The sequence below is a fragment of the Helianthus annuus genome, chromosome 10 (assembly GCF_002127325.2).
Source record: "Helianthus annuus cultivar XRQ/B chromosome 10, HanXRQr2.0-SUNRISE, whole genome shotgun sequence".
Taxonomy (NCBI): domain Eukaryota; kingdom Viridiplantae; phylum Streptophyta; class Magnoliopsida; order Asterales; family Asteraceae; genus Helianthus; species Helianthus annuus.
In genome coordinates this window covers 65,087,896-65,159,984 of record NC_035442.2, presented here as the reverse complement: position 1 = coordinate 65,159,984, position 72,089 = coordinate 65,087,896, and the positions used below count along the sequence as shown (strand labels likewise).

Genomic DNA, 72,089 nt, shown 5'->3' with positions numbered 1-72,089 from the left:
CCCTAAACTAACTTGGTTTAACCTAACTAATCACCAATTAACTAGTTGGAAATGAACTAGTACCCCCCCCCCATTGTAATCGGCCAAAACTAGAGGGGCACAATTGTACAAGTCTTGATTAAAATATTGCAAGTTGTCTAATATCAAGACTACACATGGACTTATGGTTAATGAACTTAGTAATGATGTATAAGTAACAAGCTTTGCACATATGATCATTCACTCCACACAACACCACTCAAACACACCCTCTCCCTCTCCCTCTCTCTCAAGCTACGGCCGAACCCCCCTCCCCCACTACATCCACTTTCGGCTTCCATCTTTCAAGATTCAAGCATACACAAGTGTTAAAGGTCGCATACGAGGAGTCTTGGAGCAAACGGAAGACGAAGGACCTCTTTACTTTGCTTTTATCCACCTCTTCTTCGCATAGATTCTTCCCTAGCCTCGAGCTAGAGGTATAACACTTAAAACTCATACTCGATCTAATCTAAGGTGGTTAATAAGATATGTAACGGTTAAAATGCGGAAACTTGCGTTTTGAAGCATAAAAGTCTACTAAAACATGAATAATGTTGGATAAAAGATCATAAGTGGTGTAAAAGTTGTAGTATTGATTTTGTGTGATTATTTAGGCCCGATCTATGTTGTGGTAGCTCGGATCATCATTTAACCCGGTTTGGTTAAGATCATGGATCTTGACATAAGCTTGTTTTGAATGGTACAAGGGTTAAAAGGTGAAACTCTACCACACGAGAAACATGAACTTGTGTAAAAGTATTTTTACTTGTAAAATAGTGTTTAAAACTAGCAGATCTACGTATCTGCGGGTGGTATTTTCAAAGAACCACATATCATAGAAATTATGTTTTCTAAAAGACGGATATTACACTAACAAGTATGATTTTTATAAACCACAAGTGTGTAAACACTTGTGAAATGAAAAGTTTCGACAAAATAACAGTTTTTGTGAAAGGTGACGGGAAGTTGTAAAGATAGATTTTCTCTAAAAACGAGGTTTTTACGAGACCGAATTACTTGATAAAAAGATTCACAAAATGTAATGGGATTTACACTGTAAAGTTTAGAAAAACTACAAGTTCATGTGATTATGCGATTTACATCCTTGTCGACTAGTTTGATGTGTCGGAAATTGTTGATTGAATAAAGAAGTTGTTGAAATGATTTTGTAAAAGAAAATGATACGCTTGAAAGCGTGGCCACCTCCAGTTACAGAGGAAACTCTGGCGAAATTTTTCTAAAACCTAACACTTAGAATTATTTACAAGTGTTAGAATTATTTTTGACATGTTTTCAAAATATATTTCGCCACGACTTTATTTACAAATATTCGGAGGTGGGATTTTCACAAAACTAAACGTGATAAATATATATTTGGTAAATATATTTTTCACAACACTGTTTATGATTATTTTGTGAAAAAATACACAAATATTATTTTTAGAGTAAAAATAATATTTACGAACGTTGACGAATCCAAAATAATACAAACGCTTTCACGATAAACATATAAGTTACAACGGTAATTATTATTACCACACGATTGCTAAAACGTAACTTACGCATTATACGGAAATAATTATGAACGTATATTTTATCAACGTATTATTTTTGGGGAAATATTATGTGAAATGAAAATATAATATTTTTGAGAAAAATATTTATATTTTGGAATTGGAAATGAATATATGAAGTGAGACTTAATGGTGTAATTCGAACGCACATGTATTAAATCCCCCACCCTTGGGAAGGAGATTAACTACCAAGTACATGCAAAATGTAAACACGAAATAGTTGTCTAACTATTTCCCAAAAACTTAAACTATAAAGCTAAGGCACGGCCATCCGTCTAATAGAATTAGCACATGTAGGTCGTTGCACAGCCGCCTGATTTGGAGTACTTGGTAGAGACGCACCGACGGTGAGTTCATGTCCCCCTTTTCTCTTAACTGTTTTCAGTTTTCTAAACTGCGGGGGTGAAATACATGTTACTATGATTACGAATATTTCTTACATGGTATGGTCAGCTAAGGAAGGAACTGTTAGGTTATGTGATTTGGGTAGGTGAAACCTTAAGAACATTAGTCCTCGTAGTACGATCGAGGGATACAAGTGATAGGCCTATTTGAGCATAACAAACCCCACCCATGCGCCCTAAGGTTGGACCATGTGGTGACCTTGTCTTAACACCACCCATGCGCCCGCAGGTTGGACCATGTGGTGACCTTGTCGTAACACCACCCATGCGCCCGCAGGTTGGACCATGTGGTGACCTTGTCCTATCCCCTCCCATGCGCCCGCAGGTTGGACCATGTGGTTACACATTAACTGATATGTTTCCTTATTTGCTTTCATACCAGAGTTTACAAAATATTCACACTTACAATGGTTATAAAGGTTTATTCGCGCGCACATACTAAACACATGAACTCGCTCAACATTATTGTTGATTTTTCAACTTACATGTATTTCAGGGAATTAAAGGATCTGGCACGGTATGGCACGTTTTCCCGCTGCACTAGTTTCCGAGGTCATCCGGGGTTTAGGGAATGTGACTCTTTCCTGGACAAGTCACAGTCCTTAAACTGTGTATATGTTTTGTTTGTTTGTTGAACAAGATTATGGTTGTTAGGGTGTATTCCCGTTAAAACAATGGTATTGTATTTGGTTTTCAAAACTTAATGGATGATCTTGCATGTTTTTAATTCATATAGCTTTGTTATGACTAAGCTATGGTATTAAGAAGTCACACCAAAATTAACCACGCTTCCGCAAAGCCAGGGTGTGACAGCTTGGTATCAGAGCTCTGATCATAGCGAACTAGGATTCCTTCTCGAGTCTAGACTATGATCACTAGGGCTCTCACGAAAACATTTTTACTGCATACCACTTAAGTCCAGATCCAAAACCTTTTTATAAACAAATGTTGAGCACATTTTATTTATTTATTATTTAGACTCAGTCTTGGAGGCTGAGGCTCGGTCTTGGAGGCCGAGGCTCGATCTTAGAGATCGAGATAGATGGCTAGTGAGACTAGGAAGAGTAGGCTCAGTCATGGAGGCTGAGGCTCGGTCATGGAGGTCGAGGCTCGATCTAGGAGGTCGAGGTAGATGATAGAGCAGCCTTGGAGGCTGGGAGGAATTTGGCTAGTGGGACTAGGAAGAGCAGTCTGAGAGGCTGGGAGAATTTGGCTAGTGGGACTAGGAAGAGCAGTCTGAGAGGCTGGGAGAATTTGGCTAGTGGGACTAGGAAGAGCAGTCTGAGAGGCTGGGAGGCTAGTGGGACTAGGAGAATTATTTGATTGCTTATTGCTGACTAACATGTTTATATGTTGATGTGATTGATTGTTATACGTATATGTGTTTATGTTACAAACGTCATGCTTTCATCATGTACAAGAAAGATGGACACTACGAATCCCATGGCCATAGCATCAGACGACATAGTTCATCGGAGCACGAGGTGCACATTTTCGATACTACCGACACAGACAATGACGACATTCAGCCCTTTGCGCTGCCTGAAGTCGTAGCAGAGCCTACTAATGGTCATCTTGTTGGGAATTTGCCACTCGCGGCGATCCCTGCTCCTGTGCCCCTTGCCGTTTATCCCTTTGTTGATATGTCCCCGACATGGCCTCTGTCGACGATAACGATCTACTAGAGGAGGACCCATTCAAGGGCGAGGCCCTATTGCTGCTGGTATTAGCCTACTGCTTGCGGACGCTCCTGCAGGGGAAACTCATGCCCATTCCCCTGTCCCAGACTCATTTGAGTTGCTGACATCCGCATTTTCGCATATACAGGGAGTGCAGCACCATTCACACAACGCCGACCCTGATACGGCATCATCGGCTGCACCGGTTCCCGCACATAGCTTTGAGTTTGATCACAGTATTGAGGGTGATCCTGTTCTTCCATCTGGTTTTGATCCAGACCATGACCTTGAGTTCATACGCTTAGGCCAGCCCTTGGAGGATCCTGTAACCCCCTGTGATGGTTGATCCAGCTGATTTTGAGATGGAGTTTGTTGATCCGGAGCCAGCCGTGGCCCCTGAGCCAGGCGTCGCTCCTAACACCGCATTAGAGCATGACCCTGTTCATGCCAAAGCCCCTGCTGTTGCTCCTTGATTGATCATCTGCTTGGACGAGAGAAAATTTGGGGTAACTGTGCAAGACAATTTATTATTATGGGGGCCCACGTAATAACGACTTGTAGTGCACAGAAATCCTGGTGGACTCTGCGGGTCAAGCTAATAAAAACCCATGTGGCAGGAAATAACTCGAACACGAATGACCAAGGCAATGAAGCCTCGAGTTCATTCTATTTCAAGCAACAAGCCAAATTGGCAAGCCTATGTGAAGGCCCAGTAATTTATTTCCCCACCCATACATTGAGTATATTTACGTGTAAAATTAGGTGAGTACATGATGGCTTATGGTGCTATGTATCTCATAGACAATTGGGAAGTTGTCTAACCCACTTCATGCCATTTCGGCAGAGGAGAATGTCACCCAGGCGTGACACAAACACCAGTATGTTGCCAAGGATAGAAGCCGAGCTGCAAAAACGCATCTCAGAGGCAAATGCATGACATGAAGCACTCCGCACTAAGCGTAGCGATGGCACTACTGGGAGTAACCCCCCCCCCCCAAACTGACCGCACCTATAAGCAGTTCCTGAACTGCAAGCCTTTGAACTTCGTCGAAATAGGAAGCGCCATTGCATTTGTCGTTGGTCCGAAAAGATTGACTCCATTCTAAGAATGACTAACTGTTCACCCCAACAGAGTGTTACCTTTACCTCGGGGTCATTTCTAGATGGCACACTTTCTTGATAGGATCTTCAGATTCAGACCCTTGGTACAGATGCTGCTTATGCACTGAGCTGGGACGAGCTCAAGGAAATGATTAAGGAGAAATATGGTTCTAAGATTGGAATAACAGAAGTTTGAGATGGAGTCCTGGAATTTGAAAATGGACGAACCAGAGATTCTTGAACCTGTCCAGCGATCACACGACTTGCCTAGGGTCGCCACCTACTAAGTCATTGATGTTGTATGATACAGTTGGGTACCTGTAAACCTTACATTCTGGTCTCGATTTGTGGCAATGCAATCGCAGTGATCTATTGTTTATGTTCTATGACATGAGATGTTATGTGACTGGTTTATTTATAACATGAGATGTTATGTGTTGATATTGTTGTATACTTACGTACACTTTACTTACTATGACCTGACCCATACGATCATCATTTAGAAGATGCCTCCAAGACGGGACGTACGCATACCCACCAACGAGGCGGAACTTCAGGGAATCATTGCTGCAGTCATCGCACAATACGAGGCCCATCACTCCGAGCGCAACGGAGGTACCTCAGGAAATAACCCACCCAACGGCTGCACCTACAAGCAGTTCTTAGGCTGCCAGCCCTTACATTTCGACGGCACTGGGGGTGTCGTAGCCTTCGTACGCTGGATTGAGAAGATGGACATTGTTTTGCGTGCGAGCAAATGCGCCCCAAGAGATCAGGTCACGTACATTTCCGGCCTATTCCGAGATGGGGCTCTGTCATGGTGGAAACTTCAGGTTCAGACAATGGGCGAGGCTGCTGCGTATGCTCTCTCATGGGACGAGCTGAAAGAGCTAATGCATAAAAAGTACTGTTCGAGAACAGAAAGCCAGAAGGTAGAAATTGACTTCTGGAACTTGAAGATGGAAGGTCCAAAAATAGCTGAGTATGTGGAGAAGTTCCAAGTTCTATCGCGTATCGTTCCTTACATGGTAGATCCAGAGTTTAAAAGGATTGAGCGTTTCATTTGGGGATTGGCACCCCAAATCATGAGCATGGTAACGGCATCAAAGCCTGCCACAATCTCTGAGGCCATCAATCTAAGTGTAGCCCTGACGGAAGAGGCAATCAGGATGAACAAATTTTCAACCTCTGAGGAGAAGAAGGAGACTCATGTAGAGTCATCTGGGAACAACAAGAGGAAGTTGGCGAATTTCAAACAGGGTACCCAGTCGAGTAGCGACGACAAGGCCAAAAAGAGAAAAGAGTACACGGGTATCCTACCAAAGTGCGACAACTGTCGACATCACCATAACGGGCGGTGTAGATATGGAAAATGTGGTAACTGTGGCAAGGTGGGACATGTCAAGGAAACGTGTCGGCAAGGTGCTAACATGGAAATAGAGGTCAAGATGGTAACGGAAATCGCGGAGGAAATAATGACGACGACAACTATCAAGGCAGGGATGGTGACGATCAAGGCTGTGGCCAAGCATGTTTTAATTGCGGTGATGTGGGGCATTTCAGGAAGTATTGCCCTAAGAACACTCAGGCACGTGGATGAAAGCTCAACAGCGGAGATAGAATCCAAGCGTGGATATCGGTACGTCTCATAATAGTCAATGTTACGCTCTATTTGACAGTATTGTCAAATTTTAGCTTTAGAAAATATAGTTGTTTTAGTAGTAAGTAACCTAGATACCCAGTTCTCAATAGAACAAGCCTAAAGGAAGCTTCGATGTGATAATTGGGATGGACTGGTTGTCGAACAACCCAGCGGAGATTGTCATCCGCACCCCGACGATGAACGGAGAAATGATTGTGATTCATGGAGCAGGATACGCTCCTACGGATTATCAGGCAAGGAAGACACAAAAATTTTCGCACAAAGGATGTGTTGCATTCTTGGCTCATGTCGTGGAAAAAGAAGCCGAAGAACCAAAACCCGAAGATATCCCTGTGATTGGAGAATACCCCGAAGTCTTCCTCGAAGACTTGCCGGAATCGTCTCCTCAACGATTAGTCGAATCCCGCGTCAATTTAATTCCAGGCACTGCACCCTTAGTCAATGCATCGTACCGACTTACATTTTCGGAGATGCAAGGATTGACAGAGAAGTTTTAGCAGTGGATAGAGAAGGAAGATAACAGACCAAAATTCCCTTTTGGGGTAACCCCATTACTACTCGTCAAAAAGAAGGATGATGATTTTCAAATAAACATCATCTACCGGGAGCTGAACAAGCTGACGATCAAGAATAGATACCCTCTGCCAAGAATTGATGATCTGTTTGATCAACTGCAAACTTCAAGCTTTTACTCAAAGATCGACTTGCGATCTGGAAACCATCAGTTAAGGATACAAGAGGAGAGTATCCCAAAGACAGCTTTCAGAACTCGTTATGGGCACTACGATTTTCTGGTTATGCCGTTTGGGTTGACAAACGCACCTGCAATATTCATGGATCCAATGAATCGAGTTTGTAAGCCGTACTTGGATAAGTTCGTGATTGTATTCATCTATGATATTTTGATTTATTCAAAGACGAAGGCTGAGCACGAGCAGCATTTAAGAGCCACTCTGGAGCCGCTAAAGAAGGAACAGTTGTATGCCAAGTTCTCTAAGTGCGAGTTTTGGCTACGAGGAGGTGCAATTCCTTGGGCACATGGTAAATGGAGATGGAATCCACGTGGATCCAACCAAGATAGAGGCGATCAAGGATTGGGAAACGCCAAAGACGCCAACCGAGATTCGGCAATTCTTAGGTTTGGCTGGCTATTACCGAAGATTCATTGAGAATTTTTCAAAGATCGCTCAACCATTGACGCTCCTCACGCAGAAGGATAAGAAGTTTGATTGGGGAATCAAACAGGAGGAAGCATTTCAGATATTGAAAGATAAGCTTTGCAACGCGCCAATCTTAGCCCTACCGGAAGGTACAGATGATTTTGTGGTATACTGCGACGCTTCGCGTCAAGGATTGGGTTGTGTGTTGATGCAACGCCAAATGGTTATTGCTTACGCATCGCGTCAGCTGAAAGTGCATGAAAAGAACTATATCACACATGATTTGGAACTTGGCGCAGTGGTTTTTGCTTTAAAGATCTAGAGACACTACCTTTATGGTACGAAGTGCACAATCTTCACAGATCACAAGAGCCTCCAGCACATATTCAACCAGAAGGAGTTGAATATGAGGCAAAGACGATGGGTAGAGCTGTTGAACGATTACGATTGCGAGATAAAGTATCATCCAGGGAAGGCGAATGTGGTCGCTGATGCCCTAAGTCGAAAAGAGAGGATCAAGCCCATAAGGGTTAGGGCTTTGGAAATGGTTGTTCGAACCGATTTTCCTCTGTGCATTCGTGCCGCGCAGAAAGAAGCTCTCAAGGAGAGAAACCTTGAAGAAGAGTATCTCCGTGGGATGGAGAAGTTATTGGTACCAAACAAGGAAGGAACGTTGTGTTTTGAGAAGAGGATTTGGGTTCCTTTGTTTGGAGGTTTAAGAAAGGTTATTTTCGATGAAGCTCACAAGTCGCGGTACTCTATCCACCCTGGAGCGGATAAGATGTACCAGGATCTTAAAGATTATTATTGGTGGCCTAGGATGAAAGGCGGCGTGGCTGTTTATGTGAGCAAATGTTTAACTTGCGCTAAGGTGAAAGCGGAATACCAGAAGCCTTCGGGACTTCTGCAACAACCAGAAATCCCCAAGTGGAAGTGGGAACAAATCTCCATGGATTTTATTACGAAGTTGCCAAGGACGCCAAGAGGCCATGACACCATCTGGGTGATAGTGGACCGATTAACGAAGTCAGCACACTTCTTGCCTATCCGAGAAAAGGATAATACGAGCAAATTGGCTGAAATTTACATGAGAGAGATTGTTACACGCCATGGAGTACCTCTCTCGATCATCTCCGATAGGGACGGAAGGTTCGTATCAAGGATATGGCAATCCTTCCAAGAAGCTTTTGGCTCGAAGTTGAATATGAGCACCGCGTTTCACCCGCAGACCGACGGTCAAAGCGAGCGGACGATTCAGACGTTGGAGGACATGCTGAGAGCGTGTGTTATGGATTTAGGCGGTAGCTGGGATAAGCATTTGCTTCTGGTTGAGTTTTCATACAACAACAGCTACCACACCAGTATTGGTGCCGCGCCATTCGAGGCTTTATATGGGCGCAAGTGCAGATCACCGCTCTGTTGGTCTGACGCAGGTGATAGACAGTTGGTTGGTCCTGACGTGGTTCAGGAAACCACCGATAAGATTGCACAGATCCGAGATCGCATCAGTGCGGCTCGTGACCGACAAAAATCCTACGCGGATCTAAAAAGGAAACCTCTAGAGTTTGAGGTAGGTGATATGGTTTTGTTGAAGGTATCACCCTGGAAGGGTGTGGCACGCCTTGGGAAGCATGGAAAGTTGAATCCGAGGTATATTGGACCGTTCAAGATTTTGGAAAGAATCGGGTTAGTAGCATACAAGTTGAATCTACCTGCTGAACTCCATTTGGTTCACGATACATTCCATGTATCCAATTTGAAGAAGAGTCCAACTCAAGTTACCGTTGCCATTTCCACCGACGAAATTCACGTTGACGACACGCTCCATTTCGTTGAAGAACCTGTTGAGGTCACGGATTGGAAAGTAAAGCCGGAGCAGTGTCAAGCTCGTCAAAGTTCGTTGGAATGCTCGACATGGTCCTGAATTCACCTGGGAGCGTGAGGACCGAATGAAAGAGAAATACCCCCATCTATTTCCCAAGAACCCTGCTTCTACAAGCAGAACTTGATTTTCGGGACGAAATTTTTCTAACGGGGGGAGAATGTGACAACCCTCACTAAACCAGGTATCCGTACGATATAATTAATAATTAATTACTGCCTGATTACTGTGCTTAACTGAAATTGCTGATGAACTGCTACTTGATTTTATTACTTGAACATATCTGCATCATACTTTACATACCGTCACTACATTATTTTACATGCTGAACTTTAGTGACAAACATGATGCACAAAAGCACAGTAGCACTATGAACGGATAACCTATTGAACATGCTGATAAAGCCAGCATCAGGCAGACACTGCCTCTAAGGCCTGTTTGAGCCAGAAATATTTTACTACACCCATAGTGAGTGTAGGGATACAAGGGTTGTAGAACTGCGTCTCTAGGAATAAGTTACAGTGACTGGATGTGCCTAAAACATACACCGAGCACAAAACACAGCACTTTAATCAAAGATTCAGCTTTTAGCTAACTGATAAAGTGCCAAAACATGGGGAATTATTCCTGACACTTTGGAGAAATAAGTTGTGTCACTAAAAATGTTATTTACGACACTTAAAAGCTTCATTAAGCGCTTTAACGGATTACTATCCAACCGAACAACCGGACTTTACCCGGAACATAAAAATATTGACATTAACAATATTGGTCTTTTTCTGAGCCAGTTAGGGTCCCTGAACACTCTAACACCCGCGTTAAAGCACAACACACCACTAACCAAGTTAATCCCTAAACTAACTTGGTTTAACCTAACTAATCACCAACTAACTAGTTGGAAATGAACTAGTACCCCCCCCCCCCATTGTAATTGGCCCAAACTAGAGGGGACACAATTGTACAAGTCTTGATTAAAATATTGCAAGTTGTCTAATATCAAGACTACACATGGACTTATGGTTAATGAACTTAGTAATGATCTATAAGTAACAAGCTTTGCACATATGATCATTCACTACACACAACACCACTCAAACACACCCTCTCCCTCTCTCTCAAGCTACGGCCGAACCCCCCTCCCCCACTACATCCACTTTCGGCTTCCATCTTTCAATATTCAAGCATACACAAGTGTTAAAGGTCGCATACGAGGAGTCTTGGAGCAAACGGAAGACGAAGGACCTCTCTACTTTGCTTTTATCCACCTCTTCTTCGCATAGATTCTTCCCTAGCCTCGAGCTAGAGGTATAACACTTAAAACTCATACTCGATCTAATCTAAGGTGGTTAATAAGATATGTAACGGTTAAAATGCGGAAACTTGCGTTTTGAAGCATAAAAGTCTACTAAAACATGAATAATGTTGGATAAAAGATCATAAGTGGTGTAAAAGTTGTAGTATTGATTTTGTGTGATTATTTAGGCCCGATCTATGTTGTGGTAGCTCGGATCATCATTTAACCCGGTTTGGTTAAGATCATGGATCTTGACATAAGCTTGTTTTGAATGGTACAAGGGTTAAAAGGTGAAACTCTACCACACGAGAAACATGAACTTGTGTAAAAGTATTTTTACTTGTAAAATAGTGTTTAAAACTAGCAGATCTACGTATCTGCGGGTGGTATTTTCAAAGAACCACATATCATAGAAATTATGTTTTCTAAAAGACGGATATTACACTAACAAGTATGATTTTTATAAACCACAAGTGTGTAAACACTTGTGAAATGAAAAGTTTCGACAAAATAACAGTTTTTGTGAAAGGTGACGGGAAGTTGTAAAGATAGATTTTCTCTAAAAACGAGGTTTTTACGAGACCGAATTACTTGATAAAAAGATTCACAAAATGTAATGGGATTTACACTGTAAAGTTTAGAAAAACTACAAGTTCATGTGATTATGCGATTTACATCCTTGTCGACTAGTTTGATGTGTCGGAAATTGTTGATTGAATAAAGAAGTTGTTGAAATGATTTTGTAAAAGAAAATGATACGCTTGAAAGCGTGGCCACCTCCAGTTACAGAGGAAACTCTGGCGAAATTTTTCTAAAACCTAACACTTAGAATTATTTACAAGTGTTAGAATTATTTTTGACATGTTTTCAAAATATATTTCGCCACGACTTTATTTACAAATATTCGGAGGTGGGATTTTCACAAAACTAAACGTGATAAATATATATTTGGTAAATATATTTTTCACAACACTGTTTATGATTATTTTGTGAAAAATACACAAATATTATTTTTAGAGTAAAAATAATATTTACGAACGTTGACGAATCCAAAATAATACAAACGCTTTCACGATAAACATATAAGTTACAACGGTAATTATTATTACCACACGATTGCTAAAACGTAACTTACGCATTATACGGAAATAATTATGAACGTATATTTTATCAACGTATTATTTTTGGGGAAATATTATGTGAAATGAAAATATAATATTTTTGAGAAAAATATTTATATTTTGGAATTGGAAATGAATATATTAAGTGAGACTTAATGGTGTAATTCGAACGCACATGTATTAAATCCCCCACCCTTGGGAAGGAGATTAACTACCAAGTACATGCAAAATGTAAACACGAAATAGTTGTCTAACTATTTCCCAAAAACTTAAACTATAAAGCTAAGGCACGGCCATCCGTCTAATAGAATTAGCACATGTAGGTCGTTGCACAGCCGCCTGATTTGGAGTACTTGGTAGAGACGCACCGACTGTGAGTTCATGTCCCACTTTTCTCTTAACTGTTTTCAGTTTTCTAAACTGCGGGGGTGAAATACATGTTACTATGATTACGAATATTTCTTACATGGTATGGTCAGCTAAGGAAGGAACTGTTAGGTTATGTGATTTGGGTAGGTGAAACCTTAAGAACATTAGTCCTCGTAGTACGATCGAGGGATACAAGTGATAGGCCTATTTGAGCATAACAAACCCCACCCATGCGCCCTAAGGTTGGACCATGTGGTGACCTTGTCTTAACACCACCCATGCGCCCGCAGGTTGGACCATGTGGTGACCTTGTCGTAACACCACCCATGCGCCCGCAGGTTGGACCATGTGGTGACCTTGTCCTATCCCCTCCCATGCGCCCGCAGGTTGGACCATGTGGTTACACATTAACTGATATGTTTCCTTATTTGCTTTCATACCAGAGTTTACAAAATATTCACACTTACAATGGTTATAAAGGTTTATTCGCGCGCACATACTAAACACATGAACTCGCTCAACATTATTGTTGATTTTTCAACTTACATGTATTTCAGGGAATTAAAGGATCTGGCACGGTATGGCACGTTTTCCCGCTGCACTAGTTTCCGAGGTCATCCGGGGTTTAGGGAATATGACTCTTTCCTGGACAAGTCACAGTCCTTAAACTGTGTTTATGTTTTGTTTGTTTGTTGAACAAGATTATGGTTGTTAGGGTGTATTCCCGTTAAAACAATGGTATTGTATTTGGTTTTCAAAACTTAATGGATGATCTTGCATGTTTTTAATTCATATAGCTTTGTTATGACTAAGCTATGGTATTAAGAAGTCACACCAAAATTAACCACGCTTCCGCAAAGCCAGGGTGTGACAATGACATCCGTAGAAGAGGTCTTGATCGACCGTATAAATTATCTGACGGTGGGGCTGGAAAATAGTTTCCAAAAAATAAACCTCTTGCACCAGAGGTTGAACATTCTTGTAACACCTCCCATGGAACCAATCCTTCCCCAAGAGGATTGGAACTTAGCACTTGGAGCCATTAACCCCACCGGGTTGGATGACATCCCCGCGGAACCTCCTCTTGACAATTTACAAGAAGTTTCGGTGGAAGTTACACCCCCTCAAAATGATGATGCCAATGAGCCCGCCTTTCTTCTCCCTCGGGAGATAGAAGAATGGCTCAACGACGTGTGAGGGACCATACCCGGAGGAGAAGTTCTTCAAGCCTCATTCAACCGACAATTTATCTTTGTCGGAAACTTTGCTCTTAAAATAAACTATAGGCTAGGACTTCTTTGTGGTTTGGGATTTCTTGTGTTTCTTGACCTACTTATCTAAGTTTTAGTTTATGCTTTTATTAGGACCTTATGTAACTCTCTATTTAATGAATGATGGTTTTAAAAATTATTTGGTGTTTGGATGATGTTGTAATGGGAAAAACACACTCGGGATGGTGAAGGATACTAAGGGAAACTTGAACCAACACCCCATGCACAAAAAACAGAGCCACCCGACACTTTTTCTTCATTACAGCAAGTTCAGCACCGGTCGTGCCTAGCCAACACGCCCCATGCTCAAGGGTCTGCAGAAAATCGCCCAGTTCAGGTAACTGGACACGGGGCGTGTTCGCTGAACACGCCCCCGTGCCCAGCCTTCTGTTACTTTCTGTTACTGGCAATCTGAACACAAGGTCGTGCCCGGTCACCACGGCCCGTGTCCATACGCCCAGTAACATAAATTTTTGTTTTTACACACCTTTTTACACATCCAATCAACCTAAAAACTTATTTTTGGGACACATTGAGGACAGTGTGTAATTTAAGTGTGGGTGGGATGCTAAAGCCTTGAATTTTGCAAGTCTTAATTACAAGCCTTACACAAAACTCTATTGGAACAGCTAGACACCGCTAGACACCCCAATTTTTTGCAAAAACTTTTCATTTTTTTTTACTTGTCTTGGTTTAAATTGGGAATAACAAGTTCTAAAAAGGTTATATTTTTACAAATTTACAACCGATAGCGTCGTGAGAAAAAGAACCAACATAAGAAAATTATGAAACGGCATGACAAATCTAGTTAAAATTTGATTATATATACTTGATCACACTAATAAACCCATTCCCACAAAAAATGAGTTTTGAGCCTTTAATTGAGCATAGAAATACACATCTTTAAAACTAAATCCTCATCTTTCGTTTATTGTGTGAATAGCCGCTTGGTTTCTTACAACTCTAGAACTTGCCACGACGATACATTCACGGTCCTTACCAACTTAAACCCAAGTAAGTAAATGATGGAGGCATTAGGACTAACCTTTTTTCTTTCAACACCATTATTTTTTTTACCACCTACCCAAAATCCCCCTAGTTAACCCCTTTGAGCCTAAACCTTTTCATTTCTAAACCCACAAAACAAACACCCTTTACCCATCAAAACCCCTTTTTCATTTTAAACCCTTTTATTTTAGTAAAAAGCTCGGTCTTCATGTGACATCCCTTATCAAAACAAAATGTTATGAAGTCTAGAATTAAGCAAACAAGTTCATCAAAAAGAAACTTTGTTCGAAAATACTTCATTTAAATAAAAAGTCACAAAAACAAAAAGTTTTATGAAAACCGACGCTTTTTACGCTTTTCGCCGTAACCACTAACCCAAAACCACCTACCTCTAACCCAAGCCTAACCCTTCCCCAAAGTCCTCTTGATATTTACAAAGGTTTATAGTTAAAAAGGATGATGATTGATTGTTTGGCAAGCATATGGTAGAAGTAAGTTCCATGCCGGTCTCGAGTGTTTCACAAAAAATACATTTTCGGCCGAGTATTGAGTGATCACCCGTGAGGTATGTGAACTTGTATATAAATGGAATTTTAAAGAGGCATGTTATGCCCAAATAAGTAATTTCTCTTATGTAATGTTCTAAATAAATCATAACAAATAGGATTGTAAATAGCTTAAAAATAAAACCCAATAAAGATCTTGGAATCCCGACACTCAAGACAAGCCCAAAACTTTCTCTTCTACCCATTCCATTTGGGTGTGTAAGCCACATTATAAAGAGTTTTGCATAAGGACAAGCAAAGATTCAAGTGTGGGGGTATTTGATGTGTGTAAAATGCAACATATAAATTACATCAAATGAGGCATAAAACTAACCCTTTTTTAGTACTAACGTTGGAAAAAGTGTGTTTTTGTCTTCCTTTTGTATTTTCAGGGTTAAAAGAGCTTAAATGAACAAAAGAAGTGAAAACACAACAAATTCTAACATAAATACAAGAAAAGGGATAAACGTGGCATGCCCGGCCCCTCGACAGCATCTTCCCAAGCAAAAACAAGATATCAGAAGGCTGAACACGCCCCGTGCCCAGCAGACACGGCCGTGGTCAACGCTAAGATTCGCAGAATCCAAGAAAATCTTGATAGTACAGATACGCTTCTGCACACGGGGCCGTGCCCAGTGGACATGGGGGCGTGGTCAACTAATGCAGACAAACTGCAATTAATGAAGAAAGAGAAAGTGGATGGACACGGGGCCGTGCCCAATGGACACGGGGCCGTGTCCGGGCTTCTGTGCAGACTATAAATAGGGGTGCTTGGTTCACTTCAAAGGCATCCCTTGACAAGCCACCCCTCTCCCACTTCACCCACACTCCACCACCATCACAACACCCACATTCACCACTATCTTCCATCATCCATCATAGAGTGTGTGTCGGGATCCAAGATTGATAGTAAGAATTCTTGACAATCAAAGGTCATGTTTGCCTAAGTCTCTTACATAACTTGGTGAAGACAAGCATTTAGTGTAATACTTTTGCTTTTTAATCTTTTCGCACTTTTTATTTGGTTTTGTATTAATGACTTTAAAAACTAGTTTTTATGTTGAAGGTAAAAGTTCCTTATCATTTGTCTGTGGTGTCTTGGCATTATTTTACTGTCTATATAAAATAAAAGATTTACACCATTCATATCTCTACGGTCTATATAGAGATATGTTGGCTACCTGGTCGGGGGTTAAGGGAATGGTTCGGTAAGGTTCTTGCCTTGTTCAGTGTATAGATCCTGCAAGGACCTGGGTCAAGCTTACTAGGACCTCCTTCAATACCCACTGGTATTGGATGGCGGGGGTGCGAATAGCTTGATCCCCTTATATGTAAACTACTATTAATACATTAACCTGACTACTTGGGATTGTATCCCTGCTGACTCAAACCACTTAGCCGAGGGTAACGTCACCTTCAAAAGAGGGTCTACCACATTACGCATTAATAACTTAATTAATTATCTTTTAATAATCCAACCCTTTAGGATTGTATCCTTGTTGACTCAAACTACTGGGTTGAGGGTAACGTCACCTTCAAAAGAGGGGCCTACTACTATAACTAAGATAATCTCTTAAAAAAGTGCAAAAGTGCGGAAAACATAAAAGGTTACACTAAAGGCGAGTCGGATCCAAGTGATTCATCTTGTCTATCTGTTTTATGTTATTTTTATTTTCAGCATTTTTTGTTTTTATTTTCATGTTTAAACCTTTTTCTAAAATTTTGATTTGATTAGACGTTGAGGATAAACCGGTACTAAAAGCTCTTGTGTACGTGGACAACCTCGGTATCTTACCAACGCTATACTACGCTCACGATGGGTGCACTTGCCCATATGTGTGTTTAGTATTAGTAGAATATCGTGTTTTATAAATTTAAAACTTGACTAAAGTGTTAAAAAGGGCTAAATATACATAAAAATTATATAACACTACACACGCATCAGGGACACATTCTCCAAACGAAATGGGTGCAATCAAGGCTACCCACTATACCCGGAAGGTGATGTTTATATTCACAAGCTTGGTACAAAAGCGTTATGTCGTGGCTTGTTGGCCTACGTAAGAACTCGGGAGCATATATTTTATATACCGTTTCGCAGAAATATTATAGACACTCGCGGGACATCCTATCGGCCATATGTAAATACTCGTCGTTCTCGTCTAGAGGGTTACCAGTTGCAAGTTGTTTAATAGCCGATGTAACTTTTTGCAATGGTGTTAAACCCTTTTTTCATTCTCGCATCGGCGCCCTCTTCAAACCACGGGTTATTCACTTCACGTCGCTCACAAATTTTAGAAACAAACGTTTTGACATACAAAACCTATGACGAAAAATATCTTAGTTGTATTTCGGGTTCTCGACAAAATAATCCGCCATAAGGGTTTCGTGGCCACTCTCACGATGAACAAGACGTTTCTTGCTAGACGTGCTCGTGTCTTGTAGTTCGGCTTGCTCTATGAGATTTTGGAAAAGAATTATGCTACTATCGGTTGAAGCTAACTCGTCATCACTGCTATTGGGTGGGAAAAACAATTGTATTTCTTCCGCCATTTTAAATAAAATAGGGCTAGAGATTACTTTTGGAGGAATGAGGAAATGAGCTGGTGAGAATTTGTTTAAATTTGGTTGGGCATATATAGTTTAAATATATTAAAAAAAACATTTTTTTTAAAATGGCTATATAGTCGTTACCCCATAAATTCCAACGGTCATGAGAGGGCAACAGTCATAATTTGGATGCGGTGACTTCTCCCCGATTTACACTCACCCCCACGCAACAAAGAGGAGCGGCGGCGGTCTTCCCAGCGCGGTGAAGGGGTTCACCGCCCTTTTTGCTGCACCTGCCCCGTTCACCCTTATATTTAAAATTGGTTAACGTCAACTCATCAAGCAATATTGTCCACTATGATATCACAAGATAGTTAGAGGTACCAAAACACATCAATGTTGGTACATTTTGTGCCTATTATAGTCACCTCAAGAACAGATGGTCTAACACTATACACTCTGTTATACCAAACTGGCAACATAATGCCAACGTACATACACTCCGCTATAAACAAATGGTCAGGCATGAACCCATAGGTAACCATCACTAGTGCTCTAGTGGTGGCCATGGGTATTTAAGTTCCACCTATGGTGGGCCCGGATGAGTTTTCCCCTCCAAGTTTCAAGTTCAAGTCTGGGTGATAGGGGTTTCTCATTGAGGGGTTTAAATTGGGGATCTATTGTGCGAGGGGGCTCTCTAGTGTGGATCCGATTAAGACAACGTATGCTAGACCTCCCGACATTCGCGAATAATTCACACCTTTCAAAAAAAGCAGACCCCTTAGGTAAGTTTCTAACATATGGCTTAGTTAGGTGTTGTTTGTTTTTCTAAAAAAGATCTGTGCAGTTTCTTCTGTCTGCATCGCACAGACCACGCGCAAACATTGCTATCTGCAAACAATTTGTTTTTTCATGACGTTTCATTAAAAAATGCCCGCGCGATCTCTTCTTAGTGCAGACTTGGCTCAACTACTCCTTACTGGTTGAAATTTTGCATTGAGCTTTAGTTACAAGTAACTATGAAATATTTCTTTCCTGCCACAACTTCATACACAGGAAATGGGTGACCGGAAAACTCGTTGCTGCCTGATATGCCAAAAATTATTATGGTCAAACCCTAGCCATGAATCGGGTTAGGATGGCCGAACCGGAACCCTATGGAACTGCGGTGGGAAGCATATGACGGAGATGGAGGCGGTTGTGGTGGTGGTGCGAGGGTTTAAGGTCTTGGATTAGAGTTGAGTTTCAGATAGGGTTTGAATTTAGATGGAGGCGTAATGGGCGTGTTTTTTTAAAAGCCCCCAAGCACACCTGATCACGCCAAGGCCCCACCCCCTTGGGCGTTATTTTCGAAAAAAAGCTTCGAAGTATGTTTTAAATCACACCAAAATGGAAAATTGTTGGCCAATCACATGCATCCCTCTTTTTCTTGGCCAATCCCCTTTTTTGGTTAGTTCTTTTTTTTATTTAATGTTTTACACCCCTTTTTAACATAATACCCACATCCCCACTACACCCGTTTTAGAAAAAAAAAATGCCAAACAATGCCCCTTCCTGAATGGATTGTCACATGGCGGAAAACGCACAAGGGTGGGGGCATTATTCACCCTTACCACTACGCATGGTCTTAGGGCCAAAGGACGTGGAGGGTAATGAGTTTTACAAATAAAATATTATGACTGTAATTATTGAAGTTAAAAGCCACCCATTGTAATCCGATACAAATATAAAGGACGAAAAAATGTAATTTACCCCGTAACATATTATTAACGAATACTTAGTTAATGGTGAAACTGTTATGTGATAGTGACGTGATAGTAGGTTTAACTTGCATTAGATAATCAACAATCAAATAAATTTGAATATAAATATTACCGTGTCTATCTATACTTTCTATAAAAGGAGAAATCCAAGTGACATAAGAAAAGCTGATGTGTCAGCTAGAGAGCATGTCCAACAAGGCTTTTCTTATGTCATTATTACATCATAAAGCCTAATATATAAATCACTTTAAAATACATTTAATGCTCTATCAAACCAATGCCTTGTGTATTTTCAAATGTTAAAGGTCTGGCCCACATTCCAAAGGGAAACCACTGCCCTTCTATAAGAAAGTAGCAGATGCTTCCTTTAGCAAACGTATACCTAGCAGCAGATGTTTTGAAATTGCAGGTAATTTGAAATTCAAAATGCATGGGGATATGTAATTTTAAATTAATGCATGTCACTCACTCACTTCTGTCAATCATATTCTTATATAAACGTGTTCTCTACTTTTGTATTTTCAAACCACATTTCTAATGTATCTCTCCCTCAAATCCCTTCTTCTCAATACTCGGCATTTGTTCATAAAGGATAAGAGCAAACTGAAGCTCTCTCTGTCCCACTTTCAGAAGAAAATTTGGGGATACGTGGTTTGCCTTGATCATGGTAATGTGATATATATGATTATGTTTGTTTTTGTTTTTGTTTTTGATTTTGATTTTTACTAAAGTTTTGTTATTTGAGTTATGACTAAATGATGATTGTGAATGATCTGCTGCAGATGATGATGATGATGATGATTGTTCTACGGTTGTTTCCAGCGTCATTGTTTCAACATCATTTAAAGTATGTGTTTTTTGCTACTCCAGTTTTGAAAATTTTAATTTTGAAGTGATATACTCTAATTCTCGCTTTATATTTCAGTCTAATCACAGTTGTTTGAAATTCATACAATCTGCTGCGGGTTATTATAGGTTTGTATTAAAAGAAGTATAAAGTTAAATTAAACACAAAGAAACATTATTAAATGTACATTTAAAATAATTTTTGCTTATAACTAAATGATGATTATATATGATTTTGGGCAGATGATGATAATGTAGAACCCGTAGTAGTTCCTACTAAACGCAAGAAAGGATCTGCTACTGCTGTAAGATAAGATTTTATCTTACTAGAGTAATGGGTTTTTCCTGCCTTTTTTGTATTAAAAGAAGCATAAGGTTTGGTTTAAAGCAGCTCTTTATGAGCAAAGTTAAGGATTGAGTATGTGAGGACAGGGCTACTCTTCAACAGCTGAAGAAGTGTTTTCATGTACTACATCTTGGTCTGTTCACGAGAGATCAGGTTTCTAGAAACCTGATTTGGATGCATTGAGTACTTCCATGGAGTTTATGGCGATTGCGGAGGATATACATTGATGGAGTTTAAAGCTAAAAGCACTAAATTTTAAGCTAAAAACACTAAATTTGAACTGTTAGGTTCGTAAATTTCTTGGTGGTGTTGTTAGATTTTAAAGTTTCGTTGTAATTTTAAGTTGAATAAGTATTATTATATAATTTTTAATATCATCTGATTATTGCAGATCGGTAGTTTTGATGTAGAAGTGAAATCGGTACTTTTGATGTAGAAGTGAAATTGTCTCTGAGTATAATTAGATTATTATGTTGATGTTCTATCTATTTATGTTAGTGTATAGATCTGTCAAAGTTAAAGTTTGTCAAAAGAGAATATCTGCTCTAAATTATCATCTGCTGATCTAACGGCTGTTTGACTTGCTACTGGTGCCAACATCTGTTGTTGCCTAATAGAGCTTTTCAAAAAAAGGAAGTCCTCCTCTCAATTGCTAAACATCTGTTGTTGCCAACATCTGTTTGACTTGCTACTGTTGCGAACAGGAGAGGCTTTAACAGATGTTCGTAATATCTTTTTATTCCAAATGAATAGATTTGGTATCTGAGTTATGACGAAATGATGATTTCTGATGTGTCAACTTTTTATCTGAGATTTTTTATCTGAGTTAAAATACATTTAATTTCAAACTACTGCTCTATATTTAAAGGTCAAAGGTCTGGTCCACATTCAAGAGTGCAAACTACTGCCCATAGCCAACAAAGTAAGATGTTTCCTTTGGCAAACATATACCGTAGCAGTGGTTTTGAAATTGCCGGTAATTTCAAATTCAAAATTCCTGGGGATATGTACTTTGCAATTAATGCACGTCACTCAATCACTTCCGTATTATGGTAAAGGCATCTTATAGGTAAATGAATAGGTTAATTGTAATTATAATAACGTGTTTAATTTTATATTTTTCCCATGGAAATGTATTAGAAGCCTAACGACTGTCACATCATATTCTTTCGTCTGACGATGTATTTAGTCATAACCACCTTCATTGGGTATATAAAATACATTGGGCAGAGGTTTTGATCATTAGCATTTTCATCCATCTACTCAATCCTCTTCAAAAGTTTTTTGTTTATCAATATCATTAAAATTTCTTTTACTTTCAAAGACGCATTGGTTCACTGCAAAAATGGAAAAATTTGGGTTTCAAGTGATTGTTGATGAGATTTTCAAAAGGCTCTCTGCAGAAGATATTGGTCGTTTCAAATGTCTTTCCAAGAATTTTAAAAGGGAATTGTCAAGTCATGGATTTCAGATGATGCATGCTCTCCGAAGTGTAGATTCAGTACAAAGAAACTACTCTCCTTTAAAGACACGTCAATTGTCGTTGACGACGTAGTTGCTGGTAATTTCGATGTTGTTAGAAGCAAAACCTTAAGTTTTCCTAACAATGTCCACCCTAGCTTCTTACGTATTCTATCGTCTTTTAATGGTTTGTTGTTAGTTTGCGATGAAGGGATTTGTTGTCAGCTGATTCTTTGGAATCCAACTACCAGGCGCTATAAGGTTTTGTCTGATGACTACTTCAATTACAATCATGATCGAAACTCTGATACTGGTAGAATTTATTTTGATCGGTTCAATGATCTGAAAGTGCTGAACATCAGATGTTACCGTAATGTAACTGCTGCTCGTGTTTACTCACGATGTTGTGAGTCATGGAGAACAATAAATTTCGGTAGCGTAAATAATTATGGTTCAAGTGGTTATTCATGGTTTACAGGAGTTTATATTGATAAAACCATATATTTTATGGTTTCAAATTATTGGTATCCACTAGGTGAGAGGAACATCGTTGCTTTTGATGTTCTGAGTGAGACTTTTAGAATGTTTCGTTTTCCAGATAGTATTGTAGTTAATCCTTGCCAAGGGCATTTTTTGACAATCGCAAAGAGGCTACATTTGATTGTTATTGGAAAGTCTGCTGAGCTAACTGCTGATTTACTCAGATAAGAAGAAGAAGGCTGGATGAAGGTGTTTGTTTTCAATAATCCTCGTGTAGTTGATTATGTAGATAGGCGCCGAAGGACTAATATAATTGAAGACAACAAGTGGCTGATAACAAGCATCTGGGGGGATATGATTGAAGTTGATCTGAGCAACGAACTTCTGAAATACCTCCAACATGTTGACAACTACAATTGTCCGAAAGGAGCTTTAGTTATCGAGACTACTGTTTCACCAATTGATTAGGAATTAGGATCCTGTATTTTATTGAATGTTGTTTGCTGTTTTGACAATTGTAGTTTTTATATAATTAGTTGTGTTGAAATTATTAATCATGTTTGTTATTTAAATAAAGTAAATGATTATTTATGTTTGAGAGTGTAAAAGCTTTTAATATTGGCAAAGGTCTGTTTAAATGATCAAAGCTCTGTTATTGGGAACAGATGTTTCTAAATAAAAACGTGGTTGATACATTTGTTGACCCAAGTCAACAGATGGATGAACTTTGTATGCTGTTTCGCTCATTTATTTGGAATTAGTATGTTGTATTCTATTGATTGTTGTTTGCTGTTTTGAAGTTTGTTTATTATATAGTTACCTCTGTTTGACACTTGTAGTTTTTATATAATTAGTCATGTTAAAATTATTAACGATGTTTGTTATTTAAATTAAGTAAATAAATATTTAGTTTTGAGAGTGTAAATGCTTGTTATTGGCAAACGTATGTTTAAATGATCAAAGCTCTGTTATTAGGAACATATATTTGAAAATAAAACAGTGGTTGATACATCTGTTAACTTTGGTCAACAGATGGATGAAAACAGATGTTTGGAAGTACTGTTAAGAAAACTGTGGTTGAAACTGCTGTTTGGTTAAAATGGTGGTTTAAAACCACTGTTGGGTTAAAATAGTGTTTTGTGGAGGTTGAAGGGGATTGAAACGATTGTTGGGTTAAAATATAGTTTTTTTTGGAGAAGGAACATGCTTGAACTACTGTTTATATAATGACTGTTGTTAAAGCTCAGTGTTTTAATCCACTGATAGGCTATCGACTGATAGTTATAGTCAGCTACTTTCATATTCATCACTGTAAACTACTGATATTGATTCATCAATGGTTTCCTAACAACTGTCATCCATTGTTCATCAGAGGTTGTCACGTGGACAGTACATAGCCGTCAGATCTTTTGTAACCGCTTCCACGTCAGCATTCACTTTTTCCACCTATAAAATCCTGATTAAAACCCCAAACAGGGCTTTGACTGTCGAGTCGAATTCAAAATTCCTTTCAAAAGCAGTTTTCACCAAATTCTCTCAAATCACTCATCTTCTTCCTTCGTTCTTAACTACCTTTGATTTATCATGGATCTTCCATTCAAAACCCGTCATAACTACGTGTGTACACTTGCAAAAACAAGTAAAAACACAAGTTTTCATTCCGTGATTGATGCACTTTCATCTTCAAAGTATAAAATTTTGTTGACCTGCAATGAAACCATTTACCTGGATACCCAACGAGAGTTCTGGAAAGATGCAAAGCTTGAAACTAAGGACAAAAAGACCTTAGCTATTACTTCATCAATAAGGGGAATTCCAGTGGTCATCACACCTCAAACGATTTCAGAGGTTTTTGAAATCAATGATCTTACAGGTAAAAGCTCTTTCCCAAAAACAGAGTACCAAACTGATTTCATTGAGAGAGGGTATGAAGAAGAAATGAAAAAGGATACTTTAGAAAAGGGCAGCTTTCCACCTGCTCTAAGGTTTTTATTCCATACCCTCCTGATGTGTGTGCCAAATAAAACCACAGCTTTTAATGAAATACCATTGAAAATCCAATACCTGGGCTATGCTATCATGGCTGAAGAAAATTTTAACTACTCTCAGGAAATTTTCAATGATATGGTTAAGAATGTTAATAAAAAACATTTTTATTGTTTCCAAGGTTTTTAAGTTTTTATCTTCAAAAGAAATTTTCAAAGGATAATGCACATGTGCTTATCCAAGGAAATCCTATTCAAATAAACAGTCTAACTTCTGAAACATTCACAAGACTGTCAAAACCTTCAAAAACCCAAACGGAGGTACCTGAGCAGAATTTAGCAGCAACAACTGCTCCTCAGTTCCCTGCTGTTGAGCACACTGCTCCTGATGATCACAGAAGCACAACCCCATCTTTGAAACCCACACCAAAAATCACCAAAAAGAAAACTATCCAAAAGCCTCCCAAACCCACCGAAAAGGTGACTCTGGAAGACGAGATCCCAGAGGTAACACCTGTGATAACACAAAAGTCACCTGAAACCACTGCTGCTACTTCCTCACAGCAGATGGAAGAAAGATCTCAACCTGAGCCTAAAATTCCTCCTGCATCCTCTCAAAAGGATCAGATTGTATCATCAGGAACACCACAATCAATGATACCTCTATTGGATGCACTTGATATAGCTCAGATAAATATCAGTTCTTCTTAATCACCTGTCAATGAGAATATACCACAACAAGTGACTAAGTCTGGTGTCTCTATCTCTGCTAACCCACCAACAGTTGAGGAGGCTACACTGCAGGAATTACAAGTAATTCCTGTCAGTAGTTCAAGTGGAGCAGCTACTACAGGTGTTGAACCCACTGGTTTACACCTGGACAGTAGTTTCAATAGTGAGACTCCCTTGAAGGCAATTTCTTCTTTGGGAAATATAGTATCCACTGATGTGTTTACATATAACACTGGTGACCTTAAGATGGTAAACTCTGCTGAAGAAAGAAGTCCCCAGTACCAAGAACAAGGGGCATCAGTGGATGATTTTTGGGAAACTTTTCCTAAGTCAACCACTGATACAACCACCACTGGTGGGAAATCAGATGATCCCATTAACTTGGGTGATGGTTTAAACTACAAAGAATTTACGGAGAGGGTTGATAAACTTAACACATCTGTTGCAGAAATCAAAACTATGCTGCAACAGTTGTTACAAGCTCAAAAGGCTAAATCCACTGCTTCACCATCTGCAACATCTGCTCCATCCACTGCTGAGCTATGGCATCTGTTTTAACCTCTGCTTCACAAACAAAGAGAATATGCAGATCAACAGCATGAAGTTCAACTTCCAATGGTCAGAAATGTTATGGAAGCTAGGTACAAAGATACTCAAGCAGATATCAAAGCCATTAAAGCTCATCTGCTTCAAACTACTGGCACTGCTCCTCCTTCAATCATCTATGTTGAAAATCCTGATGATGTCAAAAAGGTGGAGAAAACTAAAGGGAAGAAGGGAAAAGAAGATGGTTTATACATGCCACCAGATCGAATGTCCAAACTTGTGGTAGAAATCCCAATGCCAGATGGTTCCAAAAAGATTGATGAGACTCAAAATGCATTTGCAGCATTAAAGGCAAACATGAAAGGGTCTAAAAAGTTTGACGAGCAGTGTACTTCTAAACCTAAAAGAAGACAGCCTACCAGAAAAGTAAGCCAACCCAAAACCACACCTTCCAAAACCACCAAACAAACTCCTCAAATCCCCAAAAGTTCGTCTCATCAAACATCCAAACCAATAGATGTTAAAACACATGTTATATCAACAGTTGTTGGTACTTCAGTTGTTTCAACAGATGCTATCTCAACAACTGCCATCACTACTACATCAACCCATACTCAATTCACTGTCATACCAAAAACAATATCACCACCACAAAAATCAGCTGCCAAAAAGCAGAAAACAACAGTTGACACATCAACTATTGTAGTGACCACATTGGTTGAAACACCAGTTGTTTCAACAGCTGTTAGTCAGATACCCACTATTTCAATCACTGCCACTCAACCACAAATACACCACCAACTTCTCCAAAGCACAAAAGGAGAAAGATAACAAACATTATACTGGAAGATGACACTTCCCCAACTCTAACATCTACACAACAACTGTCTCTTGTCACCATTCCAAACCCTGTTCCATTATCTTCAGTTCAACCCTTCAATCAAAACACTGTCATTGTCCCTGCAGGAGTACAATATCCTCTAGATCTTCCAGCAGTCAAGAAGGAAATCAAATCCTTCTACTCTGAAGATGATCCTGAAAAGAGGAAACTCTCATCTGTTCAAGGTTATCCTTTGCCAAGAAATATAGAAGAATATCTCAAAATAAAGGCCCAACAAGCAGAGGATATATCTAAAAGAGATATAGAGGGAAAGTCTGACAAAGAGATTCAAAGAAATTATCAATACCTGCTCACCAAAGTTAGAACTTTAGAGCAGTTCTCAAAAGTACCTTGTCAGAAATTATCAGAAAAAGATGATGAAAGCATGAGAAGGACTATCTTGAATACATAATGACATATAAGAAGTACAGGGGAGAAAAGTATCAATACAAAGAATGGACCATCAGTGAACTGCAAGAGGAGACAGCCAGAATTCAAAAGATGATTCAAGACAAGGTAAAGCAAACTCCTCCACTTTGGGCCAATTACAAGAAAAATGTACCTGAAAGGACCTTGAAACTGAAAAGAATGAAAGAAGAGTTGATAACTGCTGATTATGGGTCAAGGAACCAGGTTACAAGGTGGAGAGAAGAAAAGGTGTTTGCTACCTACAAAAAGTTGGAAGAGTTAAGGAAGAGAGATTTCACTGCTCCTAAAAAGTCTGATTATCCGGAAGCAGTGGTTCCAGTCAAACAACAAAAATTGCCAATCAGGAGACCCACTGCTCCACATGCTAGCATCCTTTATCAAAGAAGGAAAGAAAAGCAGATTGATGAATTAACAAAAGAAGACAAGGCTCAAGAAGATTACATCATCAAAATGGTTCTTCAGACATTTACGGAAGAAAAACAAGACTTAGCACAATCTAAACTTTAAGTTTTTATACTCTAAACTTTAAGTATTTACTGACTGACTTATTTATTTATTTATTTTATTTATAAGTCTATATAAATATAACTATACTCATCGTTTATATTTGTTATGCATGGTTTTCTAAGAAACAACCCGTGTTTGCATACGGGTCTTACCGCAAGTACTATATAATAAAAGAAACCACTTTAGAGACACTTGTTATCATATTAGGTCATCTCTTATAGATAATATTATTTTAGTTTAATCTCTTCTAATTAATTATAGATAACCCTTCTACTAAATATTATTTAGTAATTTAATATCTTATATTATAGATAACTCTCCTACTAAATATTATTAGTTTAATATCTTATGGATAATTATTATTTAGTTTAATCTCCCTCTCATTTATAATATTATTTATTAGAATTAATTATATTTGAACATTTTTTAGTTTGGTATCAAATGGATTTTACAAAACTTAAAATAAAATTAACTAATAGTATTTATCATTTATACATTTACGGAGTTTTAAATAAAGGGTTAAATTTATTGAGACTTCGTTAACAAATTTTGCAACAACATAATAATCTATTTTTATCACGAAAACCAAACTTTGTATTAATATATTAAATATTTTTATTTTCACTATACAAAATTACATTTACTCGACCCATGTAATACATGTGGTTTTTTTAAAACTTTTTATTATTTGATATATAAAATTAGATTTATTCAGTTCGTACAATACACAGGGTTTTTTTAAGGATATATATTTTTTATTATTTAGTACAGAAAATTACATTTATTCAAACCGTGTAATGCGCATATTTTTAAAGATGTAATTTTTTTTATTGTTTGGTAGATAAAATTACATTTATTCAACCCGTGTAATAAATATGGTTTTTTAAGATGTATTATTTTATTATTTGGTAAACAATATTACATTTATTCAACTCGTGTAATATACGTGGTTTTAAATATATAACTTTTTTATTTGGTATATAAAATTACATTTATTCAACCCGTACAATATGATTCTTATAGATATAACTTTTTATTATTTAATATATAAATTTATATTTAATCAACCCGTACAATAAATGAGATTTTTTAAAAATATATTGTTTTATTATTTATTATATAAAATTTATTTATTCAACCCCGTGTAATTCACGGGGTTATAACCTAGTTTTTTATAACAAAATCTCAATAAACGTTCTTGTCAATTTAATAAACTTACAGGGTTCAGATTGTCATTTAAGACCACAACAGACGGCAGTCAACAACTTTTATCACCCAAACCCTTTAAACATTGCCAATATTTTTCACTCTCTCTCTCTCTCTCTTCACTCTCACACTAACATTCTGTCAATCATCATGGTAATGTTAACGTTAAGACTGATAACAGTAAAAAGAAGTACCGACGATGACCAGCTACCACCGCTGGTAGTGGTGGAACCACCACCAGTTTCCATGTCACAGAGCCACTCAACTCACCGGTCAATCGAGACGCTGGTGGTGGTACTGGCGGTGATAACCATTGTTGTGGTGATAGCAGGGTTCATTGCACGGTTATGTGGAGGAAGACATTCTGGAGGTGATGGTGAAGTTGAAGGCTGTATAGAAAGTAGCTGCAGAAGTTGCATTGATGCAGGTGTTTCTTCTGCACCACAACCGCCGCCGCCGGTGGTGGTGGCAGAAGCTGCTCCGCCGCCGAAAGAAGAAGCAAAAGAAGAAGTCAAGAAATGAAGGAGAAGGGGTAAGATTAGAGTAATAGTGAAATGTTAATGTCGTTCACCTTTTTTAAAGGAATTAAAATTTTTATACTGTTTATTAAATATTGTACATACAATCTTTTTTTTTTTTTTGACCGTCGATAAATACTCATGATTCTACACTACCTAAAATCTAGAGCAAAATCAGCAAATTACTTTTTGAGTTAACGTGTTTGAGTGGTTTTCACTATTTGATTATAAAATAAAAAGTTTAACATCCTGATTTACTAACCACTAACATTTTGAGTCAAACTTTTTACACTTGTACTTTTTGATTTTAGACTCAATTGGTTAAGCCAATGAGCTTGTGGTGGAGTGGTAAGGGAGAGACCTTGTGTTACAAGTGACTCAAGTTCAATTCCTGCCCCTAGCATTTAGTTTCTGCGGCACCTGGTGATGATGGGAGACTAGGCGAGTAGGCGGCGATCGCTAGTTCGATCCTTGAACTGAGCGGGTTTTACCTCACCACACTGTCGTGCCTTCGGGCGAGTGTTCACGGGCTTCGGCCCTAGGTGAGGGTTTTCCCCGGTTCGGAAGGCGAGTGTATCCCGATGTGGTGAATTTCGCCAGTAGCCCATTTGGAGGATTCGTTGACCGTTCAAAAAAAAAATTGGTTAAAATCACTAAAATACAGGTACTCAAAACGTTACAAAATAAACGGTTAGGGACTCAGAACGTTAAACTTTTTGATTTTGCACTTAAGTGGTTAAAACCAGTAAAAACAACAATGACTCAGAAAGTAATTTACTCTAAAATCTACCTAAATAATCAGCGTTTGTGAGTATGAAACAACCAAACCGAGTGCTGCCCTCGGGTTGAGAAGGGTCAGAGCTGAGTTGTGTATATATCGGGTTCAAGTCGTGTACGGTTGTCATCCTAACCCGGTTTAAGATTGCACCTGTACTCACAATTTTGAAACCTAGGTTGAGGGAAATTCCTTGATATATCATCCAAAATTAAAATAAAAACTGAATAAGAAAATTAGCAAGAAATAAATCTTAATGACATAAGTAAAAATACTGATTATCAACCAAGTATTTCAGTTATTGGATCCAAACAGCTCTCTTTTTTTTTTTTTTTTTTTTTTTTTTTTTTTTTTTTTGCAACTATTGGTTTCTGTTTCTTTGAAGTCATGTTCAAGAATCGAAAAGAGTTTGTTCAACCAGTTAAAAGAACAAACTATCTTTCATGACGGTTCAGTTACAAGCTAAGGTAGTGTTAGGTAAAATTGAAGGTGGAAATGGAATGAAAAAAACATGTTTATTATATGAAATGAAAAAAAAAAACATGTTTTATTATCATGTGATGATAGAATAATTCATTCTTGATTCTTTATAAATATAAGAATTTACATTCATTGGTAATGGGTGTTTTTTTTTTTCATTCCTTTAAAGAATGAAAAGACATCTACAATTATTATTATTATTATTATTATTATTATGATTATTATTATTACTATTACTATTACTATTATTATTATTATTATTATATTACTATTAATATATTTTATTGTTACTATATTATTATTATTATTGAGAAAATTATATTTTTGTCGTTTTTATTAATTGTATTTAATTACCCGTCTTTTATTGTCTATAAAATTGTAAAAAATAATGATTCATTCTGTTCACATATGAGTAACAAACATCACTATGAAATGGAATCCATTTCATTTGGTTGTGTATTGCATTCCTTAGTTCGTTCCATTCTCTTATTAATTCCATTAAACAAAATAATATTAAAAATGGATCAAAACGGAAGGAAAACTTATAATTATCTTCAAATATAACATTTTGTGAATACTTTTAGATGATTGCGAATGATTAAAGAGTAATACTGATTACTGAGTAAAGAAACATTATTGGAATGAGGAATCCAATATGGACAAAACTGGATACAAAATGTCGACATATTTCATAATTTTTTGAATTTACATTTTGAATATTCTTTTTGTAACATAATCCAATGTAGTTATATATCGAATCATTTAGCAATATGTTAAATATAATATTTTCTTTTCCATAGATCAGGATGATATTTATTAAGGTATCAGGATGATATTTAATAAGGTGTATTTCATAATTTTATTCTTATTATTTGATTAGTTAAAATAAATTAAAGTATATATTGATATAAATCTTATATAGCATATATTATTTATAAACTTTCTTTTATTAACATAACTAGGTTTTAATGGTGCGTGCCGCGTTGCGGCACGACAAAACTAAGTCATTGTAAAACTATTTATTGCGACTAAATACTTGGTTGTTATTAAAGCTGTGCTATTTAGTGTCTTATTTTTAAGTTGACAAGTGGAGTTTTCATACAACAGAGCCGTTGGTAGCAAGCGAGTTAGTAACTCATGGCGATGGCGACTATTGCGATGTCTAAGCATCCACTAACCCAACAAATAAGGAATAAGAATTGTATAAATATAATCAGAAAAACGTGTGAAAGAGGAGAAAAAGGAAGATGACGTGAAGTTATGTAAGCATAAAATGGAAAAAAAAAAAAAAAAAAAGAAGACCCCAAGATTTGAACTTGAGTAAACACATACAACCACAAAACCACTCCACCATGATGAATAATCAAACCAAATTTGAAGAAAATAGATATATATACACACACTTAAAAAGGGTATAGGGGAAAAAAGTCAACAAATGATGGCGTGAAGTTATGTCTATTTACTATTCATAAACTTTGTTTTTTAATATATAGGATAATTCTTCATACTTTCACTAAATAGTGAGCTAAGTTGAGCTGAGTCGAGCCAACTTAAGCTCATGTTCAAGCTTGAGGTTACACGAGTCATCTCGTCTCGACTCGTTTATTTTTAGCAAGGAGAAACTTGAACTCAGCTATCACTCTTAGGTCGTGACTTGTTGAGTAGCTCGTTTATTTTTTAATGTTTTTAAATGAAAAACACTATTTTTTCACACATGGATGCAAAATTTAAAAATATATTCAATCAACGAGTGACCTAGCAAGCTTAGATTAATGTTAAACATGGGCTTAAAAAGATTCATATTGAATTACTATGGGATTATAACTTATAATAAACCATAAAAAAACTTGGGTTTAATTTAAATGAGTTAGACGGACGAGCTTATATTGGCTTGACCTCGGCTTATTTATAGACACAAGTCAGTTTCGAGTGAACTTCAAGCCACAAATTTTGACTTTGCCAATAATCCACCCATGTCTAGTTGGTGAAGAAACGTGTACCTAGGTTATGGAACTATGGATCTCCTTGATCAACTTGGTTTATCTTCCACGATGGCAACCGGAGCTAAGGTCTTCAAAACAGGACACCGTTAGGACTCTTCACAGGAATGGAGTTATCCCTGTGACCATCCTCCAGCGTTAGAATAAATATTCGATTTGTGGGAGTAAATTATGTAGAAAGAGAAAGTATTGAGAGAGAGAGTGAACGCCTTACCTTTGCTCTGGTGTCATATATCTATAGTGATTGGTGGTTAGGGTTGCCCCTTATTCAGGAATTGTATTTGTATTGGGATTTTACCCGAAAAGTAGGAGATTGTGTAGATCTTCCTAATGTTTAGGTATTCGATTATTTAATAATACCTATTTGTATGGAATAGAATATTCCATAATAACCTCAGAGATTTATTATGGTCAAAATAGGTGTTTATCAGTTCAGGTGATGCGAACCGGGTTATACGTCGTCAGTCAATAATTAATCAATGAATAACCTAATTACCTACACCGTCTTTTCAATAGCGAATTTAATCAAATTGGTTGATTAGAAAACCTAAAAACTATTGATTATATGTTTGGTTTAGCTCATAACACACTAAATCATGCTTACATAACTTGCTTAAAATTAGATCATGTAAGGTATGCTTACATTATAAATGAATGTTATAATTGTTTTAAATATATAGTGATTAATTTTTATAATTAAAAGAAACTATTTTTAACATCTTATATTGAAAATAAAGAATATCATATCTTTCTAATATAAATATGACAGTTAGTAAAATGCAGATAAATGGTACAATATAAACTGAACAAAAAAAAAAAAAAAAAAAAACTGTAACTAAACCAACCGATAAACCAAACCAAACAAATAAACGATGGTTCACTTAAGTTTACTTTCTTTTTTTTTTTTTTACGGGAAATTTGGATTACTGACGAACCACCAGCGGAATCACTCAAAAAACCTGGAATAAAACCCTTTATAATGGTCGCCAAGTCTTATCTCACCCTAGGATGACACTATGCTATAATATCATCGACATTTAAGTTTACTTTTAAAAGTAGAATTTTATGTTTCGGTTTGGCCGTTGGGTTATGACTTGTGTCATGACCGGACTGATTACTTTTAGTTCATAATTTTGATTTTGATATTAGAACATTTTAAGTAATGCTAAAGTCAATAAGTCATGCCCAATATGTTTTGTTTAAATGTTTTAGTTTTGTCGAATGGCCATGCATGCATTCAATTTGACGAATATTTTATTTTATCAAACCCTAAATCTATATTAAACCTCACCTGATACATGTCCAGAAATGCTAACCATATTATATATTTAACTTCTTTTTACCAACAAATTTCAATAATCTTTAAGAACTCTACATCTAAGATCACACGGTATGCGTATGGATTTGTGGCGTTTAGGCCACTTCACACCGTATACGGCGTTGTGTAATGGGCGGGAGGAATTCCATCAGCGTGGAAGGGCAATTGGGTGCAACGTGGCATACTTTAATAGGATGTGGTAATTAGTCGTTGCCCCAAACGGCTAGTTAAAAAAAAAAGAAAATTTACTCCTCTATATAATACACCACTTCTCAACCCTCGTCTCACTTCTTCTATTTTACATGTCAAAACACCCTACCAAAAAATACTTGGAAATGCCGGTTATTCCATGGAGCGTAGAATAGGACATTGCGTTATGCGAATCGTGTGTCGTGGCGGTGACCAACCACGAGGCTCCGTTACCCAATTTTTTCGCCACTGCGGGGGTTTATGTACGTCTCCGTTTTAGGATCGAGTTTACCATGAATTTTGTATGCGTAGTGTTAAGGCCATCTGAACAGTTCACGCATTTTATTCACATTTCGGATGATTCTTATGGATAGTGCAAGATTTGAGACGGTTGTCAACGGTGTGGACAACGACGATGTTGAGCTAAACGAAGGCGACATTATCCAAGTCGCTTGCATCGAGTACCATAACAGGTACGGTGGTGAATTTAAACACTACGCGGCGTGGAAAATAATACATTTTTTTGGTTAATGTTTTATTATAAGTTATGTAATGTTCTTTATTTTTAAGTTATGTCACGTTATTTGTTTAATTATTATTAACTAGTTTTTATTTAAATGTAAATGGTGTGTGTCATGTCTCGAAAACGCCATTCTCCACGCCCGGGCCAAACCGTCCGTTTTAGCACCACGCCACATTCTGACGCGTGGTCTACTAGTCGCATAATGCCCCATCTTCAAGCCCCTCCACACCTTTAATGGATTTCAACATAAGTTTTCCAAAGGTCCTAAATGCATGTTACCAAAACTCTCAAAGTTTTACTTAGTGTATGTATTTGTTTCGTGTACCGTGTATCAAACACAACACTAGTGTACGTTCAAAACCAACATTTTGACTCATTGTTTCGGCAACGGTTGGAACCCATATTCGAATCCTTGACGTTCTGTATGTATTCAAAGTCTTACTAATCTAAGTCCCCAAAAAAGTGAGGTTAGAGCCTATGTATCTCTACAGAAATCTAATTCGCTGAAACCTATGTGTAAGACCCAACTTGAACTAACAGAATTAATAATATATAACTTGCATTTAGTACAAAATTTACGAGTTTACAAAAAGTTTTCATGATCTTAAGACCCTACAAGGTCATAATATTGAAGTCATCATGCTACTAGTTAACTTTAAAAACATAGCTTCAAGTGTTCACATATTTCTAAAACAAAATAAACAAAATGCGGAAGCTTCATTTGGTGCGTTCGGTTCTTGTTAATTGCTTGATCACCATCCGGCTTAGGTCCATCTTCACCTACGGTCAAAACCATGGAAATAATTAGTTTTGACACTTTAATAATCGAGTATAAACAAGTTCCGTGCTTAAACATAACAAAAACAAGAAAAATCCACACTGTTGGGCGGTCGCGCTACGCGACGGAGACCACCTCTGGTGGTCACGTGACGCCACCACCCGTCGCGTCGCGCGACGGGTTTTATGCTTGGCCGTGGCGTAGCGCGACGGTCTGATTTCGACAGATTGTTTGTTGGTTGGAGCTGCAATTCAGCCCAGCACTCTTTTTCTCAATTCCAAACTTCAAATTGACATAACTTTTGACTCGGGCGTCCGTTTTAGCCGATTCTTTTTCCTACGTGACCGTAATTTAATTACGGACACGTTTATCAACATGATTTGCATAAAAAGATCATTTCAAAAACAGTTGTCCTATAATTCGTCTCTTGTTTATTTGACCCATTTGTCTACAAGTTCCACAACATGTATTGTTATCATCATAAACTTTAGGCCAATGCACCCGTTTCTGCATTTACCAATATAAGTTTGTGCTCCCCTCCCGAGGGGTTGCTTATGCAATAAACGTCATGCTTATTTCCAAGAATTTAACCATGTCTTTCGGAATCATTTGACATGCGAATGTTCCGAACTATAATCCCTCTACAAGGGCTCATGCTTTTGCAACGGATTTGCGTGTCCGTTACACGACCTATACTTGATATATAACCAGTCACAAGTGATGGTTATTAATTTCTATGTTTGACACAACTTGTTTTGACCCGTTTGGATGCCGAATGGGTGTCTCCATTGCTAGACACATCCAAACTCTATTTCTAACTCATGTTTTGACCCGTTTTACTTGTCTAAGGCACTTTGTCACTTCCGTGACTTAACGGTTTTCCTTGTTTACCAAATTTCAATATAACAAAGTAAGACTAACAATTAAACATAATGTAGCGAAACTATAAGTCGCGTACCTTTAGAGCAATCCTTTCAAACGCGTATCGCCACTAGCTTGTCCGCTTGGCGTCCTGTTTCCTTGCCTATAGAGTTCAACCATAGTTGTTTAGAACCCTCTTATAACATATAACGCATAACTTTTCACACTAGTCGAATACGCATTTTTAGTCGGGTTTTTTTTTAACATTTATCTTCTCTTAGGCGTTACATCAAACACCTAATGAGCATGATTTCATACAAATAAAAATCAAGTTCTTAACTAACTATTTAGCCAAGATTTAAGCATCCTTTTACAAGTTCATGTAAATTTTCATATCAACAATTCAGAATTCACTCCGTAGAGCCCAAATACACTAGGTTAACAATGATAATCCTAGTGTTTAGCATAATTCTACAAAACCCACTTAACACACAAGTGAAGGATCATGAATTCACAATCATATGCATCAATTCAACAAGTAAATGGCTAGGGTTTAATCCTAGACACATTTTCATTCTCAATTTCATCCAAACAATGATCATGCAAGCTCAAATTCGGGTTTCATGAATTTATCCAAAATTTAAGATGGAACCAAATATCGAAATTTCACATACCTTATGATCCCTTCGTCGAGGTGATCACTAATCTATACTCAGATTTCGATTTTGACTTGATTTGAGCCTTCAATTTATGAATTTTGTGAGAGTTAGGGTTTGGTGGGGGAGCTCTTGTTCGCCCTGCTGTTTGATCGACCAGACACACCTTTTGTGTGTGTTTGGTATGAGTTATTTTGTTTTAATTGAATTAAATTTCAGGTTTTACAACATAAACCCCTCAACTTTTGTCTAGTTTATAATTTAGGCATTTCAAATTATTCATGTGTTACTACAAGACTCGTAGCTAACTGGGTTATTAATTTCCTCGTTAGCTTATTCTCGTTTATTTTGCATTTTATAATTCTAATATAAAGTTTTATAATTTTCGGGGTGTTACAAGTCCACCCCCCTTAAAAGGGTTTCGTCCCCGAAACCTTCTTTACGTGGTTCTTTTGGTTTGTGCCAAACTCCCTTAGTTTCATTTTTCAGACATTATTTCTTTTAGTCAAAAGTCATCATTTGCCTCGACGCATGCGCCTTTCATGCATAAGTCCTCATGGACTTTAACTCGTGTCCTGTATTTCTTAACTTGCACCCTAGTCGGCCAAATTGCCACTTGACCATTCAATAGTACGAGTTCGTCAACATGTTTATTCTATATCACCCTATATTGCCAAGTGTTTTATGTAAATTACAACACTATTTTGACCTTGGGTGATCTTATCGGTTAGACTGATTAGTCACCGTCACCTCATGCCTCGTAAATTTGGATTTATCCCTTCATCATATTCGGACTTATGTGAGTTTTATGATCTCCTATCCCGTAACTTGCGCTACAACTTGATTATATTCTATGTCACTTTTATGATTATGATCACACCGCATCACGTCATGTTTAAGTTTTTACAAACTTTTCGTTATCAAAATCTTCTTTCTAACGTATCGTCTTACACCTATCGGTGTTAAGACCTATATTCTTTGTTATCAACTATTTTTCTAATTTATCCCATAATATTCATATTTGTTAAGCGTTGTTTCTTACTAAAACTAAATCTTAGTTTAACGTCTATCTCTTTAACTCATGTCAATTACTCATATTCGGGAATTGACGACAAGAATTTATTCTTTTCCACTATTATAGTACACGGGGAATTGTAACCATTTTTCGCGTTTTTTACCACAAGTGACCCGTAGGTCCTTTTGCTAAACCCCGTAGGTTATTTCTTTCGGCTTTCTCCCCTTTTTAGTTTATTCCTTTCTATTGCAGATACGTGGTTCATTTAATCCTTTAAACTCTTACATGGTTTATAATCCCGAGGGTCATGATGATTCCGTAGATCATCTTTTACTCGTGTCATTTTGTTTCAACACTTTTTAATTCATTTTACTAATCCTTTATACAATCACACCCATCAATGTGATCATCGTTCTACCCCATAATGATTTTATTAATAACCTGTTACTTGGATAGTTAGCCATACCTAAGTTTCTAAGTCCTTATTTATTGATACCTCATTATTAACAGTAGCGAATAATACATATTACTCATTTAGCTTCTTTTTCGAGGATATTTCTGTGACAACCCTCACCAAACCAGGTATCCATACGATTTAATTAACTATTAATTGTTGCCTAATTACTGTGCTTAACTGAGATTTCTGATAAACTGCTACTTGATTGTTGATACTTGTACATATCTGCATCATACTTTGATTTTTCCGTCACTACATTATTTACTCACTGAACTCTAGTGACAAACATGATGCACAAAAGCACAGTAGCATTTGAACGGATAACCTATTGACATGCTGATATAGCCAGCATCAGGCAAACACTGCCTCTAAAGGCCTGAATGAGCCAGAAATATTTTACTACACCCATAGTGTGTGTAAGGATACAAGGGTTGTATAACTGCGTCTCTAGGAATAAGATACAGAGATTGGATGTGCCTAAAACGTACTCTAAGCACGAAACACAGCACTTTTATCAACACACTAGCTTCTAGCTAACTAATAAAGTGCCAAAACCTGAGGAAATATTCCTGACACCTTGCAGAATAAATTATGTCGCTGAAAATATTATTTGCGACGCTTAAAAGATTACTTAAGCGCTTTAACGGATTACTATCCAACCGAACAACCGGACTATACCCGGAACATAAAAATATTGTCAGAAATATTATTAGTCTTTTTCTGAGCCAGTTAGGGTCCCTAATTACTCTAACACCCGCTTTATAACGCGTCATGCAACTAACGGGGTTAATCCCTAAAAGTAACCTACTTAACTTAACTAAACTCTAACTGAACAATCGAGATCCAACCGGATACCCCACCCCCCTAAAGATTTCGGCCAAACCAAGGGACAAGGAAGTACAAGCTTTTTGATATTTTATTTGATTGTGTGGATATCTAGACGACATAAAACCGATGGACGAAAGAGCTTGATTTTCTCTATAAAAACCCACACACACATAGAGTTATCATCCATCACCACTCACCACATCACTCTCTCTCTCTCTTACTCTCCCTCTCTCTCGGCCGAACTCCCCACACCCACCCATCATACTTTCGAGCTTTGATTCTTCCATTCCAAGCTTATACAAGTGCTAAGGGTCACGTACAAGGAAGCTTGAAGCAAGCGGAAGTTGAAGGACCTCGTTCATTTGCTTTTATCCATGCTATTTTCGCCAAAGATCTTCCCTAGCCCCGAGCTAGAGGTATAACATTTAAAACTCGCTCTTGATCGTATCTAAAGTGGTTAATATGATTTTTAACGGTTAAAAGTTGGAATGATGCGTTTTGAATCTTTAAAGACTACTAAAACTTGAATATTGTTGGTTAAAAGCTTATAACGCGTGTAAAAGTCGTAGTATTCGAATATGTTGATTATTAAGGCTCGATCTACGATGTGGTGGCTCTTATCATCGTTTAACCCGACTTTGTTAAGATCACGAATCTTGACATACGCTTGTTTCTATTGGTACAAGGGTTAAAAGGTGAAACTCCACCACACGAGAAACATGAACTTGTGTAAAAGTATTTTGACTTGTAAAATAGTATTTAAAACGAGCCGATCTACGTATGTACAAGTGGTATATTCGTAGAACCAAGTGTCGAGAAAATCATGTTTTTATAAAAGTTGGATGACATGTTAACAAATATGATTTTTACAAACTACAAGTGTATAAACACTTGTGAAACGAAAGATCCGACAAAATAACAATTTTTATAAAAGTTGTCGGGAAGTTGTAAAGGATGATTTGTTCTAAAAACGGGGTTTTTACAAGACTAAACTATTTTATACATAGATCCACTAAATATAAGGTGATCTACACTATGACTTTCGGAAAAACTACGAGTTCATGTAATAATGCGATTTTACATACTAGTCTACAAGTTTGATGTGTTGAAACTAGTTTGAAGTATCGGAAATTGATTGGTTGATTTAAAGAAGTGTTGGAATGATTTTGTAAAAGAAAATGATACGCTTGAAAGCGTGGCCACCTCCAGTTACAGGGGAAACTCTGGCGAAATTTTTTCTAAAATGTAACACTTAGAATTATTTGCAAGTGTTAAACTATTTTGAGATGTTTTCAAAATATATTTCGCCATGACTTTATTTATTAAATAATCGGAGGTGGGATTTTCACAAAAACTAAACGTGATAAATATTTATTCAATAGATATATTTTTCACCACACTGTTTATGATTATTTTGTGAAAATATATAAATATTATTTTTAGAGTAAAAATAATATTTACAAACTTTGTCGAACCCAAAGTAATACCAACGCCTACACGACAAACATATAAGTTACAACGGTAAGTACTATTACCACTAAATCGCCAAAACGTAACTTACGCCTTATACGGAAATATTCATAAATGCGGATATTGTCAACGTATTATTTTGGAAAGTATTATGCGAAGAGAAAATATATTATTTTTGAGAAAATTATTATATTTCGGAAGGAGAAATAAAATATATTAAGTGAGACTTAATATTATAAACGCGCATGTATTAAATCCCCCACCCTTGGGAAGGAGATTAACTACCAAATATATACAAGGAACGGTTGTCTAACTGTTTCCCGAAAATTAAACTATGAAGCTAAAGCACGGCCATCCGTCTAATAGAATTAGCACATGTAGGTCGTTGCACAGCTCTCGGACTTTTGGAGTGCTTGATTTAGCGACGCACTGACTGTGAGTTCATGTCCCCCTTTTCTCTTAACTGTTTTCAGATTTCTAAACTGCGGGGGTGAAATACATGTTACAATGATTATGAATATGTTTATACATGGTATGATTAGCGTAAGGAGGTTTGTTACTTAGATCATGTGAGTGGGTAGGCGGAAACTTGAGGCCATTAATCCTCATGGTAGGACCGAGGGATAGGAGCGGTAGATCTATCTGGGTGTAGCGAGCCCAGCCCCAGGTCCAGCTGAACGGACCTCGGGGTGACTTAGTGCCCGACGCATAAATCCGCTAGGTTTGAGTCTTCCTACTTGCACTTCACACATATTGTGACAACCCGAACCATGTCAGGGATCGGATGAGACAAAAATTACTTAAACTTTAGAAATTACTTAAACTTTAAAATTGAACAAATGTTGTGGATCGGATAACGATTTGCCATTCGTTACTTATGTATTGAACAAACAACTCACATGTTAATGTCTGACAACCCTTTGAAAACTTGTTATGTAATTGGACCTTTAATTGGCTGTCAAGAATCAAATGGGTTTATCAATCTATAGTTCACGTGATATATGACAAATAACTTGCATTAAATGGGCTGCACTTTTTATGTAAAATGATTAGACTAATCAATTAATCTAGCCAACACATGAATTCTTATTGGACCGTTCAACTGTGAATTAGTGGGCCGACTAGTTTGGGATTTGTATGTACACACGCACACATATGTACATTACGTGATTTTCTTAGGTTAACCTTCCCATAATCACAAACCCTAGTGCACCCCATTCCTTCTTCTTGCGATCAGCCTACCCTTCAAAGATTCATACTCCCTGTTGAAGCTAGACTCTCGTGAATAGCAACATCCTTGGTCCGGTTAGTACAATTTTATTGTATGGAATCTGATATATGACAATACATGGTTTCTTATGATTTTCGTAAGTTAGAAAGAGTAGGGTTTTACATGAATAAATCTTGTGTGCTTAATTAATAGCTTGATAAGTTTCTGTTAGTGTCTTGCCATTAATCGCTTGAGTTTTGCACATGTTAATTGGTGAATTGTTGTGACCTATTAGTATGTTTAATGTTAAACGATGATGGATTTGAATGTTTGTTATGCGTTACTCGCCATTAATGATCGAATGATGATTCACTGAAATTATGTTAAGTGATGAAATTGTTTATGTGATAATGATGTTTAATATGATTTATATTACTAGACTTCATTATTTGCTAACTTGGATTGTATGATGCTATAATGGTTGGGTTGATTTATTAATTGTTAGTGCCTAGGACCTACATGAAGTAAGGATCGATGATGATGGTGTGATAAGATCATACATGGGAATGTGATGTCAGAATCATTGTGTGAATTGAATTTAATCAATTAAAATTTATGAAAGTGACAATTAAGGTTGCTTTATGTGATCTCTATGGGGTGGCGCACAGGCTAAGTTGAAGGGGTCCCTACATGTTTTCTTTATGTATGCAGCCGCCAACATGGATGTTAATTGCTATGACTTCAACTATATGGGTGTTACTTATATAATAGACTTGTGTGGTATGTGATTGAGTAATATGTGAATTAATCGTACGTGAGATACATAGTATGTATGCACATGAAACTGATTGTTATCTGTACCCATATTAGGACGTGCTTAATCACTGTTAAATCGAGTAACTAGTCTTACCGAGCAAACCAAGGTGAGTTCACTGCACTTTTCTAAGCATGCGTCCCGATGGTTTGGGACATCTGGTAAACGTTTCTAAAGGGAATACTGGGTAAACTATTTATTTGGGATGTTGGTTATTGAACACAGTATAAATCATGTAAGACCCCATACATCTACCGTGTTGCTGAAGAAGCAACGAGGTATTTAGTTGATAGCGCTATTAGGTTTGGCACCCTCACACCGGGCCGAAAGGACGGGCGTGAACTAATTACCTGGACTTCATGACCAATGCCTAGTTAGAGGCATTGGGGTTGGGCATTCTCATCGTGTACATATAAGACCCCTTACATCTATTCAAGGTTGTTTGATACCTTGACCTCATGACCAATGCCTAAATGGAGGCATTGGGGTTGGGCATTCACATCTAGTCGCCACATACGGTAATCGAGTTAATAACAACATCAAATCAAATTGTTAAACTGTTTTACACATGTATCTGGTAACTAAACTCGGTAATAAAACTTTGAACTCACCAGCGTCGTCTGACACACTTGTTTGCATGCTTGTAGGTCGTTAGCTGTCTTGCATTAGGACTTGCTGTCTGGAGTAGCTGGAGTGGTCATGGGTCGACTGAAGGAGTCATGTGTTTGAATTATTGATACTATACATGGGTTTCGAAACGGTTTAACATTGGTTTATTTATTGCTTCCGCTGAACATGTTGGTTTTCATTTAAACTTATTGATGGCATTTTTCATTAATAATTTATGATTATATTTAACAACTTGTGATTGGTTCAATATGATTGGTGGCTCGTTATTGGTTTGTCACATGCCTAGTAGGGTTTCCCATGGGTGGTATTTTGGGGGTGTGACACATATCAATGGCCTTGCAAACCATTAGTGATCTCTTTTTCCTTATTTGCTACATACCAGGATTTTTGATAAATACAAAGGTTTGTATACTCACTTTCGCATGAACTCGCTCAATATTATTGTTGATTTTTCAACTTACATGTATTTCAGGAAACTAACGATCTGGCACGGTATGGCTTGTTTTCCGCTGCATTAGGCCCGAGGTCATCCAGGGTTCGAGACTTGTGACTCTTTCCTGGACAAGTCACAGTCCCTGAACCGTGTTTACTTTAAGTTTGCATTTGTAATGTTTAGACAAAGTTATGGTTGTTGGGTGTTAACCCGTTAAGACAATGTTTAATATTTTTATTATCAATGGATGATCTTGCATATTTTTAATTCATATAGCTTGTTATGATTAAGCTATGGTATTAAGAAGTCACACCAAATTAACCACGCTTCCGCAAAGCCAGGGTGTGACAGCTTGGTATCAGAGCTCTGATCATAGCGAACTAGGATTCCTTCTCGAGTCTAGACTATGATCACTAGGGCTCTCACGAAAACATTTTTACTGCATACCACTTAAGCCCAGATCCAAAACGTTTTTATAAACAAATGTTGAGCATATTTTATTTATTATTTTTAGGCTCAGTCTGGGAGGCTGAGGCTCGGTCTGGGAGACTGAGGCTCGGTCTGGGAGGCCGAGGCTCGATCTAATGGATCGAGGTAGTTGTCTAGTGGGACTAGGGAGTCAGTCTGGGAGGCTGGGAAAGTTTGCTAGTGGGACTAGGGAGTCAGTCTGGGAGGCTGGGAAAGTTGGCTAGTGGGACTAGGAAGGACAGTCTGGGAGGCTGGGAGGCTAGTGGGACTAGGAGGATTATGTGATTATTACTTGGTAACTTGTGTGATTACCTGATTTACTGATTTTTGTGCATATTTTGTGTTTATGTTACAGACCTATGGACTCACCAGCCACGGGTGATTCAGATACCACCGGACCTTTACCCATAGTATCGGACGACATTGTGTCTTCAGAGCACGAGGTGCATACCTCCGACTTCACCAGCACCGATGATGATGACTCCTTGCCCTTCGTTCTACCCGAGGGTGCTTATGAGCCTATTGATGGCGATCCTGCTGAGTATCTTCCCTTGGTAGCGATTCCAGCTCCCATACCCCTTGCTTCTTATCCAGCATACGACTTGCTACCCGACGCCGAGGCTGAGGGCGACATTGATCTCTTTGAGGACGAGCCTTACGAGGATGAGATTCCTGATGCAGCCCCTCTTCTCGCTGGCGATCTTTTGATGATCGCTGGTGCTCCAGTTGGGGACTCGCCCGCCCATTCGCCAGTCCCAGACTCCTTTGAGTCTGTGGCATCTGTACCGTCTCACGAGGTGAGCACGCATCATTTTGTACATGACTCGGACCCCGATCAGGCATCTTCTGCCGCACCCATCCCGAGCTTTGTGTTCGAGCACGACGACATTGAGGATTCTGATCCCGTTTTTCCTCCAGGATTTGATCCTGACCGCGATATTGAGTATATTCCTATGGACCAGCATATGGAGGACCCTGTTGATCCCGTTGATCCTGTTGATCCCTTTGATCCAGAGTTTGATTTTGATATGGCTTTTGATGACCCAGAGCTTGCCGTGGCCCCAGAGCAGGCAGCTGCTCTCGATCCTGTGCATGAGCATGACTTGTTACATGCTGACGTTCCTGTTGATCCCGTTTTGGCTGACCCACCTGTTGGTGACCACCTTGTGGACATTCCTTTGATTGCTGATGATCATGCTATAGCTGATGATCCTGTTATTGATCCACCTTTTGTTGATCCCCCTTTGATTGCTGATATCCCTGTTGACTACCCAGTTGAGCATGTTGCACCCGTTGATCCTGTCATTGCTCCGTTTGATCCTGTACCCCTCGAGCCTGAGCACGCTCTGTTTGCTGAGCATATGGATCCACCCGATGAGGAGGCTCAGCACGATTGGATACCTGCTGACGAGGATGTTCCACCGTTTCCACCACATCACACTGATGCACATCATACTGATTTTTCATTTCAGATCCCACCGTTTGTACCTCCAGCGGGGCCTGGAGAGGGCTCTTCAGCCCACCCTTTTGGGCACATACCGATGCCTATGCCATTCATGCCCCAGATGACACCTGTTCCATCTTCTGTTTCATCTGTTCATGTAGCACCATTCGATCCCACCAGTACGCCACTGCTTTGGTCATCTTCCTCTCCGATGCCACCCACTGATCCATATCATCCATTCCATATGGGGCATACCATAGAGGACGTCTTGATGTCCTTTGTCCATCAGCATGAGTCCCATACGCAGCGACTCCAGGAGCTCGAGAGAGCTCAGCTATCTCTAGGTCCATATCATGGTCAGACATCCTCATCCTTTCAGCCTTTTCGATCATTACCCCCGGACTTTGCTGCCCGACTTTCGACTTTAGAGCAGCAGATCGCTTCTGTTATTCACACTCAGCAGGCGATGGAGGAGGACTGGCTTCATTTACGCCGCTTACTCTACACTCACTTTCCCCCTCCTCCACCCCCATCCGCATAGAGCTCATCGGTGCCATAGTGGTAGACGTTGGTGAGACGACAGCGATTGTGACTGCACAGCCTTTTAGAGACCATCTGATGATTTCTGACTTTTGTTGATACTTATTTGATGTACCGGATGTATGTGATACTGATATGATATAGTTTTGTACAGGGGTGATGTAGCCCCTATTTGATTGATGGTTGTATGACACACTTACTACACTTTATGGTCTCGATATATGTAGCAATCACGGTATTCTCACCATATCTGATGCACTTGATTTCTTATTTATATTTTTGTGACATGGGATGTTGGGACATGGGATGTGGTGTATATAATACTTGTGACATGGGATGTTGGGACATGGGATGTTGTGTGTATAATGATTATAACATGAGATGTTATGTGCTATTACTATTACTATAATCGTATGCTTACTATGGCCTGACCAACGTACACATCTTTAGAAGATGGCGCCAAGACGTCAGCCACAGCCGATGCCTACCACTCATGAAGAACTACAGCAAGTTATCGCTAATGCCATTGCTCAATATGCTGCCTCTCAAGGAGGACCAAGCGGAAGTAGCTCGAACATTAACGGCAACCAAAATCCTCCTCATGGTAACCCTAAGTCATTAAGACATACCATGGCCTAAATGGATTCCTTTAGCAGATGCTAATGCCGTTCCTATGAAATAATGTATGTGCAGGGTGCACCTACAAACAATTCTTGGACTGCAAGCCCATAAACTTCGATGGCACAGGTGGTGCTGTTGCTTTCGTCCGCTGGGCTGAGAAAACCGAGTCCGTACTTCGCATGAGCAAATGCACGCTGGATCAACAAGTCACTTACATCTCAGGGCTATTTGTGGATGGAGCCCTATCCTGGTGGAATCTACAGGTCCAGGCCCTTGGCGAAACTGCGGCTTACGCACTGACGTGGACTGAGTTGAAAGAACTCATGCGCAAAAAGTACTGTTCTCGCGCTGAAATCCAGAGGTTAGAGACCGAATTCTGGCACCTGAAGATGGAAGGTCCCAAGATAGCTGAGTATGTTCAGAGGTTCCACGATTTGTCGCATGTGGTACCCTACATGGTTACACCGGAGTTCAAGAGAATTGAGCGCTTCATTTGGGGACTAGCTCCTCAAATAATCAGCATGGTGACCTCTTCCAAACCAGCAACTATCACTGAAGCCATTGATTTGAGTGTGGCTCTCACCGAAGAGGCAATTCGGTTGAACAAGTTTGATGAAGTCGAGCCGAAGAAGAAAGAGACTCATGTGGAGTCGTCAGGTGGAAACAAGCGAAAATTTTCGAATTTCAAGCAGGGCACCGGGATGGTGGTTAAGAAAGGAGAGCAGAACGCGCCAGCGCCAGATACAGCTGGTAGTAAAAAGAAAGGGAAGGGATACATGGGTGCACAACCCAAGTGCGACTCATGCCAACGACATCACTCTGGTCGTTGCAGCTTAAGAGTTTGTGAATCATGTGGGAAGACTGGTCATACGAAGGATTTTTGTTGGGCTAGTGCTGGCCGAGGAGGCCAGGGAGGATCTGGAAATAGGAATAACCGTGGTGGTAATGGGAACCGCCCACAAGGAAACCAGGGAAGTGATGGGAACCGTGCCAATAACGCTAACCAAGCGGGCGCCATGAATCGGAACCAGGGAAACCATCAAGCTGGAAACAATGGTGGAAACGGGCAGAGGCCCGAATGTTTCAACTGTGGAGATCAAGGGCATTACAAGAGGAATTGCCCAGAATTAAACCAGGCACGTGGAAGAGTTTTTAACATGGAAGCCAGGGAAGCGCGCCAGGATCCCAATGTTGTCACCGGTACGTTCCCTGTAAACCAACGCTATGCATCTGTTTTGTTTGATACTGGTGCCGATTAAAGCTTCGTATCGCTAGAATTTAGAAACATGCTTGGTTTAGCCGCTAGTAAGTTAGATATTCCATACTCGATCGAATTAGCAAATGGGAAGTTAGTAGAAGCTAACGAGGTGATTCGAGGTTGCGTAATCGAGCTGGGAGAATGTGAGTTTGCTCTCGATCTACTACCAGTCCAGTTGGGAAGCTTCGACGTGGTAGTAGGGATGGATTGGTTATCGAGTAACAAGGCAGAGATAGTTTGTCACGAGAAGGTTATTCGTATCCCGACCGATGATGGTGAGACCATTGTTGTTCATGGGGAGAAGCTTGAGACGCCGTTAAGGATGATTAGCTACCTGAAAGCGAGAAAGTGTTTGCAGAAAGGATGTGTTGCTTTTCTGGCACACATTGTGGATAAAAAGGCTGCTGAGCCGAAGATCGAAGATATCCCTGTCGTGAGGGAATACCCAGAAGTCTTTCCAGAAGACTTGCCTGGCTTGCCACCTCAAAGGCAAGTGGAGTTTCGCATCGACTTAGTTCCAGGCGCTGCGCCTGTGGCTAAGGCACCTTACAGACTTGCTCCGTCTGAGATGCAAGAACTGTCGACACAACTTCAAGAGTTGTTAGACAAGGGTTTTATCCGACCAAGCTTCTCGCCTTGGGGAGCTCCAGTTTTGTTTGTGAAGAAGAAGGACGGTAGTTTTCGGATGTGCATTGACTACAGAGAGTTGAACAAACTGACGATCAAGAATAGGTATCCCCTGCCAAGAATCGATGATCTGTTCGACCAGCTTCAAGGTTCGAGCTTCTATTCAAAGATCGATCTTCGATCTGGGTACCATCAACTACGGATACAGGAAGAGAGTATTCCGAAGACAGCTTTCAGAACTCGATATGGACACTACGAGTTCCTCGTTATGCCGTTTGGGTTGACAAACGCACCTGCTGTATTCATGGATTTGATGAACCGAGTTTGTAAGCCGTACCTGGATAAGTTTGTGACTGTATTCATCGACAACATCTTGATTTATTCGAAGACAAAGGCTGAGCACGAGCAGCATCTTAGAGCCATTCTGGAGCTGCTAAAGAAGGAACAGTTGTACGCCAAGTTCTCTAAGTGTGAGTTTTGGCTAAGAGAAGTGCAATTCCTTGGGCACGTGGTGAATGGAGATGGAATCCACGTGGATCCCACCAAGATCGAGGCGATCAAAGATTGGGAAACGCCAAAGACACCAACTGAGATTCGGCAATTCTTGGGTTTGGCTGGCTATTATCGAAGGTTCATCGAGAACTTTTCAAAGATCGCTCAACCGTTGACACTCCTCACGCAGAAGGATAAGAAGTTTGATTGGGGAATCAAACAGGATGAAGCGTTTCAGATATTGAAGGATAAGCTTTGCAACGCGCCAATCTTAGCTCTACCAGAAGGCACTGATGATTTCGTGGTATACTGCGACGCATCGCGTCAAGGATTGGGTTGTGTGTTGATGCAACGCCAAAAGGTTATCGCCTACGCATCACGCCAACTGAAGGTGCACGAAAAGAACTATACCACTCATGATTTGGAGCTAGGCGCAGTGGTTTTTGCTTTGAAGATCTGGAGACACTACCTTTACGGTACAAAATGTACAATCTTTACAGATCACAAGAGCCTCCAGCATATATTCAATCAGAAGGAGTTGAATATGAGGCAAAGGCGATGGGTCGAGTTGTTGAACGATTACGACTGCGAGATCAAGTATCATCCAGGGAAGGCGAATGTGGTCGCTGATGCCCTAAGTCGTAAAGAGAGAATCAAGCCCATAAGGGTTAGGGCTATGGAAATGATAATTCAAACCGACCTTTCCTCGCACGTTCGTGCAGCACAGAAGGAAGCTCTCAAGGAGGGAAACCTTGAGGAAGAATATCTCCGTGGGATGGAGAAGGTATTGGTGCCAAACAGGGAAGGAACGTTGTGTTTTGAGAAAAGGATTTGGGTTCCTCTGTTTGGTGATTTAAGAGAGGTTATCTTTGATGAAGCTCACAAGTCGCGGTACTCTATCCACCCTGGAGCGGATAAGATGTACCAGGATCTTAAAGATTATTACTGGTGGCCTAGGATGAAAGGCGATGTTGCTATTTACGTGAGCAAATGTTTAACTTGCGCCAAAGTTAAGGCGGAATACCAGAAGCCTTCGGGACTTCTGCAGCAACCAAAAATTCCCCAGTGGAAGTGGGAAGAAATCTCCATGGATTTTATTACGAAGTTGCCAAGAACGCCAAAAGGCCATGACACTATCTGGGTGATAGTGGATCGCTTAACGAAGTCAGCACACTTCTTACCTATCCGCGAGAAGGATAATACAAGCAAATTGGCTGAAATCTACATGAGAGAGATTGTTGCACGCCATGGAGTACCTCTCTCGATTATTTCTGATAGAGACGGGAGGTTCGTATCAAGGATATGGCAATCCTTCCAGGAAGCTTTTGGCTCAAAGCTGAATATGAGCACAGCTTTTCACCCGCAGACCGACGGACAAAGTGAGCGGACGATTCAGACGTTGGAGGACATGCTGAGAGCATGTGTTATGGATTTAGGCGGTAGCTGGGATAAGCATTTACCCCTGGTTGAGTTTTCATACAACAACAGCTACCACACCAGTATTGGTGCCGCGCCATTCGAAGCGTTATATGGGCGCAAGTGCAGGTCGCTGCTCTGTTGGTCTGACGCGGGTGATAGACAATTGGTAGGTCCCGATGTAGTTCAGGAAACTACAGATAAGATCGCGCAAATCCGAGATCGCATTAGTGCGGCTCGTGACCGTCAGAAGACCTACGCAGATCTGAAAAGGAAACCTCAGGAGTTTGAGGTTGGGGATATGGTTTTGTTGAAGGTATCACCCTGGAAGGGTGTGGCACGCTTTGGGAAGCGTGGGAAGTTGAATCCGCGCTACATTGGTCCTTTCAAGGTTTTGGAAAGAATTGGGACCGTAGCATACAAGTTGGATCTACCTGTAGAACTGAATAATGTTCATGATACATTTCATGTATCCAATCTGAAGAGAAGTTCAACTCAAGTTAATGTTGCCATTCCTACCGACGAAATTCATATTGATGACACACTCCACTTCGTTGAAGAACCTGTCGAGGTCACGGATTGGAAAGTAAACAAGACCCGCCGGAGCAGTGTCAAGCTCGTCAAGGTTCGCTGGAATGCTAGACATGGTCCTGAGTTCACCTGGGAGCGTGAAGACCGAATGAAAGAGAAATACCCCCACTTATTTCCTGAGAACCCTGCTTCTACAAGCAGAATTTAAAATTTCGGGACGAAATTTATTTAACGGGGGGAGAATGTGACAACCCTCACCAAACCAGGTATCCGTACGATTTAATTAACTATTAATTGTTGCCTAATTACTGTGCTTAACTGAGATTTCTGATAAACTGCTACTTGATTGTTGATACTTGTACATATCTGCATCATACTTTGATTTTTCCGTCACTACATTATTTACTCACTGAACTCTAGTGACAAACATGATGCACAAAAGCACAGTAGCATTTGAACGGATAACCTATTGACATGCTGATATAGCCAGCATCAGGCAAACACTGCCTCTAAAGGCCTGAATGAGCCAGAAATATTTTACTACACCCATAGTGTGTGTAAGGATACAAGGGTTGTATAACTGCGTCTCTAGGAATAAGATACAGAGATTGGATGTGCCTAAAACGTACTCTAAGCACGAAACACAGCACTTTTATCAACACACTAGCTTCTAGCTAACTAATAAAGTGCCAAAACCTGAGGAAATATTCCTGACACCTTGCAGAATAAATTGTGTCGCTGAAAATATTATTTGCGACGCTTAAAAGATTACTTAAGCGCTTTAACGGATTACTATCCAACCGAACAACCGGACTATACCCGGAACATAAAAATATTGTCAGAAATATTATTAGTCTTTTTCTGAGCCAGTTAGGGTCCCTGATTACTCTAACACCCGCTTTATAACGCGTCATGCAACTAACGGGGTTAATCCCTAAAAGTAACCTACTTAACTTAACTAAACTCTAACTGAACAATCGAGATCCAACCGGATACCCCACCCCCCTAAAGATTTCGGCCAAACCAAGGGACAAGGAAGTACAAGCTTTTTGATATTTTATTTGATTGTGTGGATATCTAGACGACATAAAACCGATGGACGAAAGAGCTTGATTTTCTCTATAAAAACCCACACACACATAGAGTTATCATCCATCACCACTCACCACATCACTCTCTCTCTCTCTTGCTCTCCCTCTCTCTCGGCCGAACTCCCCACACCCACCCATCATACTTTCGAGCTTTGATTCTTCCATTCCAAGCTTATACAAGTGCTAAGGGTCACGTACAAGGAAGCTTGAAGCAAGCGGAAGTTGAAGGACCTCGTTCATTTGCTTTTATCCACGCTATTTTCGCCAAAGATCTTCCCTAGCCCCGAGCTAGAGGTATAACGTTTAAAACTCGCTCTTGATCGTATCTAAAGTGGTTAATATGATTTTTAACGGTTAAAAGTTGGAATGATGCGTTTTGAATCTTTAAAGACTACTAAAACTTGAATATTGTTGGTTAAAAGCTTATAACGCGTGTAAAAGTCGTAGTATTCGAATATGTTGATTATTAAGGCCCGATCTACGATGTGGTGGCTCTTATCATCGTTTAACCCGACTTTGTTAAGATCACGAATCTTGACATACGCTTGTTTCTATTGGTACAAGGGTTAAAAGGTGAAACTCCACCACACGAGAAACATGAACTTGTGTAAAAGTATTTTGACTTGTAAAATAGTATTTAAAACGAGCCGATCTACGTATGTACAAGTGGTATATTCGTAGAACCAAGTGTCGAGAAAATCATGTTTTTATAAAAGTTGGATGACATGTTAACAAATATGATTTTTACAAACTACAAGTGTATAAACACTTGTGAAACGAAAGATCCGACAAAATAACAATTTTTATAAAAGTTGTCGGGAAGTTGTAAAGGATGATTTGTTCTAAAAACGGGGTTTTTACAAGACTAAACTATTTTATACATAGATCCACTAAATATAAGGTGATCTACACTATGATTTTCGGAAAAACTACGAGTTCATGTAATAATGCGATTTTACATACTAGTCTACAAGTTTGATGTGTTGAAACTAGTTTGAAGTATCGGAAATTGATTGGTTGATTTAAAGAAGTGTTGGAATGATTTTGTAAAAGAAAATGATACGCTTGAAAGCGTGGCCACCTCCAGTTACAGGGGAAACTCTGGCGAAATTTTTTCTAAAATGTAACACTTAGAATTATTTGCAAGTGTTAAACTATTTTGAGATGTTTTCAAAATATATTTCGCCATGACTTTATTTATTAAATAATCGGAGGTGGGATTTTCACAAAAACTAAACGTGATAAATATTTATTCAATAGATATATTTTTCACCACACTGTTTATGATTATTTTGTGAAAATATATAAATATTATTTTTAGAGTAAAAATAATATTTACAAACTTTGTCGAACCCAAAGTAATACCAACGCCTACACGACAAACATATAAGTTACAACGGTAAGTACTATTACCACTAAATCGCCAAAACGTAACTTACGCCTTATACGGAAATATTCATAAATGCGGATATTGTCAACGTATTATTTTGGAAAGTATTATGCGAAGAGAAAATATATTATTTTTGAGAAAAATAATTATATTTCGGAAGGAGAAATAAAATATATTAAGTGAGACTTAATATTATAAACGCGCATGTATTAAATCCCCCACCCTTGGGAAGGAGATTAACTACCAAATATATACAAGGAACGGTTGTCTAACTGTTTCCCGAAAATTAAACTATGAAGCTAAAGCACGGCCATCCGTCTAATAGAATTAGCACATGTAGGTCGTTGCACAGCTCTCGGACTTTTGGAGTGCTTGATTTAGCGACGCACTGACTGTGAGTTCATGTCCCCCTTTTCTCTTAACTGTTTTCAGATTTCTAAACTGCGGGGGTGAAATACATGTTACAATGATTATGAATATGTTTATACATGGTATGATTAGCGTAAGGAGGTTTGTTACTTAGATCATGTGAGTGGGTAGGCGGAAACTTGAGGCCATTAATCCTCATGGTAGGACCGAGGGACAGGAGCGGTAGATCTATCTGGGTGTAGCGAGCCCAGCCCCAGGTCCAGCTGAACGGACCTCGGGGTGACTTAGTGCCCGACGCATAAATCCGCTAGGTTTGAGTCTTCCTACTTGCACTTCACACATATCAATGGCCTTGCAAACCATTGGTGATCTCTTTTTCCTTATTTGCTACATACCAGGATTTTTGATAAATACAAAGGTTTGTATACTCACTTTCGCATGAACTCGCTCAACATTATTGTTGATTTTTCAACTTACATGTATTTCAGGAAACTAACGATCTGGCACGGTATGGCTTGTTTTCCGCTGCATTAGGCCCGAGGTCATCCAGGGTTCGAGACTTGTGACTCTTTCCTGGACAAGTCACAGTCCCTGAACCATGTTTACTTTAAGTTTGCATTTGTAATGTTTAGACAAAGTTATGGTTGTTGGGTGTTAACCCGTTAAGACAATGTTTAATATTTTTATTATCAATGGATGATCTTGCATATTTTTAATTCATATAGCTTGTTATGATTAAGCTATGGTATTAAGAAGTCACACCAAATTAACCACGCTTCCGCAAAGCCAGGGTGTGACAATTTCTGTCCGCGTCTTAATTTTTTCTCATTTTTGACCTGAATCCATTGTAATAATAGCGAAGTCAATTTATTTCGTTTTATTGTTCTATATTGTTGTATGGAATTTGTCCACATAGTTTATTGTTACAAACAATGTTTCTACATGTCTTATTTCATTTGGCCAAGCCCATAACCATGTCCTTGTCATTTGTTACTATTACAATTTCCCGGGTTCAGGTGTTATTACTCTCCTTTCCAATACATTATTTATTTACTTTATTAAGTTTCCGGGTTCGAGTGTACGCGCACCCCTTCTCATGACAATATTTATTACGACTGTTTTTCGCTTTGGTTTCTCATACTCACCATTGTTTATTTTCTTATACATATATATATATATATATCATTTATATAATTCACTCATTTCACTACTCATATATGCCCATATGCAACTATCATTCACACTTATATCGAATAAAATTTGTGTTAAAATTGAATTCACAAGAAACATACCCGAAACGACATCAGGTTCTATCTTTACTTCGGATGTGGTTAATTGGAAGGATCTGGCCCTTGCGTTTTGTGCCTCAATCTGCACATCATTCTCGTTCCTTTTTCCGTCCAACTCCGGGCACTCCGACTTTTTGTGACCCGGCTGATAGCACTTATAGCACACCGAAACTTTCCCCGGACATAGCGCGGCCGTATGCCCTGTTTTTCCGCATATGGGGCATGGTTTATCTTTAAAGCGACATTCGCCCTCGTGCCCCTTTCCACATACTTTGCAACTCAGTGATCCACCCTTCACATCCGTCTTCTTCACTGACTCCATTGTTAGTGCCTTCTTCGTAGGGCTCGGGTTAACATCTACTGCCCTTCGTTCACCCCGTTCAATCTGCTTTTTGAGTTCGATTTCCCGTTCCCGAGCCGTATTTATGATCTCGGTGAGCATCTCATATTTGGAAGGAGTCATGAACTTCCGATATTCAGCACTTAACATATTATAGTAATAATATATTTTCTGATCTTCATTTATCACCAGCTCGCCACAAAACCTTAATTTATCGAGAAAGATGCCCGTAATCTTGTCTATCGATTCACCCTTTTGCCTCATCTGGATGAATTCCTCCTTGATTCTGTTGATGACCGCCTTGGGGCTATGGTGTTTAAGGAATGGTGCCTTAAACTCATCCCAAGTCATAGCCTTTGCAGCATCGGTCCCAATCTCCTTCTTCTTATTATCCCACCAATCCTTGGCTTGACCTCTTAACTGACCCGTACCGTAAGTTACAAAATCGCTTACCTCGCAGTGGGTCCTTTCAAACACTCCCTCGATGTCGCTTAGCCACCGTTGGCATATTATCGGATCGACCTCCCCATTATAAATTGGCGGTTTACATGCCATGAACTCCTTGTATGAACAACCCTTCCGTTCTCCGGACTTTTCCTTAGCTCGGTTGGCATTTTCTTCCAACCTTTGGATTGTTCCTCTACCACATTAAGCACCGTGTTTTGAATTTTGTCTATAAAACCAGATAGACTATTCTCAATTACCTTCCCTACTTCTCGGCAATCACTCCTTTCATTTGTTCGGTGACCACCGGCACCGTATCATCATTCCCTCCATCGGCCATTTTGAATCTGAAATGTTTATATTCATTATTAAAATTTCATTTTATAACATATGCATCACTCGTTTTAGTTTAGCCAAGTTCACCACTTGCTTAAACCATTCATGTTTAGTGCACTATCCGGGTTTGAGTGTGTTAACACGCTCTTCCCATGCACATCGACTAGAATTTCTTTCTTTCAATAATCGTAATAAAATCTACTGGATAACTAATTCTTACCGGATGTTGATCAAGCTTGAACCGAACACATTTTGTTAACAACCTTGAGCTCTGATTACCAACTTGTAAAACCCAACTTGAACTAACAGAATTAATAATATATAACTTGCATTTAGTACAAAATTTACGAGTTTACAAAAAGTTTTCATGATTTTAAGACCCTACAAGGTCATAATATTGAAGTCATCATGCTACTAGTTAACTTTAAAAACATAGCTTCAAGTGTTCACGTATTTCTAAAACAAAATAAACAAAATAAACAAAATGCGGAAGCTTCATTTGGTGCGTTCGGTTCTTGTTAATTGCTTGATCACCATCCGGATTAGGTCCATCTTCACCTACGGTCAAAACCATAGAAATAATTAGTTGACACTTTAATAATCGAGTATAAACAAGTTTCGTGCTTAAACATAAAAAAAACAAGAAAAATCCACACTGTTGGGCGGTCGCGCTACGCGACGGAGACCACCTCCGGTGGTCGCGTGACGCCACCACCCATCGCGTCGCGCGACGGGTTTTATGCTTGGCTGTGGCGTAGCGCCACGGTCTGATTTTGATAGATTGTTTGTTGGTTGGAGCTGCAATTCAGCCCAGCACTCTTTTTCTCAATTCCAAACTTCAAATTGACATAACTTTTGACTCGGGCGTCCATTTTAGCCGATTCTTTTTCCTACGTGACCGTAATTTAATTACGGACACGTTTATCAACACAATTTGCATAAAAAGATCATTTCAAAAACAGTTGTCCTATAATTCGTCTCTTGTTTATTTGACCCATTTGTCTACAAGTTCCACAACATGTATTGTTATCATCATAAACTTTAGGCCAATGCACCCGTTTCTGCATTTAGGGGTTGTTTGATAGCCTCTTAATGACAATTCAGATACTACCTCTTAATGGGTTAAAACCTCTGAATGAATAAGAAGTAACCTCAAGTCTGATTGGTTAAGAGGTAACATCTGAATGGTAAATCATCACATGTCACATTCTTCTACATTCTCATTGGTAAAATTCTTAATGGTTCCATTAAGAGGTAGCCTCTTAATGACCATTCAGAGGCTACAAAACAGCCCCTTACCAATATAAGCTTGTGCTCCCCTCCCGAGGGTTGCTTATGCAATAACCGTCATGCTTATTTCCAAGAATTTAACCATGTCTTTCGGAATCATTTGACATGCGAATGTTCCGAACTATAATCCCTCTACAAGGGCTCATGCTTTTGCAATGGATTTGCGTGTCCATTACACGACCTATACTTGATATATAACCAGTCACAAGTGATGGTTATTAATTTCTATGTTTGTGACACAACTTGTTTTGACCCGTTTGGATGCCGAATTGGTGTCTCCATTGCTAGACACATCCATACTCTATTTCTAACTCATGTTTTGACCCGTTTTACTTGTCTAAGGCACTTTGTCACTTCCGTGACTTAACGGTTTTCCTTGTTTACCAAATTTCAATATAACAAAGTAAGACTAACAATTAAACATAATGTAGCGAAACTATAAGTCGCGTACCTTTAGAGCAATCCTTTCAAACGTGTATCGCCACTAGCTTGTCCGCTTGGCGTCCTGGTTTCCTTGCCTATAGAGTTCAACCATAGTTGTTTAGAACCCTCTTATAACATATAACGCATAACTTTTCACACTAGTCGAATATGCATTTTTAGTCGGGTTTTTTTTTAACATTTATCTTCTCTTAGGCGTTACATCAAACACCTAATGAGCATGATTCCATACAAATAAAAATCAAGTTCTTAACTAACTATTTAGCCAAGATTTAAGCATCCTTTTACAAGTTCATTTAAATTTTCATATCAACAATTCAGAATTCACTCCATAGAGCCCAAATACACTAGGTTAACAATGATAATCCTAGTGTTTAGCATAATTCTACAAAACCTACTTAACACACAAGTGTAGGATCATGAATTCACAATCATATGCATCAATTCAACAAGTAAATGGCTAGGGTTTAATCCTAGACACATTTTCATTCTCAATTTCATCCAAACAATGATCATGCAAGCTCAAATTCGGGTTTCATGAATTTATCCAAAATTTAAGATGGAACCAAATATCGAAATTTCACATACCTTCTGATCCCTTCGTCGAGGTGATCACTAATCTATACTCAGATTTCGATTTTGACTTGATTTGAGCCTTCAATTTATGAATTTTGTGAGAGTTAGGGTTTGGTGGAGGAGCTCTTGTTCGCCCTGCTGTTTGATCGACCAGACACACCTTTTGTGTGTGTTTGGTGTGAGTTATTTTGTTTTAGTTGAATTAAATTTCAAGTTTTACAGCATAAACCCCTCAACTTTTGTCTAGTTTAAAATTTAGGCATTTCAAATTATTCATGTGTTACTACAAGACTCATAGCAAACCGGGTTATTAATTTCCTAGTTAGCTTATTCTCGTTTATTTTGCACTTTATAATTCTAATATAAAGTTTTATAATTTTCGGGGTGTTACACTATAGCTCTGATACCAGTCTATCACACTCGCTAAAATTAGATTCGGTGTGATCTGTCTAGTATCTTCATTGCACAGCGGAAGTATAATGTCTTAAGACTTCTAGAAAGTGAACGCCTGCTAAGTACTCGAATCCCCATGGGTTCTCCTATTCCAACCGTCCCATAGTTTGAAAATGTAACTTGAGAAAGAACATGCGAAAAATTAACATAAAGTTGGCGAGTTTATAGTTTGTTTGAAAATGATTTAAAATATATCTTTTTGATAACCGGTTTAAATATTGTTGAGAAAACGTAATAAAACCATTTTTCTCGGCATGTCAATTGAAAATTTTGTGTTTATAAAACTTTGTATGTAGGATAATCCAGTCCGTGAGACTTCGTGCCTCGTACGAGTAAATGTGAGCCTTGCTCAAGTGAGAATGGGCCTAGCCCATTTGAGTCTGTAAGCAGGACCGACCAGTCCCCTTACCTGTTTAAGTTGAAAACATCACCAAAGTTTGGTGAATTCATGTGTTTGACGGTTTGCATCAAATGAATCTTAAAAGCAAACCAAATTCTAGTGTCGAAAACTGGTATGTAAAACGTCAATGAACTTATTGATCGTTAATGTGTAGCTAAGACATTAATATGTGTGACGACATAAGAAACACTCAACCCTAGACGGTTTCATCCGGTCCACCCGGCTGTGACACTCGGCCACAAAAGGACCCATGAGTGGGGCTCACCTACACTTGATAGATCTACCCCTCTTGTTCCTTGGTCTTATACAAGATTAGTGGCGCTTAAGAGAGACCCTATTCGCACATGATCCAAATATTTCATTCCATAGCTAAACTATACCATCGAAACATGTATCCCCCCCCCAAGAGTTATAAAAACCAAAAACATTTAAAAGAAAATGGGGATATGAACTCACTGGGTTGTCCCGTTGTTCGCATGCATGACAACCCTGTCCCGTTTTTGTAACTAGGACAGTCCCGTCACTAGTGATGAAACTCATGCACGCTTCGAAAATACGTGTGTGTTTTGTTAAACCAGTATGTTTAGCATAAACCTTTCGTGAACCATTTGAGTTCGTTGAAAATCATTTGCAACATGGTTTAGAAATATGAGTTTTCGTTCATCGAAATATTGTTTACATTTGCAAAACTTGCATGTCTTTCCAACCCCGGAGACATTTATAAAAATGTAAAACCGTAAAAAGTGAGGGTTATGAACTCACCTCGATATTCTTGTGCAAAGATAGTTTAATGTGGTTCCACGATGTCGTTCCAAAAATGTAAACTCGCTAGCATGCAACTGTAGCATTCTTATCAAGGAATAACTTATAAGTTTCTAAATATGATGTAGCTAAACTACGTGTCACCGAGCTATACCGAATCGTTGGCCATACGATTCTATGAAAGTGTTGATATCATGATTTGAAATAACCAATCTATGGTTGCTTGATCCCACTTGCAATCAGGATAAATACTATGTTTTGGAAACTACTTAGTTTCCGAGTGATTTAGAGTATATATATTTATACATATAAGTATATTTACGAAATCGTGTTAGTCGTCATGAATAGAAATACGTATACATAATGAGTAGTTAGATGAAAACAATACGTTGTACACTCGTATAATGGATTTACGCATTTTTTCGAATAGTCGCCATATACGTTCACGGATAATAATACGTCTCGTCGTAGTGTCTCGTAAGATGTAGACGCATATATGCATATAGATAAACGTTGTGCAGCCGAATACAATCACATATCATATCTCGTTTAGACGTTTAAAATAAATATAAATAGTTATATTTATTTTATAAACTTTTCGAGTTGTGGATGTTTGAAATAAATATATATGATTATATTTAATTTATATAATCGTCGAATTTCAAACGTTTGAAATAAACATACATCACTATATTTATTTTATACAAATTCCCGAGTGTTAGTTGTTTGGGATAAATATACATAGTATTTACTTCATAAAAGTTTTCGAGTTCTAAGCATTTTGTGTGACAACCCTCACAAATCCAGGTATCCGTACAAGTTAATTAATACTTAATTGGTGCTTAATTACTGTGCTTGATTACAATTATGAATAAACTGCTTTCTGTTTTCTGATACATACATACTCATGCATCAAACTTTATTACTGTCACTCCATTTATTATACACAAACAATAGTGACAAACTTGATGCACAAAAGCACAGTTAGCACAGTGAGCGGATAACCCAGTAAACATGCTGACATTGCCAGCACTAGACAGACATTGTTTCTGAGGCCAGTATGAGCCGGGAATAGATTACCACACTAGTAGGGAGTGTAGGGAGGTGAGGATCATAAAACTGCATCACTAGGTGATAGTTATAGTGACCGGAAGTGCCTAAAACATACTTTAAGTGCAGAATTCTGCACTAAACACCAAAATTCAGCTTTTAACAATACTAGTGAAGTGCAAAAACTTGTCAAAATAATTCCAGACACTTTCCAAAGTGTCGGGAATTTAATGTGTCACTAAAAATAACTTAAAAGACACTTTATAGCTTTACTTAACACTTTAACGGATCAATATCCAACCGAACAACCGGACTTTACCCGGAACATAAAAATATTGCCAAATACATTGTTTCTACTTTTCTGAGCTAGTTAGGGTCCCCGAACACCCTAACACCCTTTATATTACATAACACACTTAGTATACTAACTAAATACTTCCATCCTAACCAAATTAGTAACCAAGTTCCATCACCACCCAACCCCCTACCCCCCTCCCCCCCCCCCATCTTGACGGTTACAAGGGGTGGTACACCCCCTTGTTTTCTTTGATTATTTAATTGTTGTTTGTGGGATATCTAGAAGACACAATGCATGATGGATAATAAGGAGTCATGGTTTATAAATATGTATAGAGGTTAACTCTTCTCTTTCATCACAACACTTCAACAAACAACTTTCATTCCTCCCTCCATCACCACTCACGGCCGCCAACATCCTCCACCATCTCACCACCATCAAACCTCCATACAACCATTTCTCATACATACAAAGGAGCAAGGATTCCTACAAACAAGCCCGGTGCTCTCGGAAGTTCAAGAACCACTCTCGTTTCCTTTTATCCACCATTTTTACGCCTTGTTTCTTCCCTAGCCTTGTGCTAGTATGTCACACCCCGATCTCCACGTGTCACCGGTGGGCCCGGTGTGGGGTATGGTGACGTAGTTGGCGTCGTCATAGACAAACAACACAATATAATAATGCACAGCGGAAGCAGAAATAGATTCATTTCAACTTTAATTAAAATCCAATAATAAATATCACAAGTAGTTGAAACGGATCCACAGGCGGATCAAATAAAATAAGATAATTGTTCAACAGTTTATTGTCGTCCGAGCTTGCGAGACTATTATGGACGCTCTTAGGAAACAGCCAGCCTAGTACGTATAGTACCTGCACTTAACCTTTTGGGAAAATACGTCAGTTTACACTGGTAAATACAAATTAACTGACTCATTTTGAAAATGATTGAAAATTGATTTAAATGCACATGGCATAAAACATTTTTATAACTTGGGATAATTATGCAATATAAACTTGTGAACGAATTACATGCTACTCGTGCATTCGGTAGCCCGGGATCTTGTCCGGGTTAAAGATTAATAGACACACCACATTAAAGAGTTATACACGACGGGTGTACGCCTACACCCCGTGCTCTGGTCGTGGCCATCTCGTAAGATAATGCCAAGGATATCCGGGACACGGTCATTAACCCCCCAAAGGCTTAAAGTAAAACAAGACTGTTTAAACGAGCCGATCAAATTATTCCAACTGAACACCCAAGGGTGCAGGATTTGTACGCTCGATCAAGCGGTATTCTATATACCGTACCCCAAGCCCGTATAGGGAAAATAAGTCAAAATGTATTTACCTGAGTAAGTATGAATCACAATTGGCAAGTGTAGATAGCTTTTACTGGGCCTCCTATTCTGGAACAAAGGTTTATAATAACCTATTAGATTCCTAACGGGTCTTTATGTAAGCCTAAGCTTAGACCGGTTAGTTATAAGGACGATACGGTACAAGCGCACGATTAAGCGGAGACCGGATAGAATGTGATTTAGACCCGACAAGTTTGAATACTTGTATAATATGGGTATACTAAATACATTCTGGATTTTGAAACAAAAATGATAACGTTTGACCCGTTTCGGTCAATTTATGCAAACTAGTTATATAAACCGAACCGAGCGCTAAAAGAGCGTTACGGGTAGCCAAAAGAGTCATATGCAAGTTCCCTGAGATAATATGCTTTAAATATGATATAATATCAGCAAGTTATGTTCTATTATGCCCCGAATAGATTTAAACTCAATTTATGCCTTATAAGGGCATTTTGGTCATTTAAAAGATTGTAAAAGAGTTAAATTGGAAATCTGAGCTACAGGTCTGATTTATACAGTAAATATACTTAATTTGACATGTTAAAACAGTAGGGTATGACCCGTATACAAAACTTATCATTTAAAATCAAACTATGCACCATAGGGGTATTTTAGTAATTTCACAAGGGCTAAAAATGTCAAAACTGGAAATCTGAGTTCAAAATCTTATACTTACTGTTATTATATGAAAATATGCTAAATACATCAGTAGGTATGAGTCTTATATGTTTAATATGAGTATAACGCTTACTATGCGCTAAAAACGCTAAAAATGCGATTTAGAGCCGTTTCCGGGTTTTTAAAAGAAAGCTGAGATTTTTATATTTCCAGAATGCTCAAAATAACTTATTTAACAAATAAAATCAGTAGGAAAAGGTTTGGGGTCAAAAGGATTTATAAAACTCATTTTATGGCTTAAACGGTCAAAACCGTCATTAACCGAATCAACTTAGCGACCTATGATACGATCAGCCAAAAATTAAATAAAAATCTTCAAAAATCCCAAAATATTATATAACATCAGTGGGTAAAAAGTTTTATATCAAAAAGTGGCCTTAAATAGGTTATACGCTAAATGCGCCGATTATGTTACATAAAGATATAGTTTTACGATATCGGCCATAACTCAAAATCTGGACCACCAACTGATCTCAAATTTTCGGTGCAAGTTTATAAATTAGTAATAAAGATTTCTACTCTTTCACTTTTCCAAAAATCACGTTTTATATCAAAAAGGGCAAAATAGTCAACTTTTAAGCATAATCGGAAACATGCATATGAATCGGTTAAGCATAGACTCAAGTTGTAAAAATTCCAGAGAGTTACACTTAAATAAAAATGGTCAAAAATAAACTCTAATACAGATCTCAAACACGCATGCACGGATCCGAATCGAGAGTCAACGAAAAAGTCGTTTTATAAGACTTTCGGTTTCGATCCGAGTTTATACTAAAGATTGTCGAGTTGATTATGATAAAACACATTCTTACATTCATTATAAAGCTATTTTTGATGATCAAACTGATTGCATGTCATCTACATTACCATTTATGCTATATTTCACAAAAACAATTTCTGTTGACTTTTTAAGAACAACTTTGACTCGACAAATAGCATGCTTAGAGTGGGAATCAGAGAATACCCTTTTGAGGGTTTGTTTCCCACATAAATACCAACTTATAAGTGGTTTCAATTTGAGAAATGACAGAGCCAAATTCGTTTAATCGAAAAGTCAAACTATATGAACAACGGATTGACTTTTGGCTAATAATCAAAGCTAGAACGAATTAGAGGATGATATGAATGCTTACAAAGGTCCTAATGAAGCCTAGATAGCACTATGAGGTTGCCTTGTCGATCAGATTGCTCCTGGAAAGCCTTGTGAGTTCTTGCAAGCTTGTGGGTGTTCTTGTTACTATCACATGTGCCTCAAGAATGGTGATTTGATCAGAATTATAAAGGAATTCAGGTGCTTGGAGAAGTCTACAGGTGTCCTTACATGCAAGGGCTTTGATTGGTGCAATTAGGAGGTGCTCATAGTTGTTTCCCACTCAAAATTCGGACTAAAATGCAAAAATTCGCGAATTTCTGATACTGGCATGGGCACGCGGCCCGCTTAAGGTAGCCCAGGTGGGCCGCCTGGGGTTCTGCAGGTCCAAACTTTGACAAACTTGGCAGCTTTGGTCCCTGTCTTTGCACGCGAGGTTTTGGCTATTAATTTTGACTCCTAAACCCCCAAACTTGGTTTTTAAGAACCTTGGGAATTTACCAACATGGTAATGTCCTCGGTTAACTTTGCGCTCACCCGAAAAGCCATGAAATTCGACGTTGACGCTTTTAACCCCTCAAGTACGGTTTTGTCCATAACTTTCTCATACGATAACGAAACTTCATGAAATTTTTACCACATATTCTAGTGAGTATATTTTAGCATTACAAAGCTTCGGGTCTGCCAAAAGATCACTCAGAGGTATAAATTCAACATGTTGACACTTTTAGCCCCTATAGTTTGTAATTCCTCACTTTCGTGCAATTTCCGCTTCGTATGATCCATGATCCATCCGTTTAGGGTTATAAACATTATGTAGGGTTATCATAGAGTCTATTTATCCCTTGTTAACACTTTGGACCCTTACGTTCCATAGTTTTCACTGTTTGTCAACTTTAGTCCCTCTAAAGTATGTTTTCGCATACCGGAACCCTATGACACGTGTCAATACATTATTGGACGTAAATTTTCGAGGTGTTACATCCTCACCCCCTTAAAAGAAATCTCGACCTCGAGATTTACTGAAACAAATGAGGATATTTCTCCTTCATCGTGGATTCCATTTCCCACGTGTATTCGGGACCTCTACGGGCATCCCATTTGACCTTGACAATAGGCACATACTTCCTTCGAAGCTTCTTCACCTGTCGATCCTCGATTGACAATGGTTTTTCCACGAACTTCAAACTCTCATCTATGTGTATATCTGTATGCGGTATAACCAGTGATTCGTCAGTGAAACACTTCTTCAAATTACAGATGTGGAACACATTATGTATAGCGCTAAGTTCTTCAGGCAAGTTTAACTTATAAGCAACTGCTCCGACACGTTCGATGATCTCGAAAGGTCCTATGTATCTCGGGCTTAGCTTGCCTTTCGTACCAAATAGCATTACCCCCTTCCAGGGCGACACTTTAAGCAACACTTTATCACCTACATCGAAGTGAAAATCTTTGCGCTTCGGATCCGCATAACTCTTCTGCCTATCCCTGGCAGCTTTCAAACGATTGCGAATCTGCACGATCTTGTCCGTCGTCTCAAAAACGATATCTGGTCCTGATAGCTGGACATCTCCAACTTCTGCCCAACAGATGGGCGATCTACACTTTCTACCGTATAAGGCCTCAAAAGGCGCAGCTTTTATGCTGGAATGGTAGCTATTGTTGTAGGAGAATTCAATCAGTGGTAGGTTCTTATCCCAACTACCACCCAAGTCGATCGCACATGCACGCAGCATGTCTTCCAAAGTCTGAATAGTACGCTCACTCTGACCATCAGTCTGAGGATGATAAGCCGTACTAAAATTCAAACGAGTGCCTAATGATTGTTGGAAACTCTTCCAAAAATGTGACGTATATCTAGTATCTCGATCGGAGATGATAGATACAGGTATGCCATGCAGTGCTACAATCTTATCAACGTATAATTGAGCTAACATATCGGAGCTATACGTCTCCTTGATGGGTAGAAAATGAGCTGACTTAGTCAGTCTATCTACTATGACCCATATGGTATCATTTCCCTTCCTCGTCTTTGGCAACTTGGTGATGAAATCCATTGTCACCATTTCCCATTTCCACTTGGGAATTTCAGGTTGTTGAAGCAAACCTGACGGCTTCTGGTGCTCAGCTTTGACTTGCGCACAAGTCAGACATTTAGCTACATGCTCAGCTACAGACTTCTTCAAACCAATCCACCAGTAGTTTGCCTTTAGATCCTGGTACATCTTATCAGCTCCAGGATGAACGGAATATTTAGAGCTGTGGGCTTCCTGGAGGATAACATCCCGAAGTCCTCCATAAACTGGAACCCATATTCGTCCGTTCAGTCTTAGCATTCCATCTTTGTCGTAGGATAACTGCTCCTCAGTTACTCCTAACTTCTCTTCAGGATAGTTAGCTTCCAACACAGCTTCCTTCTGTGCAGCTAACACCCTTTCGTTCAAACTATTCCTTATTTCAATGCGCTTGGCATTGATTCTGATCGGCTTTACTCTTTCTTTCCTGCTCAAGGCGTCGGCAACTACATTGGCCTTGCCTGGATGGTATCTTATCTCACAGTCGTAATCATTTAGAGTTTCCATCCATCGCCTTTGTCGCATGTTCAATTCCTTCTGATTGAACAAATGTTGAAGGCTCTTGTGATCCGAATAAATTATACACTTGGTTCCGTACAAGTAGTGTCTCCACAGTTTCAATGCAAATACAACTGCACCCAATTCCAAATCGTGGGTGGTGTAGTTCTTCTCGTGCACCTTTAGCTGTCGAGAAGCGTAGGCAATGACTTTGCCTTTTTGCATGAGTACACAGCCCATACCAGTGTGTGACGCATCGCAATACACCACAAATTCTTCTATACCATCAGGCAATGTCAACACTGGCGCATTGCTCAACTTCTTCTTCAGAATGTCGAAGGATTCCTGCTGCTTAGGGCCCCAGTCAAACTTAATCTTCTTACGAGTCAACGAAGTTAGGGGCGCAGCAATCCTTGAAAAGTTCTCGATGAATCGCCTATAGTATCCTGCCAATCCGAGGAAACTGCGAATCTCGGTAGGAGTCTTCGGCTCCTGCCAATTCATGACTGCTTCTACCTTTGCGGGATCTACTTGGATATCACGCTCACTTACCACATGTCCAAGGAATTGGACTTCTCGAAGCCAAAATTCACACTTCGAAAATTTGGCATAGAGTTTCTCCTGATGCAGAAGTTTGAGAATACAACGAAGGTGTTTCTCATGGTCAGCTTGGCTCTTCGAGTAGATAAGGATGTCGTCAATAAAGACGATGACAAATTTATCTAAATAGGGCTTGCAGACACGATTCATGAGATCCATGAATGCGGCTGGTGCGTTAGTGAGCCCAAACGGCATCACTAGGAACTCGTAATGTCCATAACGAGTCCTAAACGCTGTCTTGTGCACATCCTCATCCTTGACCTTCAATTGGTGATAACCTGACCTTAAATCGATCTTTGAAAAGTAGCTTGCTCCTTGCAACTGATCGAACAGGTCGTCGATCCTGGGTAACGGATATCTATTCTTAATAGTGACTTTATTAAGCTCACGGTAATCGATGCACAGACGCATCGATCCATCCTTCTTTTTGACAAACAAGATTGGCGCTCCCCAAGGAGACGAGCTAGGTCTAATAAAACCCTTAGCTAATAGATCGTCTAACTGCGTCCTTAACTCCTTCATCTCCGTTGGTGCCAACCTATATGGAGCTCTCGCTACTGGCGCTGCACCTGGAATGATGTCTATTCGAAACTCCACTTGCCTATCCGGTGGCAAACCGGGGAGTTCTTCGGGAAATACTTCAGGGTATTCTGAGATGACAGGGATGTCTCCGATCTTTGGCTTTGGCTCATCAATAGTAACTTGTGCCATATAAATGACACAACCCTTCTGCAGGCATCTGGATGCTTTGAGCATGGACACTTGCTCCGGCAATCCATGCTGGGTATCTCCCTGGATAGTGAGTGACTCACCAGACGGAGTCTTAACTACCACTTGCTTTCTGTTGCACACAATCTGGGCTTGGTTACACGATAACCAATCCATGCCTATCACTATATCGAATCCAGCTAGCTTAAAGGGAAGCAAGGATAACGGGAAAGAATGATTCCTAATGGATATAACACACCCATCTAGGATAGTCGAGGCGGTTTCTATGGTTCCATCGGCTAATTCCACCTCATACTTCACTCTTAAGGTTTTAACAGGTAGGTTTAACAACTTACAAAACTTATCATCAACAAATGACTTATCAGCTCCTGAATCAAACAGAACTCTAGCAAAAACATCATTTACAAGAAAAGTACCTGTAATGACGTTGTCGTCCTGAACTGCTTCCTTAGCGTCCATTTTGAAGACTCTCGCATTGGTCTTCTTTCCATCATCGGCCTTTTTAACATTCTTTGGGCAATTAGGTCGGATGTGCCCTTTTTCATTGCAACCATAACAAGTTGCCTCCTTAAGTTTCTTACAATCTAATGCCTTATGATCTGGGGACTTACAAATCCCACATAGTTTCTGCTGAGATTGAGACCTGGACTCCTGCCTGCATCTCCCAAAATGATGCTTCCTGCAAACCTTGCACCTGGGTTTCTCACCCGACTGGTGATCTCCCTTCTTGAATCCCGACCCTTTCCTGTGGTCGTTGTTCCCTCGGTGTCTTTTCTCCGATCTTCGTGAGGTGTCATCCTCACGTTTCCTCTTGTTTTCCTCCGAGCTTTTAAGAGCTCTCAACCGGACTACATCCTGGGTGAGTGAGAGAGATAGATCAGCTACTGATCTGAACGTCGTAGGCCTTGATGCCTTAACGCTCGCCTTCATCTCTGGTGCCAGACCCCCAATAAAACGGGCAATCCTTCGCGGCTCCGGGGTCACCAAATACGGCACTAATCGAGATAAAGTGTTGAATGTGGTGAGATATGCCTGACAGTCGAGGTTCTTCATCACCAAGGATACGAAATCTGATTCGATCCTTTCGACTTCGTGCTGAGGGCAAAAATTTTCTTTGATCAGGGCTACAACCTGATCCCATGTCATACCGTACAGTGTGGCCTTACCGGCAGCTTGTAGGAGTGATTTCCACCATGCTAGTGCGTCTCCTTTAAATGACTGGGACACGTACTTCACTACGTCCCTATCAGCACACCCGCTGATATCAACAACCGTATCCATCTCATCTAACCACGTCATGCAGTCGACTGCTCCTTTCTCCCCAGTAAAATCTCTGGGTTTGCATGAAACGAAATATTTGTACGTACAGGACTTACTGTGCGTATCATGCTTCTGCTTGATTTCTTGTTTTGGTACACTGTTGTGGTTGGAGGAGTGATTATCCTCATCATCCTTCTTCGGCTCATTTTTCTTAGAAGGCGGCTTGCTATGAGCCTCCGAATGAGTCTTGGGCTTGACGTGCGATACGGTTCGGGTCCTACTCCGAGTCCCGCTCGATTCCCTGAATTGCCTATCCATGGCCTTGGCAACAGCATTTTCTACCAGTGCTTGTAGTTCCGCACCAGTTACATGAATCTTAGTGTTATCAGGGTGTTCCTCAGAACGACTGTTTGTTTCTTCCGATTTTGCCATGTAGCTTCAAGAGCTACAATAAAGTAAGGACAATGTCTATTTAGAAACCTAACAGTATTATCGTTCTTGACGATTTATTAACCATGGTATTAATAACCATAATAGTTAATTTATTTAATTTCATTCGGTACTTTTATTAGCAACTATATCATAGAATGAAATATATATATTGGCACCATAGGCCTAGTCACTTCAGACAACTTCTAAATTTTAAATTTAGAATTTTATAGGATTAGAATTGTATAATTAAACAAATAATCCTTTGCTTGGCAGGGAGTTATAAACCACAACTGCCTTTTTGTTTTATATGACATAGTCATAACCCGTAGGCATCATGTCATAATCAGACATGTATACAGATACAATCTGTAGATAATTTATTAAAAGGTGACATGTGTGATTTTACAGATCACGCTAGTCAAGAATGCTAACATGTTTGCAGATGTTAACAGAGATTTGAATCTTTTTATCCAGGTTTTACCATATTGGCCAGGCCTTTTAATAAGACATTCAAGCTAGGTTTTACCTTCTTAAGATTCTTATTAGAATGGTAAATCAAAATAACATTTGATATTTTTCATTTATCTGTATATTATGTTCATGCATATAGATAAAATGAAAAACTTAAATTAACCATTTTTAAATAAAAGTAGACTAGTACCAGTTTGCCCTAAACGGGACTTTTACTCAAATAACATGCCCACGCAGGGGCTAAACCAAACAAAACAAAACAACAAACAGACAAAACAAATCCACGCAGGGGTCAACAGAAACAACATACCCACGCAGGGGTAGAACAAGAGAAATATACCCACGCAGGGGTAGAGTACAGGAATAAATGTCCTCGCAGGGACATGAGTAAATGAGCTAACAAACAAAGGATTTAATAATCCTTCTTACCCTTACCCTTGATCAAGCCAACCATCTTCTTAAACATTCCGCGGTTGTGTCGGCGATCTTCCCGCATTTCATGTCGCAATTCACGTCGCACGTCGTTTATCCCCTGAAGGATATCTTGGACTTGCGGTGGCGACATCATCGGCGCCGGCGGCGGTGGCTGATACTGCGGTGGTTGAGGAGGCTGCGGCTGCTGGTATCCATGCGGTGGGTATCCAAAAGCTGATTGTCCCGTAGCCCAGGGACCTCCAAAAGCACTCTCCTGATTGAGAGGGTTGTAGCCCGAAGCTAACCAGTAGGGATCCCCTGTATAGTCATAACCTGGGGGAAAAGTCGGCTCAAAAGGGTTGAACTGTGCTGCGCTAGCATACGCAGGGATTGGCTCTCCAAAGTTTTGCGGTGGCAGTGGCGCAATAGGCGCAGAAGTCACCTCTGAGACGGGATGCTGAGATTCTCCCATCTCTGACTCCTCGTGGAGCGGCGAGTAGCGGCTGCTACCTGAATGTCGAGGGGTGCCAATGCGTATCCCTCCTCGCGTAGACATACGGGCGTTCCTCCTTTGCCTCTGAGGCGGAGGAGGCAAAACCGGAGGTGGTGGCGGTGGCGGAGTGACTACGTCGCGCCAGAATCCCTCTGAAGGATCCTGCTGCTGCGGCTGCTGCTGAAGCTGCTGCTGGGAGTGATGCTGCGAGTGCACGGGAGAGTTGTGGTAGGACTGGTGCATGGGAGAGTTATGGTAGCTAGGGGTAAAAACCC

The 72,089-nt window shown here is 39.2% G+C and overlaps 2 protein-coding genes and 1 long non-coding RNA gene across 3 annotated transcripts; 1 reads left to right on the top strand and 2 right to left on the bottom strand.

Moving 5' to 3' along the window:
* Positions 1-28,876: 28,876 nt before the first annotated feature.
* LOC110882334 lies at positions 28,877-29,448 on the top strand. The gene has a single exon (XM_022130381.2). It carries the CDS (start codon positions 28,974-28,976, stop codon positions 29,343-29,345), a length of 372 nt encoding a protein of 123 aa, XP_021986073.1. The 5' UTR covers positions 28,877-28,973; the 3' UTR covers positions 29,346-29,448.
* Positions 29,449-35,210: 5,762 nt separating this feature from the next.
* LOC110882333 lies at positions 35,211-37,059 on the bottom strand. The gene is made up of 3 exons (XR_002560064.2): positions 36,940-37,059; positions 36,363-36,428; positions 35,211-35,406 (listed from the first exon to the last, which is right to left on the bottom strand). It is a non-coding gene; the product is annotated as an uncharacterized LOC110882333 (long non-coding RNA).
* Positions 37,060-55,207: 18,148 nt separating this feature from the next.
* On the bottom strand, positions 55,208-56,438 carry LOC110882293. Its single transcript, XM_022130352.1, has 2 exons — positions 56,368-56,438; positions 55,208-56,294 (listed from the first exon to the last, which is right to left on the bottom strand). The coding sequence occupies exons 1-2, from the start codon at positions 56,436-56,438 to the stop codon at positions 55,208-55,210; spliced, it is 1,158 nt and encodes a 385-aa protein (XP_021986044.1).
* Positions 56,439-72,089: the final 15,651 nt, after the last annotated feature.

What these genes read in the sequence shown, in the direction of transcription:
- LOC110882334 (XM_022130381.2), top strand. Translation starts at nt 28,974, where the DNA reads ATGGTAATGTTAACGTTAAGACTGATAACAGTAAAAAGAAGTACCGAC.
- LOC110882293 (XM_022130352.1), bottom strand. Translation starts at nt 56,438, where the DNA reads ATGGCCGATGGAGGGAATGATGATACGGTGCCGGTGGTCACCGAACAA. An exon ending in AAAGGAGTGATTGCCGAGAA is followed by an intron (nt 56,295 to 56,367) that starts GTAGGGAAGGTA and finishes TTAATGTGGTAG; the next exon opens with AGGAACAATCCAAAGGTTGG.